General features: G+C 35.7%; 3 protein-coding genes across 6 annotated transcripts in view; 2 read left to right on the top strand and 1 right to left on the bottom strand.

The window, feature by feature from the left end:
- Window positions 1-943: 943 nt before the first annotated feature.
- Window positions 944-5,694, top strand: LOC148846849 (vacuolar protein sorting-associated protein 2 homolog 1). Its single transcript, XM_088950930.1, has 5 exons — window positions 944-1,487; window positions 2,384-2,514; window positions 3,719-3,823; window positions 5,025-5,285; window positions 5,425-5,694. Exons 1-5 carry the CDS (start codon window positions 1,451-1,453, stop codon window positions 5,560-5,562), a joined length of 672 nt encoding a protein of 223 aa, XP_088807056.1. The 5' UTR covers window positions 944-1,450; the 3' UTR covers window positions 5,563-5,694.
- An 8,382-nt stretch (window positions 5,695-14,076) lies between these two features.
- On the bottom strand, window positions 14,077-46,585 carry LOC148846848 (P-loop containing nucleoside triphosphate hydrolases superfamily protein). 2 transcript variants are annotated; one of them, XM_088948647.1, is made up of 13 exons: window positions 46,318-46,585; window positions 43,664-43,748; window positions 37,372-37,439; window positions 35,014-35,090; window positions 33,206-33,386; window positions 32,911-32,967; window positions 25,778-25,852; window positions 24,949-25,068; window positions 21,450-21,620; window positions 21,028-21,141; window positions 20,749-20,919; window positions 20,493-20,516; window positions 14,077-14,591 (listed from the first exon to the last, which is right to left on the bottom strand). In XM_088948647.1, the coding sequence occupies exons 2-13, from the start codon at window positions 43,731-43,733 to the stop codon at window positions 14,496-14,498; spliced, it is 1,224 nt and encodes a 407-aa protein (XP_088804773.1). In that variant the 5' UTR covers window positions 43,734-43,748; window positions 46,318-46,585; the 3' UTR covers window positions 14,077-14,495. The 2 variants fall into 2 exon arrangements, with proteins under 2 accessions (XP_088804773.1, XP_088804774.1); XM_088948648.1 differs by lacking the exon at window positions 20,493-20,516.
- Window positions 46,586-55,454: 8,869 nt separating this feature from the next.
- LOC148846847 (mechanosensitive ion channel protein 10-like) overlaps window positions 55,455-60,948 on the top strand; it is a 13,615-nt gene continuing 8,121 nt past the window's right edge. For all 3 annotated transcript variants that reach the window (XM_088949005.1, XM_088949004.1, XM_088949003.1), the window contains exons 1-3: window positions 55,455-56,008; window positions 56,097-57,660; window positions 57,747-57,870. In XM_088949005.1, the coding sequence (XP_088805131.1) occupies window positions 56,126-57,660; window positions 57,747-57,870 (1,659 nt within the window). In that variant the 5' untranslated portion in view covers window positions 55,455-56,008; window positions 56,097-56,125. The remainder of the gene's footprint in view (window positions 56,009-56,096; window positions 57,661-57,746; window positions 57,871-60,948) is intronic.

Below are 60,948 nucleotides of genomic sequence, written 5' to 3'. Positions count from 1 at the left end.
GAGTAGGGCCCAAGATCGATCTACCCATTAATTGCTGGCAAAATCAATCTGGGCCAGCCCAATAGGTTGTTCTCTCCGTCGTGTACATAGAAAAATTTGTCCCAATTGGTCGGTCCAGCCCCCTTATGAGTTTCATATCAGGGTCCATTGGGGCAGTCTAATTTAGCTTAGGTCCATTCCATTTCAATAGCAGTTTGTGAGGAGGCACATCTCCAGCCTATGGTCCCCACAGCTCATCCAAGAAAGACCAATAAGCCGATAGGCTATAAAATCTTATTGGCCCATCCTAGCCCATTTGCACCTCTTATATCACATGTGAGCTCTAGTGAGTAGTACTAGTTCATGAACTACTACTCTCTCTTGATAAACTCAATATTGGAGACCTGCTTAGAAAGATAAAAATAATAATAATAAAAGTAAAAAGTAAAAGCTTGAGCTTACTTGCTGTTAGGAATGGCAACGAAATGAGACAGGGACGAGAGCCAACGAGGATAGGGATTTCCCCATCCCACAGGGATCTCCATTCCCCACCAAATGTGTTTTTAATGAAATCAAATTCATTCTATTTTTTATTTATATTTTATTAAAAAATTAAAATAAAATAATTACAATTTTAATCTTATTAAAATAAATCCAAAATATATTCAACTATATTTTTTAAAGATATTAACATAAATTCATTGATTAATTCATGATAAAAACATAAATACTCAACAAAGAGTGTTCTCTCCACAGGATGGATCAGGGGACCCTTGGGGCAGGGAGTGCTCTCCCATCCCAACCAATACAAAAGAAGATTTCTCCATCCCATCCCTGATCCCTCTGGGGAGAAAATCATCCCTGTCTGGCTGTCCCCAATCCACAAAACTGGGAAAATTACCATTCCTATCCTACCGTTGATATTCGGTAAGATTACAAAAGGGAGTCATCAGTCATGGATATCGGAAGATCCGTGACTCCCGAGCTGAAATTGAAAGGCTTAACGGGTCGAATCCAAAATTCCAAATGCGCGGGCAAGGTGGGTCCAACTGTATTTTCCACGTGTCAATAAAGACTAGAGCCACTGAGGACTGAGCCAGGCAGCCAGCCACCCAAACACAAACAGGAAACAGCCCAGGCTGCTGTTTTTAGGGTTTTTATAGCAAACAGCCAAACAGCTAAAGATTTCCCTTCCGGGTTCTGTTTTTCCCTCAGGCTTCAGCTACGACTTTACGAGTACGATGCCGCTTAACAAGTTGTTAACAACTAATAACAAATAAAACAAAAGAAAGTCGGGTGATGGAAGCAACCTTCTCTGATTTTAAAAGACGATGATTATGTGTGGGATAAGAGAAAGAGGGAAAGAGGGAGATACAAAGAGAGCTTTGCTGCATAGCGCATACGATCGTACCAGAACGATATTTTCATTGCAGTTGGGCACGTTATAGCATCGCTACTTCGCCAAAACAAGATGAGTTTCCTGTTTGGCAAGAGGAAAACCCCCGCAGGTATATGTTTCGATTGTGCTATACTTGGTTTCTTTTTTTTTATCTTTTATTATTTGGCTTGAATGTTCATTCTCAATCCATTTTTCACAACTTTTTTCGGTTAAAATTTCTGTAATTTTAGCTCATACATATTTTAAATCAAGAGGGCCCCTTTGAACTGAATTACAGAGAAATTTTAATCATCGCTAGGATCAAAGGGCATTAAAGCGATCAAGTTCGATATTTTATCAATTACGCCAACGAAACTTAGGGTTTCCAGTTTCCTAAACCACATTTATTTTTTCTTTCGGTTTATTTATATGTATCAAGTTTTGATAGAACTTTTATGCTAATTATCATAAGTTTCAAAAGGACTTTATGAGGCTAACCAAAGTAATCGTGGTCAAATCTAGTCTTTTTTTTTTTCTTTTCTTTTTTTTTACGAAGCCAGTGGTGGTCAAATTTAGTCAAACTTTGGTATATCGTATTTTTCTGTTGCTTTTCTTCTATAATTAGATTCCTGAGTATGATAAACCATACATTGTATTTATGCAAAATCTTGCACAATACGATATTCTATCATTGGGTTACACGATTTTGTGATCCAATAATTGTTAAATATAAAAACGGAAAAGATATTCTAATGCTGTAAAATGAACTCTAGATCATGTTGGTAGATTAGAGCATGATTTTTACTCAAATTTTGTAGGAGGTAATTTATTGTAAAATGTAAAGCAACAACCAGACACTTAATAAGACTATAGGGTCAATTGGGCATTTGCTTGATCAACTACATGGAGGTCCACGAGAATCTAGATCATTACTTCGATTCATCCTTGCTATTCTAGTTTCAGTTCCTGCCTAGACGTGAGATAGTCACCTACATGAGCACCTTTAATAATGGTTGTATTTTGTAGAGCTTCTGCGGGAAAATAAGAGGATGCTAGACAAATCCATTAGAGAAATTGAAAGGGAGAGACAAGGGCTGCAATCACAAGAGAAGAAGCTTATTGTGGAGATAAAGAAAAGTGCCAAGCAAGGACAGATGGTGCATTATTCTTTCCAACCTATTTATTTTTAATTCTCTATCCAATTAGCAATTCATTTTTATAGCAGTTTGATCGCGCATATGATCTGTCTACAGTTTGGCACAGCAGCCCTAAGTCATTCATCAGTCCATCCAACTTTGCTTGGGCTTCTATCTTATCCATCATTTCATCATTTGTTCTATCTATTGAAATATATTGGATTTTCTTCTTGGTTGGGTTCTCAAAATCCTTTTCATGTTGTTATTTCCAGGTACTATTTTTTTTATATTTTATATGTAATAAATCGTGTGGTTATGATGCTGTTGGAAGGTAGAGGATTGATCATGTCTTGCACAGAGAACACCAGTGAAGAGTAATATGATGAAAATGGAGGGTTCTGAAAGAGCTAGAGGAAGGATGAAAGGATGTGGGTTTAAGTAGTGAAGCAAAGATTTGAAAGCAAATAACTTAACAGAGGATGTGGCCCCTTATGAAATGAAATGGTGAAACATAATTGGTCATTGGCCATAAATAAATATGAAGGCATTTCGGCTGCTGACTTGAAAGGGAATCTATTTGAGAGCCTTCAATGTTCTCCTTGAGGCCCCTTGCCCCATTGGAAGCATTTCCATTCTCCCTCTTGTAGAGGGATAAATCAGACTTAAGTTTGATTTGACTTGAGGCTTGGTTGAGTTGGTTTCATTTGATTTAAGTTGATTTATGCTTGGTACTTATTTAAATCGGATTTTTTTAAGGAAATGGACAATGTTCCAATGGGTGACTAAATAAGGAAAAGTATAATAAATGGTTTTGTCATATGTGAAAACAAAGACAACGATACCATTGATGAGGATGATTGATTTTCTGAGTTTTCTTTTGTTTCCTCATTTTCTTGTCATGAATATGTTTATTTTCTATGTTTTGATATGAAGCTTATACTTTTTTGATAAATATTATTAGTAATCATTAGTGAAAGATGATTGCTGATTTCTATGAAATCTAGGGAACTACTCTAGGATTCAGGTTCTCATTTAAAAAATTCATTGCCTAGGTGGCATTTAGGTGGGTGCCTAGGCAACAAGGTGCTCCCGTCACTTAGCATTGCCTTAGAATGTGCAGTAGAATATGTGAGTAGTGTGATACTTTGATTAAGGACCAAATGGGAAAAGCTTCATGGCCATCTGAACCAAATATTTGCTGATATTGAGGTCTTTTCTTTTTCAGGGAGCTGTGAAAATAATGGCAAAAGACCTTATTAGAACGCGGCATCAAATTGAAAAGTTTTATAAGCTTAAGTCGCAACTTCAAGGTGTTGCTCTTCGAATTCAGGTAAATTTGGCACATATTGTTTTTTTCTATTGCAAGTTATAAAGTATCTTCCTGGGATTTATCATCTTTCCTTGCCTTTTAGTTTCCTACTTATTATTGTCCGCTTCTTATTTTTTATTTTATTGCACTTGGTGACTGGATATAGTAAGCAATATGATGTCTGTGGATTGCTAATTGTTTATGATGTCAATGTATAGCTGTTAAGTATGGTTTCTTCCCTGGAATGATATGACTAGGTAAGTTACATTCTTTTGGTAATACACCCAAATTAGAAAAGAAAGGTTAATTCTCATGGGTCCCTAGTAGGTGTGGTTAAACCATCCACTTCCAGAATCCTTCATAATTTAATTAAATTTCTACTTTAGTGCCTACTTTCCCCCACTAATAGAAGCCGCTGATGTTCAGATCTGCTTTATCCACCTATGGTGTTTGCTGGAGAATTAACAGCAACACTGGAAGAAACATGAAGAGCACAATTTGAATATCATTGGAAGAACAGGAAAGGGCTTATAACTGGGATTACAAAATGATTTTTGAATTCTTTTGTTTAAGATTGCTGAATGAATTTGATGAGGTAGAAGGAAAGGTTCACTTGTACCATAAATAGACAAAAATAATACTGCTGGATTTTTATCGTACTCAGGCAGCTTTAAGGTTAGATCTTCTGTTGTTTGGTCCTCGCACAACTGATATGACTCACATTACAAGCCAAGTTTTTTCTAAAAAAATTATACATATAAAAATATTTTTTATTTACAAACAACAAATAAGAATTATAAAAATTATTTACTATTTTACATAAAAAATAAAATTATTATTATATATATAATAAAATTTATTTATTTATTTTACTAAGCTCATGAGCTGAGCTCGAATAGCTCATGAGAAGCTCGGCTCATGGCCACCCCTAATAAGTCTATTGGCCTGGATCTAGAATTTCTTTACCAGTTTTAGACTTGGAAAGAACTTTGTTAGTAGAGAGATGCTTGTTTATGTTTAGAGCAACTTCTAACTTAAGAAGCTTTAGTTCCTTAACACAAAGAGGTGCAGTGACTGCTTAGCAAATGCGCCACCCTACATTGGTCTCTTAGGGGCTTCTACATGTTAGTTGCTTTTACTAGGCACACAAATACTAGTTACAGGAAGTTTCAATAAACTATCCCTGTCATGTTTGAAAGTTTACATGTATGAAAATTTTCAGACATTGAAATCAACACAAGCAATGGGGGAGGCCATGAAAGGTGTTACAAAGGCAATGGGGCAGATGAATAGACAGATGAACTTGCCATCGTTGCAGAAAATAATGCAAGAATTTGAAAGGCAAAATGAGAAGATGGAAATGGTAACAGAGGTAATGGGAGAAGCCATTGATGATGCTTTGGAAGGGGATGAGGAAGAGGAAGAATCAGACGAGCTTGTGAATCAGGTGCTTGATGAAATAGGAATTGACATCAATTCAGAGGTATGTCTTTCATTTCACTTGTTTCTTTGTTTCTATGGTGAATATGGGCAGAATGGTTTTCTTTTATGTCAAGTGTACCTGTGTGGCAAATAATGATAATAATTTTTCTCTCTCTCTTTTGTATCTAATTTATGTACAGTTATTGAATGCCCCCTCAGCCGCAGTGGCTGCACCAGCTGCAAAGGCTAAAGTTGCCCAAGCTGAATCAACAGGCAATGAGGATAGTGGGATAGATGATGAGCTACAGGCAAGGTTAGACAATTTAAGAAGAATGTAAGTGTTATCCTCATTATGAAAGAAACACGAGCTCTACTGTGAAATGAGAATATAAAGTCTCTTGTAATATGAGTGAAATTATGTCTGATTATGCAGATTTTGAAAGTTTTCCCCTTTAAGTTCTCTTTGTTCAGTCTTTGACCATGCATGCATTTATGCATGTAAACACTGGTACAAGTTGACATGCTTTGTTTGAAGGACTAGGAAAAGACAAACAGAGATGTTTAATCTGGAAAGAGGATGTGTCATTGGCCTAAACTGGGACGGTGTGTCAAACCCCATATTATGGATCTGTTCATGTTATCGCATTAGGTCAATTACAAGGTCCACTAGGTAGCCAACAGCCTATCCAAAAATCAAAATCAATGGTTTTACAGATGCAGAAGTCCAGGGCGATGCGCTTGAACTTCTAGTTGCGTGAGGTGTAAGCCTCTAGGTGTGATGTATTACCATTTTTTAAGAAAAACACCAAAGCATTACTGAGCAAAGTATACAGGTAAAGCACATAAACGAATAATGATCACAGACAGAAAGGAAGGAGTTGAAAATATTAGGAGCAGGATGTTAGTCGTACTCTCGTTATAAGGATTTGAGAGGTTAGGGGCCGTCCGCATAGCATTCTGAAATTTGGTTGGGATTCTGAAATTCAGAGTTGAATTTATGACCACGTGTAATTCATGTGAAGTAAAAATGCCAGAACCTGGTTGCAGGTGGTTTCTAGTTATGTCCAGATTATAGAATTTTTGTTTTTTTGGAAAGATTGGGGAGACAAAACAAGAAAAGACCAGAAACCACTAAAACAAATAAAACGAAGTTCACCCGAATATGTATCATCACAAGAAGGATTAGCGACTTAGCGTAACCACAATAAGCCAATCAGTGGGCCGCTGCATTGGCTTTTCTATATAACAACGGGAGTAGTAAACGTTGAGACCAAAGACCCGGTGTAAAACTCATAACAATTCTCAATAATCGATCTGAAACTCCAAGCTGGAACAACAATATCCTAGAGGGAGTCACATTCAACAACAATGTTCGAATCATCTTTTGTAATCACCATTTTGTTTGCGAAGGACCTTACCAAGCAGCCCATGCCCAGTAACATTAATCGATGCACAACCAAATGGGGCCAAGAGCAATAACTTAGAGTTAAAGCTGAACCAGTCGAATTATAAGCAATGCCATCAATGACACATTCTCCATTACCTTTTGATTTTTTATAACAGAATCAACAGGAGCAGATCACTTGGGAAATGGATGGGCTACCTTCCCCACTGATAAAAACTCCAAATATGTTGTTTGGCTTTTACCTAACAGGACAAGGAGGGGAGATACAAGTCCCTATTTTTAAACACTTGATTATTTCGATTTTTCCAAATATGCGACAAGATCAAGATTGGGGCAACGAATACGGCAGATGCTTTACCGTCTTATAAAAAGAAAAAGAATCGATGATAGAATGTACGTGTAAAATCCAAAACATTACCAGTTATTATGATTAGAATACTCACAAAATTGAGTTGTAGAGCTGAGCTACGCTGCAACCTGCAACTGCCATGCCCACATATATTAGAAAGTCGGCGTGATGTAACCTAACCTCAGTAGAAAGTAGAAAGTAGAAACAAGAGGAGCGAGCTTCTTGGTCCATTTGATCTGATCCAATAAAAGGTCAGTTTGGGTCTGGTTCAGGTAAACCGCTAATCTTTATCTGTTATCCGATTCCAAATGGGTTTGGTAGTGTGACACTGAAGCAAAGTCAGCTTTTAGTATCATAAAGAGTATTGAGCATAGACAAGAGTATGATATCCACGAACACACACACGTTAGAAATTCTTATAAATTATAATTCCCATGAATGAATACATAAATAACACTAACAAATAAATGAATAAATGCACGGATACACTTACTAAACCAGAGTAGAACTTATTAATACTATGATTTCAATAATTAATTAAGACTTTATTTTCTCTACAAGTGAAATTATACAGATACCCCAGCATTCCACCTGTACCACATGTGGGTCCCTTCAAATCAAATACTGCATAGTGCATATCTTATGTTACTTTAAATCTTTTGGTTGATACAAAGGTGGTCCAGGCTTGAATTTGAAGTTTAAAGAAAGTAAAGGTTGTTTGTGTTAGGCTTAGGCTCCATCAGATTATTTTATTAATTTAGTGTTATAATTGATATTATTATTAGATGTTTTTTTATTAAATAAAGTCTTATCTGCGTGAGTATATATGAATCCAATAGGTTGTATTGGTTTACCCACTAACCACCCACCCTGAGTTTGACAAGATAAATGAGTCACTGCACCCTTCCCTACCCTCCCCTCCAATAATCTGATTTATATCCCAGTGTCCATGTATAGGGTTATTATTATTATTATTATTATTATTATTATTATTATTATTTTGGAAGAGGGGGCTAAATCAAGTGGGATCTTGGGGAACCGGCTTTATCTCGTCTTTAGGACACGTGGATATGCCCATAAGAACAAAACCCTAGTTCAAAACTTAAAAATAGAATTTTTGGTTATTTTAAAATATTTTGAGTTTTTTAAGAAAAATTTATAATCAATAAATTGGTATTCCAATCAGGTTGTATTTATCAAAATTTATCTGTGCATTTATTTCCAGAAGCACAGATTTCCCTAAATCAAAATATTTAAAATTTTGGCCACATTAAACTGTAACTTACCGAAATATGGCTGCAAATATTTTGTTTGTCTGAATTTGACTTCAAATTCAATCAGGTTAAGGGTGATCCAAATTGGATTCTTTTATAATTGAATTAACGCAAAATGTATAGTGCATATGCTACATCAATCAACAATAGACATGATTGGTTTAATGTAATGGCAAGTACATTTTATGAAATATAAACTAATGAAAAGTAAATTAATATAATTGGTTGAAATCTATATTTAATGTACAACCAATATTAATGAATTTATCAAGAATTGAACTCTTGAATCAAATATGGCTAGACCCCTATTTAAACCAATTCCATCTGATATAAACGTATATACTTAAAATCTATGTTCTTTTTTTTTTTTTTTTTGATAATAGAGTAAAATATGGACTACATAAAATTTATGTTCTATCTATTAGTAAAGTTGGTTTAAATATTGTGATTTTAACAAGGGTCATTGATCAATTTTTCATAAATTTGTTTTCAACATATTTTGTTCGTGATATACAATATTTAAAGTTAAGTCATTTTATTAATAATATATAACATTTTGATCATTTTCGTTCCGATCTGAATTTGATTCAATATCGGGTATAAATTTTAAGGATAAGATTTGATTTGAATCAGAATATAAATGAAAGTAAATTTGAATCGACCTTATGTCTGATTTGATCCCATCCCGTTTGCAGCCTATACCGAAACTGAATTTTCGTGAAGTTTCAGCAAAATTTTGAATCGAAGAATTTCATTTTCCAATATCCAAAAAAATAAAACACACACACACACACAATTACAATGTTTGATCAGTTTGCCTTATGAAGGAAAAGAATTAATAATCACTCCGTCAAAGATCCACATACACCATAAATTATTTAACAGAAGGAAACTATAAATGAACAAGATGGACAAAAGAAGAAGAGAAGAAAGGAACTCAAGAGTCAGTCAGACTGGGCTGGCGGAATTCGGCGAACTTTGTCGGGACTCCTCTGTCAATAATCTCCGAGGATAAGAAACCGGCAGCTCGAGGGCGGTGCGACAAAGTGGGCAATTGGAGTGAGAGTAGAGCCACATATCTATACAAGGAGCATGGAACAAGTGCTTACACAGACACAGCTGCCGAACATCTTCGCCATCTTCGAAAACTGACAAGCAAACCGAGCATTCAGCGTCGGAAGCAGCAGATGGTTCACCCTTCTCCCCTTTCTGGTACTTGAATGTTGAAATTAAGCCATTGTAGTAGTAGTAGTAGGGGTTCTGGAAAGTCTGGCTTGTTTCTTGGGGTGGATGGCTCTGGTGCGATGATCTCCAGAAACGCAGTTGTGTACAGCATCCCATGATGAATAAGTTGTATGCCACGAGAACCACGGCAGCCGATCCGATCACCAATAGGCTGTAGTAGAACGGGACCAAGTTGGTTTTCTGATAAAGTGTGGGAGGGGAAGAAGATGCCATTAAAGGGCTTAGAGCAGTTTCCTCCATATTCGATCAGATTTCAGAATTCAGAGGCCTGCTGGCCTGAAGCTTAAAGAGGTGTTTAAGATGGTGACTAATAATGAATGGATATATGTATCCATGTAGCTAGCTAGGTAATTATTAATATTTAATTATTATTACCTGTAAATATCTGACTGTTATGGAGTCGAGGGAGCTCATTATTGGATGGTCTGCCCATCCAATAATTAAAATTTTAAAATTTAAAAGCCACGTGCTTTCCACATAAACAGCCAAGAGAATGATGGATGAGTGAAAAGCATGTATACCATTTGAATTGAATTGAATGTATACAAGCTATTATTAATCATCATCAACATCTCTCTCCCTGTCACATGACAAATCCAAGACCCTCCACTAAATTTTGAACACGCAATTGTTTTATTTAATTAAAAATCAATTTGATATTATATTTTGTCTTTCTCATTGAACACTGGCGTGTTCAAAATTTACCGGAGGGTTTCGGGTTGGAGTTCGGATTTGATCATCAGATAACCGTTTTCACAGCCTTTTTAAATCGTGCATTACAAACATCTCGGTACTTATATATTTTTATTTATGGGGAGATATTCTCAAATGCATTACTATAAAGTGCTGTAAGGATGGTGTGAGAAATAGGGGTGCTTAAAGTTCCGTTATTCCAATCATAGGGCATATTTTGCAATTGACCTGATAGTATTGGTTTTTGGAAAATCGGTAACCGAAATCAAATCAAGACCTGTCGGTTAACCGGTTGATCGGTTCGATTTATTAGATTTTTAGTTTTTTAATTTTTATAATATATATTATGAAAAATTTTATATATATATATATATATATATTACATTTTAAATAATAAATAATATTTCATATATTATAAATATATATTTATATATAATGCATATTTATTAATTTATAATATAATATATAATATATATAAATATATAGAAATATATGTATACTGGTCAGTTCGGTTAATCACTAGTTTTCTATATTAGATAACCGAAACCGAATCAATACTTTCAGTTTTTTTAAAAACACTAAATCAACCGATTCGATTAACCGATTTTTTGATTAAGTTTTGGTTGGTTTTTTCGATTGATTTGGTTTTTCGATTTTTTTACTCCCCGTAGTGAGAACAGTTTTGTAAGTATTAAATTCAATTTGGCAGGGTAATCACAGGAAACTTTTCAGTTTTCCCTCTCAAAGACCGAAGAAATGATCGACCATAACTTTTGGGACTTGACCATGTTTCATGTTTTCAACTTAGCTGTGACGGCAGAGATTTATGTCACAAACGACCCTACCATCTTTTTTTATTTTTAGTTCTGAACTGCAGATTATTGTCACTCAGGATCTCGTTACGCACAGGTTGTTCTCACATTCTTACCCACATAGTACTACTACCGTGTATTGGAAAAATCTCCCTATGAATGATAAGGGAGATATTCCCAATGCACAACTATAATGTCTCATGAATAGAAATGTGGGAACAGTTCGTGGATAGCAGATTCAAGCCCAATTATTGTAAGGTCTTTATTTAGTGGATCTTGAAAAAATTGTCTAATAATCCACTCTGGATTATATAGAAAATTTTAAAAAAATTACGTTTAAACTGTTCAAATTACTAATTGGTATTTACTATTTATTAGGAACGTAACTTGGGTAGGATTAGCCCAAACTAAATCTAAAAAATATGAACCCATCCTAAAAATCAAGTTGAATTGGGTTCGTGTGGAAGTTTGGGTTTGGGATGGTATTGAAAAGTATGAACTGGATTTAACATTTTGACATAGGGATGAGATAGGTTTTGGGTAACTTAAACCAACCTCAATTTGGCATGTTTACGTGTTTTGTGCATATAAATATACATTTATGCATGTATGCAACTGTGCGTCCATATATTCAGATGATTCCTAAAGCACCATAACTTTGTTCATATAATAATGCTTTAAGCATTTAACCTTGTTCTGCGAATCTTTAGCTCTTTTTAAATAATATTTTAGCAAAAAAAAAAAAAGATGGAAGAAATTGGGCCAATCCAATTCAAGTTTATTGGGTTGGATTAGGAGTTGAAGGTTCAATAACTCGGATTGGATTAGAGTTGATTCCAGCCTTACTAATTCAGCCTGACTTGCACCCCTAGTATTATCTCTAGTTGATACTGATAATTCATATTGTACAGTAATGTATGAATTTAAAACTGCTGATCCTCAACAATACGCTATTATGTTCTCTATGATGAAAAATTTTCGGAAATTTTCAGTTTAAGAATTTTGGTAGCCGCCCATCCAGGAGTATTTCTTTTGGGGGCTTATAAGAAATTATGTTCCCAGCCCATTCGTAATAGAAGTATTGCATGCATATTGACATGACTTTTAAGGGATTTCTTGAAGATATATATATCTGAGAGAAGGAATATGGAGATTTCAAGATGGAGACATGAGAATGGCTGGAAATGTCCTCTTCGCCAGAAGTCTGCATCTGCTGCACCTATTGCACTGCACTTGTCGTGAATTTGCATTATTCAGTCTGTGACAGGTTTCTCATTACACGTGTCCAGTTGCTAATTTATTGTCATTTTTCCCTTCTGGGTTTGGGAGAGGAGGGTCACACAAGACCAGACCTCATTCATTCTCTACACTCTACTAAAAAAAAATATCTTCAAACTTTTCTTGATGGCACAACTGTTTTTTTTTTTTTTTTTTTCTTTCCTCCTTTATGACACAACTCGCCAACTTGTTCTTTTAGATTCGGCTTTGGTCAGGAAAGCGTTCAAATTCAATTATTGGGAATAATTTTAAAACTCAAAATTTTGTTGATCAGGGAGTTTTTTAAAATGGATGCTTTCCCTTCCAAAAAAAAAAATTGTAAGTTATGCTCATCTGATATTACATTTTATATTCATGTTAAATTTTTAAATCCTCGTAAGTCAATCACATTGGTAAAATTCCATCATAAGTTATTATGTGTCATATAAATAGATAATATGGAGAGGTTAAATGAACAGAGGTCCGATTATGGCACCAAAAAAGGCATGGTACCTAAAAAACTGATAACCAATCAACGGATATCATCCAATTTGTAACCAATCAACTTGAATTCATTCAAGGTCATGTTGGCTTAAGTTTTTCGGGTACCATGCCTTTTCTAACCATGTTAGGATACTATATATCTGATTAACTGTAAGAATCCCTAGAGCCTTCACTTGTGATTGGGCTACATAGCATGTTGCACATGCTTTCCTTTCTACTAGTAGAAAGACCTAACCTTTGACTTTTTTTGCACAAAAAGTGACCACTCTCAAGCTTGAACCCGTGTTATCATGTTGGCAGTTCAAGATTTTACCACTTGGTAGATATTAAGGCTATGTTTGCTTTGAAGGAAATGATAGGGAAAGGAAGGGAAAGACAGGGAAATCTGACAGGGAAACCAATACAAGGTTTGTAAGGATTTCCCTACCTTTCCCTACATTTTCCTTCAAACCAAACATAGCCTAAAAGATTAGTTATAAGCAATGGAATTAAACTAGTTAATTGCAATTATATCTTATTATATGACAAAGCCAGTCATTTATTTACAAAAGGGGTGACTTTTTTTAACCCATACAAAGCAAAAGCCATGAGAACACTCTGAAAGTATGGCATCTAGTCACAAATTGGGAATATCTACTATACATTGTTAAATTTTTGGGAGATGTTTCTGATGCATGGCTGGTTCTTTTCTTTCAGGAGATCCTCATCTCAGTCGCAGGCTTACATAGATCAAACGTTGCATGGACGCTCAATGGAACTTCCTTCCCAAACCATTTTCATACTTTTTCATTCATTTGCCTTCGGTTCTTCTTCAGAACATTCCTGATTTCCTGTCGTTATCCCTATTCGGTACAATTTTAACGTAGAGATCATCCCAGAGACGGCTTACTCAGCCTTATCTTATCATCAAAAAAAAAAACAAAAAAACTCAGCCTCTATCCTATATTCATTCCTATGGTATAGATGTTGCCTTATAAAAGGTTAACTTCCCCACCCTCTTTGTTGGTAAGTTTTCCGCCTGAGTTCGTAAAAGAAAATTTTTGACCTCTTAAGCCAATAAAGATCCAAATCCCAGAGGGGGAATAAAGGAAGTTTACGGTAAAATTGAGTTATCATACATACGAGCACTCGGCATGACCGATGGGAGGGCCGGTTAAGGGAAGGAATCAACAAAACCATGCGCATAAAGCGAAGGACCTTCTCCCACACTACGCCTCTGTAGAAGCTGAATACATAATGAGTATTAACGTTTTCAAGGCTTTCATACTGTATACCATTCTAGACTAGACCAGCACATGCAACTCATTTGACAGTTAATACAACAAAAGGATCAACATCAATAATAACATAGGAATAAAGAACTTCACCCCAAACTACACCTCTGTAGAAGCTAGTAGCTGTCTTGAAGGACTCAGAGTAATAACAATTTCTCTACAAAAAAATCATATCTGTAGAAGTTGACTGAAATTCAACCTATTTGATACAACATGTGGACCAAAATATCATATCTGATAGACCCATTTTCCATCTACCGCTACAGAAACACGACTAGATAACCTGAGATGTACTCTTCAGTTTTAATCATTGTCAATCTTGAGATAAGACGGCATATAGCATGCAGGAAAAAGTTGCATGACATTACCCTATGCAAATAAATTATACCTTTTAGCCACTCATATTCTTCTACAACAATCAGAATGCTAGCAATTGCAGACCTCATTAACCGGCGTACTCAAGTCTTCAATGGTGCCTTCTTTTCTCTGTCAGATATTCGTGCTGGGGCTGTTGAATGGGACTTGAACCGACCTCTCCCCCCTTCTTCCTTCTCCTGAAGGATATAAACATTAGCTTTCTTAGTGAGCATAGACATGAATAGGAAATGCCTATCAACAGAACAATAGTTGGATTTCTCCGATAAATGGTTCAAAACTTGCTAGCCTGAAGGAATAACTCTCCTTGTTCCAAGCAAGGCTTTATTCAATATATTGAATGGCATATCTATAATTATCTCATCTTCACTACCCCATTTGATTTGTACACGCTATTACATCACAACTTTTTCCCAGCAATGGTTAGACTACGAATCTAAGATACACTACGGGTTCAGAAGTACAACTTATGAAGCCTCCCAATCAATAGCAAGTTGATTAGCAGTTTCCAGTCTACACCATGACAGCTTCGTTGGGATTCCAAAAAAAAAAAGACTCATGCCCCCTTTATTTGATATTCATTCATGGGCTAAGAATCAAAAGTCCCAGCTTCCTGGGAGGCCCAAACTATACGTCTTTTTTTGGGCTTTCATTAAATGGAGTCGAATTAAGGTATGTATTACCACACCTATTTTTTCCATCCTTTCCAATGAAGCATCATGTGGAAATTTTAAAATCTCTAGGAACCTAAGCAAGGTGCCCTCATTCCACTTTAATTGTGTTATGGAAGAACAGGCAGTTGAAGGGGGGTTCATTCAGGGCTTTAAAGCATGTGACAATATGGAGCAAGTTCCTATACTTCAATTTGCAGATGATACTATATATTTCCTTGATGGTTCAGCTGACCAACCTGGGTTACAATCTAAGGTGGTTTGAAGCTGTGTCAGGCCCGTAGCTGTCAAGGAAATAAGGCCCTCATGGAGGGTCACCTTGCTTTATCACCAAGATACTTTTTACACAGTGCTCTTGGATACTTCTATATTCTTAACTTTTTTGAGATGATAATAATAAAATAGATATTATTAAACTAATTCAGTTTAAGTTAAAATACTAGTTTCTTTTTATTATTTTTCTCATTTGTTAGGGTTCAATCAACATGTATACTTGAACCCTCGGACTCAAAACTTATCCAATCAACACATTATCATCATCGTCTTCTTCTTCTTTCACCCTCTCTTTTCTTTTCTTCTTTTCCTAAAACAGAAATAGAGGCACAGCCCCTCTATTTTCTGAATTTCCTCTTCTTTATTTCATTTTTCCATGAATATGTTGAATTTCTGTGTTTCAAAAGATGGTTGCTTCTTTCTACGGAACCTAGGGAATTACCCTAGTATTCATGGTTTTATTCAAAAAAAATCCCATCATGTAGGCAAATAGGCGATAATTAATAGTGAACGATGGGTTTTTTATTCAATAAAAAAAACCACCACCTAGCCTCACCTCAACACTTTGAAAACTATGCCTCTAGGGTCCATTGCCTTACTTTGACAATTAAGAAATACAAAGATACCTTAACATGTGTAGTAATGAGTTCACATGCGATGGTCACAACACTTACTTTTGATCCTCTAATAAAGTGTGACATGCCATAAACCAAATCACTCAGTGAGTACCACTGAATGACTACTTACCTGGGTGATTCGATTTCAATGTGTTGACATGGTCACAGCACTTGTGACCCTTTAATAAAGCATAGACATGCTATTAATCAAACGAAAAACCAAACTATCAAATGAGTGCATCCCACTGTTTCTACCCCAGATGACACACTAACAACTCGTTAACATATGAAAAACTAGAGATTGTAGAGTGTATGACCTTACTATGAAAATTTAGAAATATAGAGTGGTTATTTCAAATGACTACAACATTTTCATGCAACCCCACAATAAAACACAAACATGCCATCAATCAAATGAAAAACAAATCACCCAGTGAGTGCATGCCTGGATGATTTGGTTCCGATGAGTTTACATGGTCACAACACTTTCTTGCAACCCTACAATAAAACACGAAAATCATAACAATCAAATCACCTGATGAGTGCATGCCTTTTCCCACCTCAAATGATACAAAGACAACCTGCTAACATATGAAAAAATAGAGATTACTTCAAAACTAGAACTGGTAACTCAAAATTTTGCCCAATCAACACATTGATTATTTTCTTCTTGTTCTTCCTTTTTCATCCTTTTCTTTTCTTCCTTCCCTAGGCCAAAAATAGAGGCTCAACCCATCTTTCTTTTTACATTTCTCCAGATTTTTACCTAATGGCCGTCTCCAATCTTAAACCTTACTCTCTTTATAAAAGGGTCGTATGCTTTCCTTATACCCCTCCAAATGGAGCACCACCCACAAGACTGATTTGACACCCCAGGCTCCCAACCCACAGGGTTCTGCCCATATTTGGCAGTTATTACCTTTTTCCATAGGCCTCCTTGGCTCTCACCAAACCTCCAAAACCACTTTCCCAAAAGGGTTGTATTAACATCCTTCACTCTCCGAACACCCAATCCTCCTTTAAGTTAAGATTTACATACCTTTTTCCAACTTACCAAGTTGTATTTCTTCTCATCTCTCCACCCTCCCCATAAAAAATCTCTCATTTTCTTTTCTAATGCATTTGCTACTCTAGTTGGAATTGGATATAAAGATAGCAAATAAATAGTTAGAGAAGACAATACACTCTTCAATAAAGTAACTTTTCCTCCAAAAGAAAGGTATTTGGCTTTCCAAGAGGTCAGCCTCTTATAAAATCTCTTCACAATGGGTTCCCACACTGATTTGGAGTTGCATTTTGTGGCTAGTAGCATCCCTAGATATTTCAAAGGCAGGCTTCCTGATCTACACCCCCACTCGTCTGACCAACTTTTTAAGTTTTGTACCTCCCCCACCATGACCAGCTCGCTTTTGTGCAGATTTATGTGTAAACACGACACAATCTCAAACCACCAAAGAACAGCCATTGCATAGTTAAGCTGCTCGAGAGAAGTATCACAAAATATAAGTGTATCATCAACATACTGCAGCACGGAAAACTCTACCCTTTCATCTCCCACTACAAAGCATTCTATAAAACCTCCTGAGGTGGCCCTTTTCATCAATCCCTACCCTTTCACCTCCCACTACAAAGCCTTTTATAAAACCTCCAGAGGTGGCCCTTTTCATCAATCTACTCAAAGCTTCTGTCACACAAATAAAAAAAGGGGGGAAGTGGATCCACTTGCCTCAGTCCCCTTGTGCTCTTAAAACGTCCACAAGAAGCACCATTCACCAAGACAGAAAGATTATAAACAATTAATAGTGAAAGATTGTTACTTGCCATGGAACCTAGGGAATTGTCCTAGGATTCATGGTTTTATTCAAAAAAAGGCCATTGCCTTGGCTACTAGGCAATGAGGTGCCCCATCACCTATTCTCACCTTGATGCCTTGAAAGGCATGCCTCTAGGGTCTTGTGGCCCTCTAATAAAGCATAACATGCTATCAACCAAATCATCCAATGAGTGCTTGCCTAGGTGATTTGCTTTCAATATGTTCACATGGCCAAAATACATACTTGTGGCCCTCTAATAAAACAAAGTCATGCTATAAATCAAACGAAAAACCAAATTATCCAATGAGAGCATCTTCTTATTGTTATCCCAAATGACACACTAACAACCCACTATCATATGAAAAAATAGAGATTGCCTCTAGGGTCTAATACCTAACTATGACAATTTAGAAATACTAAGGCAACCTAACATTTTGAACAATGAGTTCACACGGCCAGAACACTTTCATGTGACCCTCCAATGAAACACAAGCATGCTATCAATGCATGCTATCAATCAAATAAAAAACCAAATCACTAAATGAGTGCAAGATTGGGTGGTTTGGTTTCAATGAGTTCATATGGTCACAACGCTTTCTTGCATCCTACAGTAAAAGACAGACATGCTAACAATCAAATGAAAATCCAAATCACCCAACAAGTGCATGCTTTTTCTTATCCCAAATAATACAAAAATGACCCACTAACATGAAAAAATAGAGGCTACTTCTAAGGTCTACTACCTTACTATGACAATCAAGAAGTGCCAAGGTAGCCTAACGTGTGTTATAATGTGTCCACATGGTCACAGTACTTTCTTGTGGCCTTCCAATAAAACACTAACATGCCATCAATCAAAAGAAACACCAAATCACCTAGTGATTGCATGCCTAGGTGATTTGATTTCGATGAGTTTACATGGTTACAACAATTTCTTGTGAGCCTCCAATAAGTCACAAACATGCTAATAATCAAATTTAAAACCAAATCACCTGCATGCCTAGGTAATTTGGTTTCTATTAGTACACATGGTAACAACACCTTTTTGCAATCCTCCAATAAAACACGAACATTCTATCAATCAAATGAAGGACAAAAATACCTAATGAGTGCATGCTTGTTGTTGCTACCCCAAGTAATACATGAACTACCTGCTACCGTATGATATGGACACTACCTACCTTACTAGGAATATCAACGAATATGAAGGTAGCCTAACATGTTGAGGGATGAGTTCACATAATGATTAACACTTCCTTGTAGCTTCTAAAAAACCTTATAAGTAAAAGGATAAACCAAATCACTCAGTGAATGCATACTTGGGTGATTTGGTTTTCATGAGTTCACATAGTTAAAACAATTTCTTATGACCATCCAATAAAACACAAATGTGTTGCTATCAATCAAATGAAAAACCAAATAACTTGGCAAGGGCATGTCTTATATTGCTACACCAAATGATATAACAACAATCCACCATAATATAAAATAAAGACTACCTCTAGGATATACTACATAACTATGACAATCAGGCAATACCAAAATAGATTAACATGTAGAGTGATGCCTAGACAATAAGGAGCTCATGGAGGGTCGCCTCATTTAAGAAGAACATTATTAGCTGTTGTTCAAAGAAGAAAAAAGAGGATATTCGCTCTATTTTCTTTCTTTCTCTTGAATTTCTCAAACAGTTTGAGTGGTTTTTCTGTAAAAATCACTAGAACAGATCTGCTAGACCTGTTCTCCTGCATTAGACCCTGGTCCTGCTTTGTCCCCCATGGGTTGTGCAGTTTGGAGTGATATTCAAAAAGTCCTTACTGATTTTCAAAAAGGAATGAAGTATAAGGTGGGAAAATGGCAACATGATCAGAGATGGTGTGGGGATTTCACTCTACAGGAAATATTCCCTTCACTTTTTTTATCAAACCCAAGATAAAGATGCTGTGGTAACTGATAAAGAGTGCTACTGTGAAGTATGAACAGGCAATGATGAGGTGATCTAGAGTTTTGCCTTTAGAAGGAAACTAAAAGATTGGGAAATCAATCCAATATCTGGGCTGCTAAATCTGATTCAAAGCAAAAAAAAAAAAAAAAAAAAAAACTAATACCAAGGTGGATGATGAAAAGAATTTGGTCATGGGAAAATTTAGGCAAGTTGAGTTCAGTCTTTTTATAACAAATTGACTGTCCAGAAGGAAAATGTTTTTTCCCTTGAGCTAGAATGGACTGCATCCCATCAAAAACAGCTTTCCTAGCATGGACTGCATCTCTTGAAAGGTGCCTGGTAAGAAGAGGGAGCCTATGAATAGTGCTTTATATTCTCTATGCAATGACATCTCAGAATCCCCAAACAATCTATTAATCAATTGCAAATTCACATAGGAAATGACAATGTTTTGTTTTGGAAAACAATTTTTTGAAAAAGGAATAGAAATCAGCACATTCTTTGGGGCAAATACACTGAAATAGAGGAAATATATAGAAATATCAAAGGAATATTTTATTCTTGGTTAGGTGTACAGAGGAACTAAGTCTCCAACTTGGTTCTTTTTTGGAAGTTGGGCCTTTCTTTTGGATTGCTCTTCATATGTTTCTTTTTGTAATTTCCCAGTGTACAACAGTCTCTCAATGTACATTGGATGATGTATTTCCTTATTACCATATTAATATAATACAATATAATATAATGTAATGTAATACTTTACCTTCTTCAAAAAGAAAAATATCACCTGGGAAAAAACCCAATAAACAGTGTGAGTATAGGATAGACATGGATTGAAGAAGTAAATGCATGACCAATCCAAAGGATCCCCTATCTGATGGACAGATTGGATTGGTTCCATATCTATCAATGTGGCAGAAATAGGGTATGAGTGTTGCAAAATTAGGTTAAAACAATTTGATCCAAAGTTAGAAAAAGGAAAAACAAGGAAATCAACTGACAAAAACTAGTCCATGTACCTTTTTCTTTACAATCTGAATGACATCCTCATCATGGAGAGAATGAGCAAGACCACAATGTTGTGGGTAGTGCCTTGCACTTGTTCCCCATACCAGCGCATATTTTAAATCCTTCACCAGACTCCTGTGTATGTGATTACACATGGCTTCTATCGTGCAACCACCTCTGTCCTAAAACCAGACACCACAGAAAACCAATACCAACAGAAGTAAAGACTCCAAGATGAAATGCTTACCTACCAAATCATAAAAACTTAAAAGGACAGGACAGGAACCTACCGCAGAAAGAACTGCAGGATCAGTGAAATCAGGTTGCTGCCCCTGAGGCTTTGTATAAACTCTTACAAGCCCCATTTCTTCCCACATTTTTGCAAGAAGTCTGTCTAAATTCAACTGTTAACAGATCAAACATTCGTTTTAATGATACTTAGCTGAAGCACATAGAAAATGGAAAATCCCATCTAGATATGCCAGAAATTTTGAGTTTGAACACCAGAAGAAGATTCATCCCCATCTTGATTAGCACCCCCAAAAGTGATTTGTGTAAGCAAGTAGCAAAGTTACCGGAAACTTCATATAATGGAGTCAACTTGACTCCATAATCACCTTTAGTAATTACCCAAGTCATGTATCAAAACCAAGTTTTAATTCCTTTTTTCTTCGTACACAATTTAAAAGAGAAAAAAAGGTGTAGAACCTGCCTTCAGATTGCAGCTAATGACAACAGAATTTAGCTGACGGGCTAGTCTGTCCACATCGTCAATACCAATAACATCAATTTTGTTGTAGACATATATGCACTTCATATATTTGCGATTGCCCTCAATAACATCTATGAGATCATCCACTGTGGCATCCTCACGAAATAATACCTATAAGAGAATTTATCAGCATATAACTCACCTTATAGTACAAAGAATGAAAAATTGGATTCAAATTATAACATTCAGGATATTGCCAAATTAAATGGAGCAGGTTCAGAATGCCCTTTCATATAGGGATTCCATTTGCTATATCTTCAATATTACGTTTTTATCTTCAAAAGTTCATTTTACCCACAAGACACTTCATAAAAGAAAGACTTATTAAACCTGTGAAAGGGTTTCACATAGCTGTCCCACTGTACTAGTCTACAGCAGTAGCACTATGTCATTTGTTTTCTTTCTTTTTCTTTTTTCTTTCTTTCTTTTTTCCTTTTTTTTTTTTGGATAGTCTTTTATTGATTGTGATAGATTTTTGTTGCCTTTCTATTTTCGTCTTACTTGTCCAAAAGTAAATTCTCGTAATTTTATATATAAGCCTCTCTAAATTAGTTCAATCTTTGGGGATGGAGGTTGATAAATTCCAAACATCCATTTAGCCTTGTTTTCTTTGTTCTTGGTCTGAACTTGGAACCCTAAAGAAGTTTTGATCCACTTATGGTGATATGGTATCGGAACAAGGTTAAAAAGAATTACGGATAGCTTTACTTATGTTTTTGGGTGTCTACTAATTAAATCTGGAGTTTCCTGATGGAGAATCTGTGATATGCATATCCGATAGAAAAGTGAAATTGAAGTTTGCGACAAAGTATTGAAAAAAGTGATTAATATTGTGTTTCATTTGATAGAAAATAAGATAGAAACAAAAAGTTGAGGGGAAGATCTTGAGGATTTTTGTGAAATTCCTTAAGAACTTACCCTCGTCTTTCTGTTTCTCTTTTATTTTCTAGCAAATCAAACATAGCCTAAAGATTAGGTTCTTTGGTTGACTTTTTTTTTTAATTGGTAAAGTTCCTTGGTTGATTTCTATGTATTTTTTTTTTATAAATGAGAATAGTTTTATAAATTCAAATAATAACAATACAGTCAGCCTTGGAGGAGGCACGAGGTGTTACCACCCCCTAGGACTGAACCATAACCACTGAACATACACCAGCCTGAAGCATAATTATAAAGTGGCCCAAAACAGATCTCCCCTTGACACCCCTTGCTTGGCCAGAGAATCAGCCATTACATTTGCTGATCTGCTGGCACACTGAAACCTGACTGACATGTTTCTTGTCAGCCATTTAACTTTCTTTAACAGATCCCTGTAGCCCCAACAAGCTGTTTCTGGACTTGTCAACCAGCCCACTACTACCTTGGAATCCCCTTCTACTATCAAATTATTCACTCCAAGATGACAATATCTTTTTTTAAACGTTCAGAGAAATTTTAATTATGTATAATTATCCAAAAAAAAATTCTGTACTGGCCATTTCTAGGTTGTTACAAAGGGCCATTGCCCAATGTTGGTCCCAGGGGTATTGGGAAGGGTGAACTGGATATAGACCTAATCTTTGACATTATCTTGCACAAAGTGGCCATTCTCAGGCTCAAACTTGCATTGTCATACCAACTGAGTGGTGGCCAGTTGGTATGTTAGCTGGGTAGTCCCAGCGGATACGCGGATTCGAGTCCTGCTACTACCACCTACGGTTGAGAGTTACTTGCATTGTCATGCTTTTCAGCCAGAGATTTTACCAATTCCAGATTGTTGAAATTGTTAAAAATTGTTGAGGCCAGATTTCAATCTGGACCACTAATCTCTTTCAATGTTGTGACATCTATCTTGGTTCCTGAAAACTGAATCACCCAATACTGTTTTCATCACAGAAAAGTTTGATTTGAGATCTAGGTTAGTACTAGAATGTGCTACTTTAGCCAACACAACTATTTGGGATGCCAAAGAGTCCTGTTTTCAATTAGTTTTCTGTAGCAGCACTTTGGAAGTTTGATTAAAATCCCATTTAAGTTCTGGCCTTCTGGGTGGCTGACAATAAAGCACCAAGGGACTCATGCATTTTGACAAAGAAAACCCTCAGTTCTAGGTTAAATTTTAAAAACACCAAAACCCTTAATAAATAAGATTAAATTTGATACCAAACCATGATAGATCCTTGTATTTAAAAGACAAATCACTTTAAGCCTATTAATTTGAATATTTCAAAGATAATAATACAATATAAATAGTATATAATAGAGCAATTGCATGTTGAAAAACTATTAGCAACTGAAATGGTTATAATTTCCTACTAATAAAATATTAGAGATACAGATAAGGGAGGGAGAGGGAGAGAGAGAGAGAGAGAGTAAATGGGGGAAGGGGAGACTAAGGGACGATAACAAAAAGGACAATGTCAACCCAGGTTACTTGACAAGTTACCACAGATCAGATTGGGTAAACTTAAATGAGGTCCAGATTGGTTCTCTGAGTATAAGTACAATGGTAAAGTCTTAATAGATTCCCATGTGGATGATCAGTTCTCCTAGTCAAATTAGAGCTATGTTCCTTCTTTGAACATTCATTCCTCTGGAGGCCTAGGTGATAGAAATCAACCCAAGGCCAAAAAAAGATGCAGGTTTATAGTCAGGTACCCAACTAAAACACAAGTTTCAGGTTGGTAGTTATGGGACAACATGAGTTGTTTTGCTCTGAGATGGGATTTTGAAGGATTCCTTGACCACAGAGACTTGTTAATGTTGAGCAATAATCAAAGCAGCTCTGGTTATATTTATTGACTCTTTAAAAGGTATTAATCTATTCTTACTAATCATAGGTCAGGTAATAGAAAACATTGGAAAATATACTCTTTCTTTTCGCAAGTTACTTCTAGTAATCTTAGTTTCTTTCTAATCTGTAAAGATCAAAGGCAATACTGTAAATGCATGGTGAATCGTCCCCTCTTATTTCTATGAAGAGGATAAACTGTTACACCAAATTAACGTTATGATTCTTGTCTTCTTCAAAAATACTATCTTGCTTGCTAAAAATTAATATCATACAGTGGTAGCAGCTCCATTAAGGCCTTCAGTTGAAAATTGATGACCTAAAAGACACCTAGGCTGAAGCACTTTAACACTCATTTCTCTTTACATCTCCTTTAGATAAGACCACACCATTAGGTCAACTACGGATTCGCAGTTAGACTACCTAAAATGATTTTAGCACCATGTTTCATATAGTTGACTGGGCTTTCCTGTGTGACAGCACCTTTGGCTCCACCTCACCCCTTCAATAACTTACTAATCCATCTCAAATGCTGCTCGACTTCATCTTTTTTATGGGTAGCCCACCATAAATAGTTGGGTTTAAGGCAAGTTAAGTATATTCTTATAAGCCATTTTATTGAATTTCAGGCACTTACAAATGTAGCAGAATTCAAATATAGGAGGATACCTCTGCATTGTGAATCTTGTACTCATGTAGAATTTGATAGCAAAGCTTCTCATCTACATGTGTCAGAGGAACTGTGCTGTTAAAAGAAATGCCCCCAGTCTTTTTCTTTTTGAAGTATATCTGCACATGGGAAAAGAAAAATATAAAAGTTAACAGAATTCTCAAGATCCTTACAACCTACAAAGTGATATAATATTTCACATACAGATATCTCTGCTTGGTGTCCAGGAGATTGAACTTGAACCAAAAATTAATTACCAAAATGCCAAGTTTTATCTGTCAAAAATCTAGTAAAAACTCAACAAATGTTGTGTTGAGTGAACTGGAGAAAACCAGTTACTCCCTATTCAACTCCCATATATGATCCAACAGTAGATGGAAAACTAAGTACGAACCAAGTGCATCAGGCAAATTGTCTAGAAAACCACCTCCTTAGGTCAAAGAAAATCTGAAGCCCAAACAAAGCCCTCTCCCCCCAAGAAAAATCTTTCCATAAGCTTATTCTTATGGAAGGAGTACACTGACAGATGTATCTTCAAATAGTTTTATACTTTCCCTAGACACATGGGTTAAAAACTGGATAACCTGTGATGGTTAATGGGTGCTCATATGCAGATGCCTGCAAAAAATGTTAAGGAGATATCTGCAAGAATATACAAGTATAAATACAGAAAAATAAAGATATGGATATAAATATATATCACCACCAGAGAGATGAGATTGCATACGCAAAGGTATAAAATCAGATAAATGAGAACGCTGAAAGCCATGAACATCCCTTATTTTTTATAATTTACAGTCATAAACATCCTTGAAAGAATAGTCTTACTTGAGGAGGCTTCTTGTTCAAACGTAGGCCCACAGCTTCCAGCTCTCTTGTCAATATTTGACGATGACCCTCACTCTGACACATTTTTCAATCAGTATTTATAAGGAATAAAAAAGAAGAAAATACCCAAAGCTTGAAATACTAACACAAAATAAAAGGTCCAAAAATATACTCTCAAGCAACAGCCAACTCTTACACCATCCAAGTTGCTGGGAATAATTGCAAAAAAGGCTAAAGACAAGGATTTGGATTTTGGTTGGCATGTAGTGTTACTTGAAATTAAAGATTTTTTAATCATAAAACTCATAAAATTCGGTTGAACTTTGAGAAGTTCAAATCTTCAAAATCTAACTGCTACACTTGCAGTAAAAAAAATAATAATAAAAGTTATGTTTTTTTTTTTTATAAGTTATGGTTAAACATGGAGAATTCACCAAGTTCCAATCTCTTCAATGATGCCCTCATTAGAAATCAGGTAGGGCATTCTATTGTTAGTATATAGAAATTATATTCCTCCAAGAATTAAAGCATTTGCTTGTCTTCTATCCTTAGATAGAAATCATAGAGCTTAGATGGTTGATATTCTAAAGAAGACAGCAAGTGAATACATTATGTGCAACAAGGAAGACGACAATGCCATACACTTAATTCTCAAGTGTCAAGTGGTGATTAGAGCTTAAAACTTTTGTTTCCCAAAGTAACAAGGAAGAAAAGAATGTCATACACTTATTCCTTGGTGCAAATCAGCTTTGGAAATATTAGCCCAAGTTTTCAGGAGGCGCCCAAGCTATGATATGATAGAATGAAATTCGTTTTGCTATTGTTGGGAACCTGGAAAGGCAGATTAAGCTCCAAATAGCTGGACTGGGAGCAAATCATTGGAGTGCCAAATGTAAAAAGCTCCAAAGTGTCAGTGCATTTATCGAACACATGTTTATATACATTAGTGCCCAGAACTGCCTATAGGAGAGAACGGATTTGAATCACAGATTCACAATTCATGTGATTTTGGCACAATGATTTATATGAATCACAATTAGAAATATCTGAAACATGGTTGTCTAAATAGGTAAAACAATTCAAATTCATTTCATGTTGGTCCATTGTTCATCTTTGTTGATATTAATTCCACTTTTTCTTCCTCATATCATCATTCCCCCTATCCTGCATTTTTGCACCTTCTCATAATGTAGTACATGGAACAATTATAGCATATTTACCTGCTACCTTTTCTACCTTGAAAAAAATAAAGATTTATACTATAGATTAAAGGTAGAATGGAATTGTTAATTATAATAATTATATTACCATACTTACTAAAATAATAACAATTATATTGCTAGCTTTCATAAGAAGAAACAATTTTTATTCTTGGCACTTTTGTCCTGTTAGAATCAACTAGTCAGGATTATTTTGGTCTTTTTGTTATTTTTTTTTTTATCATCAAAGGAAACTTTTATTTGAAATTAGATTTACGAAGTTTTACAACTTTGTGTATGGAACTAGAAGTCCCATACGATTATGTATTTCCGCCCCTTTTACAATGCAGCCCAAAACAATTGTTGCCTCAAAACCCCTTGTTTAGAAAGATGATCAGCTAGCCCGTTTGCACTCCTAACCCATTTGAATTCTGCCACTACCTCCCTTGCAACCTTTTCCACTTCCTTTATCACTTGTTTGAAGGTCCACGGAGTAGTTCTATTGTTATTAGCCCAAGAGATGATCACCTTGGAATCCCCTTCAACCTCAATTTTCCTCATTCCAAGTTGCTTGGCTATCTTCAATCCTTGTAGCAAAGCCATTACCTCAGCTTTTAGAGAGCTGCCCATGCCAATAGGTCCAAAGAATAATGCTAATATCCTCCCTTCAGAATTTCTGATTACTCCCCCGATACCTGACAATCCCAGATTTCCAAATGAACTTCCATCAAAATTTAGTTTAATTCTATTACCATCTGGGGGTTTCCATTCCATCCTTACTCTCTCTTTCACTCTTGAAGATTGTGCTACTTCTGTCTAGGATCTTATAATGTCTGTAGCTGAGAACTCTTGGAAGATATGCAAAGAGCTTACCCGATGGGCTACTTTAATTTTGATTTTTTCAATCACCTCCTCCGTGGTTTTACTCTTTTCTAAGAATATTCTGTTATTCCTTTCTTCCCATATCACCCAACAAATAGCTGCCTTTGTTGCTTTCCACACAACCTTCCCTCTTTTCTTTGGTTGCCTCAAAAAATCTCGGTTAAAAAGACCTGCCACATCTTGAGGAGAAACCCACCTACAACCAAAGAGAAGACAAAAAGAATCCCAAACAAGATGCACAAAAGAACAAGATAAAAATAGGTGTGTCAAGGTCTCACCACTTTTTTCCTTACAAAGGGAGCACATGTGAGGAGAAAGGCAAGCAAAAGGCCTTCTTTTCTGCAACATATCACACGTATTAACTTACCAAGGAAAATTTCCCAACAAAAGGCTTGAATTTTTGGGGGGATAGGCTTACTCCAAATTTCTTTTACAGGGAAGTCCCCATCCGAGCTGCTAGGTGAGGCAAGAACATTAAAGAAAGAGGAACAAGAGAATAGGCCATCTGTGGAGCCTTTCCAAATTCTGGAATCTTCCAAGGATGGGTCCAAAAGAATTTGTCCTAGAAGATCCAGCAAGTGAATTAAGGATGCACATTCATTTTCCCTCAAACCCCTTCTGAAACCCATATTCCAATTGACCCCACTTGGGCTAGGATTACCCAAAAAACTTATTCTTTTCCCTTTGAAGTTTGACAAAGTGTAAAGGTCAAGGAAAAGGTCTTTATGTTCTTATTTATTGAGTTGTGATTCGACCTTTTTATCTTACTTTAAGTTACATGTCCTCATACTTAAGTAGGGGCATGATAGTCATTGTACATGTCTTGCAAACCTATATAATAAATAGGTTGACTGGGTAAGAGATCATTCTCTCCAGTTTTGACTATTCATTCTATCCTCTTTTTTCTCCTTTTTCTTCTTGACCTAGTGTTGCAACTACAAGAAGCCAAACCATTATAACACGGTTACTCATAGTTGCATGGAGTGGACTATATGAAAACCTTCTCTCCTATTGCCAAAATTGGTTCAATTCATGTATTGATCTCTCTAGCAATTATGAATGATTGGCCCCTATTTCAGCTCAGCATCAAAATTGCCTTCTTACATGGTGATCTCCTTAAAGAAGTCTATATGTAGGCTTAAGAAGGCAATTTACGGGCTGAAATAGTCTATGTTTGCTTGGATTGTTAGATTCAATGAAGTGGTAAAAGAATTTGGGATGAAGTAGTGTCAAGTTGATCATTCAATATTCAACCATGACACTAACATTGGGAAAATTCTATTGGTGGTATATGTAGACGACATTGCTATAACTGGCAGTGATAGGCTAGGGATCAACAGATTAAAAGGCTTTCTACAACATCACTTCCAAACAAAAGATCTTGGCAAACTAAAGTATTTCTTAGGTATAGAAGTTGCTAGATCGAAGCATTGTATCAATTTGTGTCAAATGAAGTATGTTCTTGACTTATTAAAAGAGACAGGGTTGTTGAGTGTTAAACTAGCTAAAACACCCATAGAGCTTAATGCTAAACTGAGCACTGATGCAGTTGAAGAGTTTGATGGTCATAGCAAGTACAAAATATTAGTGGGAAGGTTAAACTATCCAACTATTACCCAACCAGATATCTCCTTTGCACTTAGTGTGGTTAGCTAGTTTGTGGAGAACCCTTGGGTTCCTCGTTGGAATGTAATTATTAGAATTGTGTGGTACTTGAAGGGAGCACCAAGACAAGGGTTGTTGTATAAGTCTGGAAGGAGCCTTAAAATAGAATGCTATACCGATGCAAATTGGGCTAGCTCGGTATTTGGTAGAAGATACACCACAAGGTACTGCACCTTCCTAGGAGGAAATTTAACATAGAAAAGCAAGAAACAAACAGTTATGGCAAGGAATAGAACTAAAGTTAAGCATAGAGCCATGGCACATTGATAAAAAAAAATAATAATAGAGCCATGGCACATACTGCCTATGAGCAAGTGTGCTTGAAAAACCTCCTACAAGAGATCGGGTATTCAGTGAACAGTCCTATGAGACTCTATTGTGACAACCAAGCTGCATTTCATATTTCGTCTAATTCAGCCTTTCACGAGAGAACAAAACACATAGAGATTGTCCGTCACTTTACAAGAGAAAAGGTTCTTGGTAGATCAGTACAAAACATGTGAGCTCAGAAAATCAATAGACAGATCTGTTTACAAATGGGTTGAGTCAAGGATGAGTGAATTACATAAGTAACAAGCTAGGACTATATGGCATATACTCTCCAACTTGAGGGGGAGTATATGTCTTTATGTTCATATTTTAGTCTTTATGTTCTTATTTATTGAGTTGTGATTAGACCTTTTTATTTTACTTTAAGCTACATATCCCATACTCAAGTACATCACAGTCATTGTACATGTCTTGCAAACCTGTATAATAAATAGGTCAATTGGGTGAGAGATCATTCTCTCCAGTTTTGACTATTCTTTCTATTCTCTTTTCTTCTCCTTCTACTTCTCCTTCTCTTCTTCTCCCTTTTCTTCTTGACCTAGAGCTACAACTACAAGAAGTTGAACCATTATAACAAGTCTTTACAAAAATTCTAAATTAATATGGATAGATAGATCAAAAAAACAATTAGTTAATTATCATTACACTAATACCATATATCAGTGTTTTAAAAGTGCAAGGCGAGGCAAGCGCCTTTTTAAGAAAAGCACAAAATTAAAAAAAAAAAAGCTAAAAAAATTTAAAAAAAGTCAGAAAATTCAAAAAAAAAAAGCCAAAAATTTTAAAAAATGCAAAAACAATTCAAAAAATATTAAACATAATGTTAATAAAAAATATAAACTTAAATTTTAAAATAAATGTTTTGAAAAACTATTGTCTAAAATTAAAATACATAAACATAACATTTTAAGTGTATTCAAATGAAAATTTAAAAATAAAAGCAAACATATAAAGCATTTTCAAGCATGTAAAAACCGCAATCACTTTTTCCCCTTAATTGCATTGCTTCAAGTAGCTAATGTGATGTAAAACATACTGCATTCTTGATTCTATGAGTCGCCTTTGTACCACGCCCCTCGAGGCAAGCCCGAACAAGTCTATGTTAGGGTCTGAAATTCTTATTTCTCACATAAAAAATAATGATTTTATAACTTCCATTGCCTTTTGAGAAGATATTTTACTGCAATGAATGAATGAACAACATTAGCAAATAGGGGGTTCTTTGCTAATGTTGTTCATTCATTCATTGCAATAAAATATCTTCTTAAAAGGCAATGAAAGTTATAAAATCATTATTTTTTATGTGAGAAATAAGAATTTCAGACCCTAACATAGACTTGTTTGGGCTTGCCTTGAGGGGCGTGGTTGGGGTCCGGGGGCAGAGCCCCCAGCCCAGCCGTTAGACTCAAAAAACAGCCAAAAAGTGCAAAAATTTAAAAAGGGGCACGCCTGGGCTGAGGCGCAAGGCGCATCAGGCGTGCGCCTTTTGAAAGGAGTGCGCCTAGGACCTAGGCGAGGCGCATACCCCAAAATGTGCCTTGTCTGTGCGCCTAAGCACGCCTTTTAAATCTCTGCCATATATAATAGGAGTGTTCATTTGGTCAGCTCGGTTCTGTTCAATTCGGAAATAGAACCTAACCGAGATTTCAGTTAGGTCATTTTCATGAATCAAACCAAACCAAATTAGACTTGAAAACTGAACCGAATTCAAATCAGTTATAAATGTATGTTATATTTATATATCAACAATTATAATGAAATATATTGTTATTATTATAAATAGTAATATTAATATATATTAATGTTAATATTAATGTTAATATTTATAATTAAAATATAAATATATGTATTTGTTTTGGTTAATTTGGTTTTCAATTCAGTTTGGTTGAATTTTTTTGTCAAACCAAACCAAAAACCGATATTTCCAAAATCATCAAATTGAGCCAAACCAAACACTGAAATAACCAAATCAAATTGGCTTATTCAGTTCTGTTTGGTTTGGTAACCAAATTTGAACATCCCTAATAAGCTCAACACATATAAACACAAGCATTGATATACCCATGTACACCACTATGCATATACATACAAAAGTATGTTATTGCAAAAATATAATATAAAAACATATAAGATATTATAATACAAATAGATATGCTGCAATTTTTGGAGTTTTTTCACAATTTGTCACAGCTCCAATGATTCGCTCATGCTCCATGATCCGCTGCATCTCCCACTTCTGGGTGTTAAGATATACACATGTATGTTATACTTGTTAATATACATGTCTATATGTATTTTTTATTTTTATTATTCTTTGTGCCCTTAGTGATTTGTACAAGAGTGTTAACCATTGATATGAGTGTATGTTACAGGGTGTCAGATTGCTAAACTAATTAGGGGAATCAAATGTAATTGGTAGAAATATATTGGGGAACTTATTTTTAATTCTATTGATCAAATTTAAAATTATTATATTATATGGGATGAGACTTGAGCGAGAGAGAATTGAGAGAAATTGAGGGAAAATGAAATTGATCGCAATTATTTCGGTCATTTATTTCTCAGCTTTTGATGAGTTGTTGCCTTGTCTTAAACTTGCACTGAGAAAGAAAGAGAACAAAGAGAACAATGAACTGGTACTTGGCTTGCAGTCAATCCATTCGAAATGGCAAGTTAACATGTGAACCAGGACTCGACGTTGGATGAGACTCAATAAAATGTGAAACATGATCCACGAAAGTCTGAAACACAATTCACTTGTGATTCCACCCCAGAATCACATCAATCATGGATAAGACAAAAAACAATACACCTCTTGGGCGGTTCCAGGCATTAAGGTGGTGAAATTAGTTCTTTCATGCTTGGTTGGATCCTCTGCCATAAGGAGTTTGAATTCCATGTGTCAAAACACCAAAAAGAAGAAAGATGGAAATTCATTATCATCTTAGTTATAATAGACAAAACAGCAAAGAAGTACCATAGGTGGTTACAAAACATATCCGAAAATTGGTAAGTTGGTAACAGTAAAGACACTGTAAGTACAAAATCAGGACTCACCTTTGAGGCATCAAGAACCATCAGCACGAGGTCTGATGACTTGGAAACTGCAATAACCTGAGAGATAAAACATTAACTGAACTATTGTTATCCACAATAAGAATCTGCTCCATTTGGAAAATATAACAAATCTTACCAAAACATGTTGCCTTCTCGGCAAATCATCTTATTTCATTTAGGAGAAAAAGAAAATTAATAGGCATGCATGTTTTACATGCTGATAGTACTATCTAATATTTTCAGATAAAAAATTAATACAAAAGCACAGAACAGAAAAACATTCTAGGTGGTTTACCTGCCTACCACGTCCCTTTCCCTCAGAAGCTCCTTCAATGATTCCAGGAAGGTCAAGAAGTTGAATTTTAGTATCATTGTAATGTATAATGCCAGGAATGCAGGTAAGTGTTGTGAATTCATACGAGGCAGCCTCTGAATGTGTTCCCGTTAACAAAGTTAAAAGTGTCGACTTCCCCACACTACCGCCAAAAAGACACCAATTATTAATGTAAATCTTTACAATGTAATCCATCATCCAGTTTCTATGACACAAAATAGGTTGCACGTCTTTTTCTTTCTAATAAAACATTGTTTCTCATTAACTAAAGAGAATTATTGACAAGTATCTTATCGCTCTCTACAAGGGTGATCAGTTGTGGCCTTATTCTCATCTTATTACATTTATATAGAATCATTTTCTGATAAAATAACTTTCTTTTATATTCTCCCAAGTCATGGTACTTAAGACAATCAGACAGCATGCAACTGCTAACTTTTAAAATTGAATCTTTAACCGATCCACAAATCAAAAGGTAGAAATTATGCCCTCTTCCATTGACATGAGAATTGCATTGCATAAATCAAATAAGGCCATTAGCCAGTTCAGGTCCCCTGATTACCCTCCATCAGGAGGGGTGGAATGGATAGTGGATACAGACCTAACCTCTGGTACTTAAAAGCATGAAGTGACCACTCTCAAGACTCAAACCTGCACTTTCTTGCTTATCAGCATCATGGTTTCAAGTGTCGCCAAATGTCGCTAATGTCGCCCAACATATGTTGATGTCGAGGCTCACCGACATGAAAATGGATGGTAATATAAAAATTACATTATTTCGGTCGGAAAATGCAGTTTTTCCTATTATGTTGACTAATGTCAACAGGATGTCAACTAATTTTGACAAGATGTCGACTAATGTACATTAATAATATTTCCATTAATAATTTCTATTTAATATTTCAAACAAAATATTTATAAAAAAGAATTAACAAAATATAAAAACAAAAGAATAAATTAATTACTTTATAATATAAAACATAAAATATTTTTCAAGTAATAAAATATTAACTAGTTAGTATCTTTTAAAATATTTATTAAAATCAGAAAATGTTTATTAAATTTTATAATAAATCATATTCTACATTTAATATAAAAAATCAGAATAAATTTAATAAATTTTATACTAAATCATAATTATTATAAATTCAGTACTAAAAATCATAATAAATTCATTAAGTTTTATAAGAAATCAGAATTTATCATAATCTTAATACTACAAAAAGGAGAATCAGTTTATTAAATTTATAATAAAACATTTGTATTATAACTTTAATATTTAAAAAATCAGAATAAATGTATTTCTATTTACTAGTGTGAAATAAATATATTAGAATTTATAATAAATCAGAATTAAAAATAAGAAAAGAAAATATCTGATAACCTTGTAAAAACATCAAAATGCATAACAAATCAGTAAATCGTCATTTACTAATTTGTTATTGATCTTGGTTTCTTAACTTTATATAATGGTTGGGAATAAGATAATAGTCTAGAAATATGCATTCATGCTTCTTTTATCGTTTTACAAAATATCTTTGCATATTTTCACATATTTCATAATATTTCCACAATGTCTCTAATTTTGACAATATTTCCCCTCGACATTTTTGACATATGTCCTATAATTTGGTAAGCGACATTTCCATCGACATCGACATTTTAAACCTTGATCAGCATGAGGTTTTACCCTTGCACCAAACAATAGCCCCCAACATTTTATAAATCAAATCACATTGCTAATTCCAACTAAGTGACAGACCACAGACCTTGGAAATCCTATCAGTGCAACACGTCCATGGCCATATTTTGTAACTTCAAAACCTTCTCCACCACCACTAGAACCCTGCTTCATAATTTTTTGACATCAAAAAACCAAGTGAATCATATTAATGGGCAAAGCACAGTATGCAGGATGATAGTGTAAGTGTTGATATAAAAGTAACTCAAAAAAAAAAGAGGAAAGAAATCATTCAACCACATAGCTTATTCCAGTAGGGAAAAAATCAAATATATAGAGGTGCATCCTTCACAAGTGCATCTAAGGCATAGTTGGAGTTATGGAGTTGTGAAAAATGGAGAAAACAAAGGGCAGGAAAGGAGAAGATTATTACTAGGGAGTACAAGACCTTCACAAGCACTTACATGACTGCACCTTCAAGAAGATGACTCCTAAGGCCATAAAAGAGATCAGGAAGGTTGCACGGAAATCCATGGGAACAAAGGATGTGGGGGTCAATTTAAAGCTATACAAGCACATCTGGGGTAGGGGCACTCAAAATTCTCCAAGAAGGGTCACAATTTGCATTGCCAGGAAAAGGAATGCTGAAGAAGATTCAAAAAGAAAGGAAGAAAAAAAAAAAGACCACTATTTGTTTGTCATGGTAGCAAAGTTCCCATACTAAGGGCTTAAAGGATTTGGCAGAGAGATCATGGGTGCCAGTAAAAAGCCACTCTTCTCTAAGCTGATACCTATAGACTATAGTTACTACTAGACCTAACTTAAATATAACTGGATCTACCTTGATTATCCATTTTGTTTTCAAGGTCTAGATGCACCTAAGCTGCTACTTAACCAACCCTAAAATCTTTGATTTTTGTGCTACTTAAACCTCAATTAAAACTTCAAGTCTAGATTCCATCTTTAATTTTTGAACCTTTAGATCCCAATCTCATATGGATAGATTGTCCAGCATCTATTAACTTTTTTACAGTTTAGACTAAGAAACTACTCAGACAGTTCTTATCCTGACTTACTGACTTAATTGAGGACATACTATGACTTAATTGGGGAAGGAAGTCAAAAAGGTAATATTATAACTGATTCAAGTTCTGCAGTGGGTAATGGGGAGAGGTGATATTTTATGATGATAGTGGTATAAAATGGACAAATTATGTGACTTTTTTTCAAGATTGTATCACCTAAGCTCTAAAAATGTCACTCTTAGCCAGTGTTTGGAGTCAGAGGAGGCAATTCAGTCTCCTACCTTTGTGCCTTTGTCTTATGTATGATGAATTTTATTCAAAAGAGGGAGAGATTCCTTCAAACACATTGAAGAGAGACATCATTCAAGAAAGGACCTGTAAATAAACATGTAAGGAGAAGGTATAGGTCCTTTCCTACAATATAAAAAGAGGAATCAAAAATCAAGTCCCATTGTCTTCTAAGATGATCTGATGTGATTCCCTCAAACTCCTTGAGGAAGGCAACCCACTAGCCGAGGGTGCCCTCTACTTCACCTATGATGGACTCCTACCTTTAGGCCATTGCTTGACAGGAAATAATCTAAAGAAAGCCTCCACTTCCTCATCCAAACCATATGCCTGATGGTGGAAGGAATGCTTCAGTTTTCTATTTACTATGCAATCCTTTCATCATGCACTGAGTACTGAGCATAAGTTATTCAGATTTGTGGTATTTGGGAAAAGAGACAGCTCCCCAGGGTGGATGCACTTTTTTCGTTCTTGGAAACTATTATTGAGTATTGACAATCTCAAGAGGCATTTCTGAATGTGGTAAGTGGGCTGCACGAGAAAAATGTGAGGTGACTTTTCATTCATTACCAAATGGCATCTTTCTTATCGTCCTGCTTTTCCTTTTTCATTCAAATATGGAGGTTCAACACAACAAATCTTCAAAAGATCTTTGGAAACTGACCTCACATCTCAGGTGAATCCAAAGCAAAAAGAAAAAAAAAATGAGTATTTTGAAGCATCATCTTTTTTGTTGTTTGTTCGGGTGTGCATGTTAGGAGAGAAATCTTCAAGAATCTTTGTTGTCAAAGATAAGCCCATCATGTAGTTTTAGATGAATTTCCCCTTTTTTCTTGTATTTGGGTGCCACTAGAGTTTCCTAACTTGAAGTTTTTGGGGAGGAAATTTTTGGGCTATCTAGGCCTTGTGTAAAATGCTGCTCAGGTTCTTATCTTGTTGTATCAATACTAATCTTTCTATTTTATTTGGGGATTCTTTTGTATGTTGGTGTTATCCCTATACCTTCTCGTGTTTTTTTTTCTTATTAAACCATTGAAAAATCTTTTTTCCTCTTTTATTAAAACAATTTTCTGCCTGTTATTAGGAAAAATTTGAAAATCAACCATGAAATTAAGGTTCAGAAATTTGCATACCTTCGGAGGCTCCAACAACTGTGTCCTTAACTTTGCAATCTTTGCCTTGAGTTGTCCAAGGTGGTATTCTGTATCCAGTGAAATCAATTAAATCTTGCAGTGCTGAAGAGCAACTTAATGGGAAAAAGAGTTTTACCACTATCTAGAGAAATCAGGAAGAAATATATGATACTTGATAAATATACCCATGTGGAAATCTAGCAACTAGTCGGTGGTTAGGTGCTGACTAGTCAACCACCAAACAAAATATGTTCCAAATATAAGATAATGACACAATCTGGTATATAAATGTAAGTTAATAAAGACCAAGGCACAACTTTAATATTGATGAATGTTTTGCCATGTAGAAATGGGAAAAAGAGTTTGACTACTATCTAGAGAAATCAGATGAACTGTTTTCTCTTCTAAACTCAGTGTTTCTTGATCAGCCTTGTCCTGATAGTAGAATACTAGAATGTGGTCAAAGTCCTCTTCAGGTTGTTTTTCTTGTTCTTCGTTTTTCAATGCTCTTTGCAATCTACTAACTTGGCTATCTCTTTTCCTGTTAAAGAAGTGCGATATGCTCCTGTACCTCCAAAAGTTAGAGCTTTCTATTGGGAAGTGGTTCTCAAAAAAATCAATACTATGGATGTGCTTCAAAGAAAGAGACCAAACTGGTGCTTATCCCCTCATGCCTATAGCCTTTGCTTAAATAGTGGTGAGATGGTGAATCAACTATTAATCTCCTATCCTTTTGTTACTCATATTTGGGATTCGTTCTCCTCTCTCTTTGATTACAGGCAGACTACTCCCTCGAGTGTGGTGGACCTTTTTGACTCTAGCTTCTTCTAACAACGAAAGAAGAAGGGAACGGTGATATAGGACCAGCTCAGTTCTAGTCCTTAGAGAATGTTGAATGGTCTTCTTGATCAGAATTTTATGGCTGTTGATGGCTGTAATGGCTTCTTGAAGGAATAAGAGAGAAAATAGGAAGAGAAAGAAGAGAGAAAATACCTGGAATCACTCACAGGGTGCCTAGAATCACTCTAGGGCATGGGAATTACTCGCCATAGTTAGCATAAGCTGAAGAGAACTCAATATATTTCATTGCCTTTGTGTAAAACGTCCATCATATTTATAGACCCTAAACTCATAATAATTCTAGGAGTCAAACTGTTAGACACATAATAGTCTTAGGAGTCAAATTGTTAGACTCAATAATCCTAGTAGGACTCAAACTAAGCTGTCATATCCTATTTCAATTCAAAGAAGACTCGACAACTCTAATCCTACTTATGCGATGACTGAAATTTTAAACATAAACAAACTATAGCTAGACAAATTAAACCCTATCATTGGACCCCACAGAAAATTGCAAAATGACAAAAAATACCCCTACTGTCCAAAAATACAGAAATACATTAATTTTCATAAAATTCCAATTTTGCCTCTTCAACTCCTGCATCATTCTCCCCCAGTTCAAAAAAAAAAAAAACTCATCCTTGAGTTTTGAAGAACTTGAGGATGAAAAGTTGATATACGACTTTCCACAGCTACATGCTTGGATTATAGAGTAGAGGCCATACACAAAACTAGAGAAGGATTTTGAAAGAAGTGTATTTCTGAAACACTGCCTTCCCTGACCTTCTTTGTTAAATCATCGATAACATTAGTTTCTTGAACACTTAATTCATCAATTAACCATTGTGATGAATCTTCCCCTCGCTTATCCAAACTCTCAACTGCAACATTTGGAACCTATCCTTCAACCTCTAGCTTAGGAGTCACCATCTCTATGTGTTCTTCTTTCCTTGGTTCTTCTATCTTATTTCAATTCAAAGAAGACTCAATAACTCTAATCCTACTTATGCAATGACTGAAATTTTAAACATAAACAAACTATAGCTAGACAAATTAAACCCTATCATTGGACCCCACAGAAAATTGTAAAATGACAAAAAATACCCCTACTGTCCAAAAATACAGAAATACATTAATTTTCATAAAATTCCAATTTTGCCACTTCAACTTCTGCATCATTCTCCCTCAGTTCAAAAAAAAACTCGTCCTTGCGTTTTGAAGAACTTGAGGATGAAAAGTTGATATGTACGACTTTCCACAGCTACATGCTTGGACTATAGAGTAGAGGCCATACACAAAACTAGAGAAGGATTTTGAAAGAAGTGTATTTCTGAAACACTGCCTTCCCTAACCTTCTTTGTTAAATCATCGATAACATTAGTTTCTTGAACACTTAATTCATCAATCAACCATTGTGATGAATCTTCCCCTCGCTTATCCAAACTCTCAACTGCAACATTTGGAACCTATCCTTCAACCTCTAGCTTAGGAGTCACCATCTCTATGTGTTCTTCTATCCTTGGTTCTTCAACAAACTCTAGGACTCCTTCCACTGTTGATGTTGGTGGAACTGTGCTACGTCAGGTTATAATTCTTGAATTAGTTCTAGTTGAACTTGAAGGGTAAAGCCACTTACTTCCTTACTAGGATCGACTACAATCAGCACATTTGTATCTTGCACTTGAACTTCTTTAACTTGCTCCACTTCTATTTCTTCTTAATCATTAACCTCAAGTTGATCGTGGGTGTTGGAAATTCCAACAATTTCTATTTTTTATTGGTAATGCACCCTCTTGATTTTTAATATCTACAATTTCTATAGCTTGAAATTCTTCTTCTTTAACTTCATCCTCAACTTCAGCTCTAGGGTAGGCATCAACATGCAAGGAATCATCTACTTTATTTTCAACTTTGTACCGTCTTCCCAATGACTTCAAGTTCTTTGTTGTAATTTTCTGCTGCTTCTTTTGCTTGAAATTAGTCAACTCCATATATAGATCGTCATGGAAGTATAGTGGGATGTAATTTTCTTACAAACACCTCTTCATCTCTGCCCATGTACTAATTGGATCATCACCTCTATTTTCTAGTTGTTGCTCAAGAGTTCTCCACCATACTTTAGCATGACCCTCCAGCTTCATGCAAGCAAATCTAATACTTTGTTTGTCAAACATATCATGCCAATCAAAATATTCTTCTAGTTCAGCAACCCAATCAAAGAATTCTTGTGGATCATGATCTCCTTTAAAATCCGGTATTTCCCTTTCTCTTCTAACATGTTTGAAAACCTTACTCCCGTATCTAACATTATTAGATATGTTTTCTTCCACCATCTTCTCAAGTAAGGCAACCAAAGAACCTTCATATGGTTCAGAAACCCAATCACATTGATTTTAGACATGTAAGATTGTTTAGAAGATACCCTAGGCCTATAGAATTGACCACTTTGTGAGAACATAGTGAATAAACCATTAGCTCTAATGCCAACTGATGTAGGACCAGCTCAGTTCTAGTCCTTAGAGAATGTTGAATGGTCTTCTTGATCAGAATTTTATGGCTGTAATGGCTTCTTGAAGAAATAAGAGAGAAAATAGGAAAATAAAGAAGAGAGAAAATACCTGGAATCACTCACAAGGTGCCTAGAATCACTCTAGGGCATGGGAATCACTCACCGTAGTTAGCATAAGCTGAAGAGAACTCAATATATTTCATTGCCTTTGTGTAAAACGTCCATTCATATTTATAGACTCTAAACTCATAATAATCATAGGAGTCTTAGACTCAATAATCCTAGTAGGACTCAAACTAAGATGGCATATCCTATTTCAATTCAAGACTCAAAAACTCTAATCCTACTTATGCAATGACTCTGAAATTTTAAACATAAACAAACTATAACTAGACAAATTAAACCCTATCATTGGACCCCACATGAAATTGTAAAATGACGAAAATACCCCTGCTATCCAAAAATACAGAAACACATAAATTTTCATAAAATTCCAATTTTGCCTCTTCAGCTCCTGCATCAAACGGTGATGTGGAGGTCAACAAATGGTTTGGCTGTTGTATTAGCAAAGCAATGAGTTAATAGGGAAACTTTGTCTTGGGCATGTTTATAAGATGTTTGTGATATGAGGGGTCACCTTACTTTTTGAAGGTGACAGTTGTAATTTTCTTCCTAAAAGTTAATGAAAGTTATTGTTTCCTATCAAAAAAAAAAGTTATTGTTTTCTATCAAAAATAAATAAATAAATAAAACCATGTGGAACTGTACCAAAGGTGTTGACTAGTTGTTTTGCCCTCACTTGGTGGTACAGCAACTAGTTGGTGGTTATGTGTTGACTAGTCAACCACCAAACAAAATATTTTCTATATTTAAGAATAATGACACAATCTTGTATGTAAGTTAATAAAGACCAAGGCACAACTTTAATATTGAAAAACATTTTTCCACGTAGAAATGGGGAAACTATGGGATATTTTTTAATTTTATTAAGATATTTGGAAAAAAAAAACTAAAGAAATTAGGGGAATTTACTAAAAACATAAAATTTGTTACGAGACATCATAGATTATTAGAAATATAATTGTACATTTAAGACCCAAAAAAACCATAGCAAACTACCATATCAAATAAAAGAAGATTAAGAGACTCAAGTAGACATCTCTGTCCCCCATTTATTTTTCTTGTTTTCTATATGTAGGTCATTTACTTGACATTTTGATTTCTATCTTTTTTGTACCATATGCTTTGAATGTTTTGATCAGATTGAGAATCCTCTCACCAATTGTTCATCATTTTTTTAAAGTATAGTTACATAATAAGTGAATCACATTAGATTAGAATAGTAAGTCAATCATCCAAACACATAATCCCCATTGTTCTTTCAAGAAAAGATTTCCAAAATCTTTCATTGGCTTTAATGAAATGTCAGAAATTTTCATTAATATGCTAAAATCTTAAATTTTAGATGTTTAATTTATCAACAACGTTTAAAATATCCCCAACATATCAGTAATATGAAGGAAAAAACACTATTGAAATAGTTTGTACCACTCCCCGGTGAAATGGGAGATTTTGTAAAATCTTACTGATAGTGTGAACCATGATAAATATTACAAAATTGTAATAAATGATATGGTATAAAACAACTATTACATAGTTTCTCCTTTGCAAAAATAGAAGGCTCGAAAGGTTCCTTTGTTTATGTTGACTGAATAGCAGCACTTAATGATTAGAAGAAAAAATAAAAGCATTCCTCCACCACTTCTCTTTTATTTTAGGCCTTGTTTCTATTTTATATACCTTCCCTGTTCCCTCAATGACAAACCATAACAGATGCTTAAAGCAAGTTGTGTGCAGACAATGATATAAAGGAATATATGATACCATTTTAAAAATTAGAAGTAAATACAAACAACTAAAACTTTAAATGGCTTTGTGGTCAACCAGGCAAACTAGTCATTAGCCAACCTGGTTAACGCTTAGTCATTGGCCTTTGCAGTGACCATATCATGCATATTGACCAACTGACAGGGGCAGCTAATTGTGGAGTATTTGGAAGAGAGAAATGGCAGTTTCCTCTCTAATAAGGAGCAACCCTGAAAAGTGATCATTAACTTAATCATCATCGGAGTGATTTTGGATCCTGAGCTAAGAGAGAGTATAGGAACATGTCTGAGGATCCTTTTGTTAGGACTTAGGAGTTGGCAAAGTAATAGCAAGGTCCTGTACTTGCAAGCAATCAATGAGGCGGGGTCCCCCTCCCAAGATGTAATCAAGTTAAACTTAGATGAATGTTTTTTTGGGATACCAGGTGCTCCAATTTCTAAGGTGGTGCTTCTAGAGCTGACTAATGAGTTTCTTGTATATTCAAGACCATAGGTTCTGAAGATTCCCTTGAAGCAGAGAAATTGGCAGCACTTCAGGGACATGGACTCGTGTTCTTTCTGGGATTGCACATGGTGAAGGTGGATGGTGATTCACAAGTACTCATTAGTTGGACAAAGGAAATATCAGAAGGTTCATGGTTGCTACATCATCATACAAGAGATACAAGAGTTTTGACATTTAGAGTGAACAATTCATTCAAATGAATTTCAAGGTAAGTGAACTCCATGGTGGATGGTTTATCCAAGAATGGGCTGGAAAGGAGTGAGCTATACAGGAAATCACCCTCTCGGGATCATTTACAGGCTCATTCTTTTTGTTTATCCCTACTGCTGTGAATTTCCTGGTGGCCTCTATTATATTTCCCCTTTTCTGGGGTATACAGTCACATTTCACTTTCCACACTCTCATTAATAAAATATAACTATTTTTTATCAGTTCAATAAAACATAATTATTAACAATCAAAAAGAGAAAAAAAAAAAAAACACCACATAAGATGCATGAGAGATTTAGAATGGAACTTCGAGGAAGATCAAATTTTCAAAATAAAAAGAACCTGTGGCTTTGTTTTTCTGCGTCCGTGCCATTTCGGCTTCAATTTCTTTAATCTTTTCTATGATACCCATCTTCCCTGGATATACCTGCTAACAGAGAAGATAGATTAAATTTTCACTTCTATAACAGCACAGAATCAAACTGCCAATCAAGTAGAAAAACAAAAAATTAGCATTAGACATCCATAAATGAGAAACTGATATACATGAAATAAAAGCTGTTTACTTGTGACAGAAACTCAACATGGAAATTGATGAATGAAACATCAAGAGAAAAGATATAGCACTACATGTCTACATTGAATACAGAAGCCATAGATACAAAGAGTAAACCAACAAGAGATTTTGATCATGCACAAATGACTTGATATGTGGCAGAGATTATAGTGTCTTGGGCTACATGGGTAAAGCTTGGCCAATTATTAAGTGAAATATTAAATGAGTGGTGCTCAAGTGTAAAGCAATCATCACTCAAATTTCATAATATCTTCTTTTTTAACTTATTAAAATATATCAAACTTCCACTTTGACAGAAGAGCATTTCTAATTAAATGTTAAGAGTGGGATTTGAAATCGTTAAATCTCCATCAAACTCCAAAAGAAAGACATGGGCACTGGGCAGCATAGCAATATGGAAGTGCCTTTTATATGAAAAAATGTATAAAAACAAAAATCCATACTCACGAAGAACCAACTTATCAAATCAAGCCATTTAACAATAGCCACATCTCTTGCATGCACCATAACCCAAAAACCATGCTATTTTAACAATTAAACTAGAATATAAAAATTTCAACAAAATATTTAAAATTTTGAGATTTCATTCTGGTTTCAAGAGTGACTGAAACCAAATATATGGAGAATAACAACCCCATACAATTCCAGTCTAAATGGACACAAAATAGGAGAATAGATAATTATTTAAGATAGGGTGTGTTGAATAAGAGATGAGATGAGAAAGAGGTGGCAAAAGACAATGGAAAATGAAAAGAAGTCGAAAGAACAAAAAATGCAATTGATATTTTGCTTGAAATTCTGAACTGACTTCTTTGAAAGCCAAGCCAAACTCAACACAATACCAAAATTTAAACTTTGGTTCCCCACTCTCCTTTCTGCCACTTGCAAAATATGCCCACTTTTATAGGTAATTCTTATACTATAAAACTAAAACTTTGAATGGCTACTTTTTTTGCCATTACCCTATATGTGCCCCAACTATATGGGGTATTGAAAGGGGTAGACTAGATATGGACCTAACCTTTGGCATCTTTCCACACAAAGTGTCCACTCTCAAACCCAAACTGACATTCTCATGCTTGTCAGCCTGAGATTTTACCATTACACCAAGCAATGCCCCCTTCTGAAAAAATGTAAAGATAATGGCTGATATGCCAATACAAACTATGAATGGATAACATTAATTACAAATATCACCAGCACAGTGTTGGTGATATGACTGATATGAACTATGTGGATTGAACATGTGGTTACTCCAGTGGATCCCCTATCCAATAAATGTCCTGGGTCAACCACAACATCCCATCAATGGCAGAAACAAGGTTGGACAAGCAGGGAATCTCCATGCTTGAGGCTCTCTAGTCAGGTCAAGCATGGAGCTATCCTGTATGGCCAACCCTGTTTCTGCTGATGGTGAGGGTTGGGTGGGGGGATCATGAAACCAATCCACTATCCATTTAGCAGTAGACCCTCTGGATAGGTCACCTACTCAATCTACAGTCACATAAGCCTTATACCCTACTTCTTGTTAGCTTCTTCCACAAGTAATATTGGCTATTGAATGTTTGAATATTTTAATGCTAAACTTACCCAAAAATAGGGCTTTATTGTGACCAAGTAGCAGGGATTATGAGGCTCAAATATGGCCCGCCAAAAAATGATAGTGAGTAGAATGTATGGAGCCATTCTGAGCTGAAAATTATTTTCCACATGTTAGATACTTGACTATTCATCCTTCTCTACTAAATTATCCGAATGGCAGGCCCTCTCCCATTTACATAATGTATTAGTAATTAATCACAATTTTGTCGGAATGCCATGTCTAAAAGACCTGATTGAGCAACCTTGTCAAGAACTTGAGTCTGTGTATCAACATTACTCCGTGCATCAACTTTTTCTGGTATGTGACTTGGGAGAACTTGCCCCTAAAAGCTAGTTGTTAGCGGGAGGGAACCCAAGCACATATATATCACACAATAGCATCACACAATAGACCAGATTGAGCAGTAACTGAATGGCGAAACGGATTCGTGTAGCCCACCCCATATAGTTGGGGAAAGGCTTAGATGGTGATGATTAAGTATAGGCAGCATAGTTCTCCATATACACATGAAACATCATGTATGGATTCTCACCATTAATGTATTCATCTCATCATTATATTCTATCTACTTTTTAAAGCAGGATTTTTCGATAAGGTAGTGGATGATTAATGAATTCAGGTGGACAATCAACATAATTCCCCAAAAATCAAAGTGTCTTTTGCGTTTCAATTGCAAGACGATGAAAAAGATCAACACTTTTAGTTAATGTCGCAATAGATTGAGAAATCCAAATCTGAAGGGTGTATAATTAATCAGAAATTTGGGTTCGATGGCATAATAAAGGAAAAGAAGGCGGAAAACAATATTATAAAGACCTTTCAATCCGGAAGACAGCTCTGCTCGCCGGAGCAACGACCTTCGTTTACAGGAACCCCCTTCGGTGGTTAATGGAAAATTGGAAATCCCGTTTTCAGCAGTAGACGATGGTGTATGGCCGGAATGTGAGTTAGAGAAACGCACATAAATCCTCAGTTAATAACTCCGTGGTGTCAGTAGTGTGATAGAGATAACACGACAGTGTTATGAGGATTATCGAGGAAGATGCTCCTTGCATTGATCATGCAGCAAATGAAAGGGTAAATTAAATGATTAATCAGGTTCACGTAATTTAGGTTTTTCGTGTGCGACACTGTAGCCATAAGACCCCACGGTAAAGCCGTTAAGGTGATCATTTCTAGCCCGGCCCGCAACTTTTTTTTTTGGAGGCCCAAAATTTTTGGGCTTCGGCCGTCTGCATTCAGCCCGTTTTGATGGCAACTCTGCAGAGTGGGGTCGAGTTTTACATATCACGTTCTGGTTCCATACTCCAATGGGGTTAGAAATCACCACTTCATCCCCAGCGAGGCCCACCCCTTCTGTGTCACCACTCACCCGTGTTTTAAGCTTCCTTGGAACGTGCCCCCAACCCAATCAGTGTTCAAAAACCCTACCCTAATCGGGTCAGGATGGGGTGACATAGGCCCAAGCCAACTCGAGTTCCACTTAAACCTAATCTTTGGCTTCTATTTTAGACCTGAGGTTTGGGTCAAACCGGACTATAACCCTTATCGTAGGCGCTAAGTCAGCCTGACCCGATCCATAATCATCCCTACCCGAAGACACCTATGAAATGAGAGAAATGAAAGAGCTAAATGATAACATATACATTAGTTGTCCATTATATAGGTGTGGCATGAGAGCCCTACTGCCCTAAAAGGTACCAAGTGGCTTAGTTGAAGGTAACAAAGACTTGGGATTGCATGAACATGCAACAAATGAAAGGTAGATTAATCACATTCAATCTATTTAGATTTCTCGTCTATAAGACCCCATAGTTAAGTTGAACATTTCTAGTTTGGCCGCAAACTTTTGGACTTTGACCATTAGTGGCCCGTAGTATATATCTATATACATAGCATATACTTGCCTAGGAGTTGGTGTAATCAATCAAGTTAAATTTGATAACAAAATGTTTACTTATATTTTTATCTATTACTGTATTACTGTATAGTATAGTAGGTGTCCTTACACTTGTATTATTAAATCGTACATATATTATATTACATATAATATTTGTATTAATAATTTTATAACATATTTTATGCATATAAACTATATGCAATGAATGTCTATTATTATATAAAAATGATATTGACCTTGTTTTTAGTACATGCCATTACACTAGTGTGTATGTGTGTGGATCATAGAAGTATTAATCAACAAAATTTATAGGAGATTTTGATCGGTCAAAACTCTTCTAATATGATGTTTTTAACAACATAATTTTTCACATATATATACAATGCAATGTGTTTGATGATATAGGCCTAAAACCCATTCAAATCCACCTTAACCTTGCCCTAATTTTATATTTTAAGCTTGAGATTTGGACCAAACTGGGCATGGTCCCGAACTATAACTCTTATCATAGGTGCAAAGTCCAACTTATGACCCATTATCAGCCCTACTCCCTAACCCGTGAAATGAAATAAATAATAACATATACATAAACCATCCCATTATATAGGTGACATGAGAACCCTTCTCCCCTTGAGGTACCAATTGGCTCGGTTGTATCAAATACTTGAGATTGAATCCCACCTTCATCATGGCTGATTATGGCCTTCTGGGTTTAGGGGATGGGGCACCCTTGTTTGTGCAGCGTGGGCCAAGAATTATTGAGGAAGATGCTCCTTGCATGATCATGCAACAAATGAAAAAGTAGGTTAATCACTTCTACATCATTCTAGCTTTTTGCTCTATTTAACTACAAGATCTCACAATTAAGGTGGTCTTTCTAGCCCAGTTGGCAAAACTTCAAACTTCCACCTTCAGCCCATAGTGTATTTCTTATATAATGTTTTAAGTGGATGTTTGCCTTCATGTTGGTGCAGATCATAAAATTAGATTTGGTAGCATAATGTTAACCTATATTTTTACTCAATACTTGCACATGTAAATAGCAGTGTTTTTAATCCATCGTTGATTCGGGTAGTTGAACCGTTTAAATCGTCACTCAGTTAGGATTATGGATCCAGTTTTGTTAAAACCTGTCAATCGGTCAAAAAGCGTTGCCTTGGTCAAAACCTGTTCGACCCACCAGTTCAACCATCAATCCATTTGACTCGGTCACTAAATTGCAAGTTGCACACTCAATGCATGCAAACTTTCAGAGGCCATAACTTTTTTACTTTGATGCCCAATTGGGGTGACTTTTTTTTATAACTAAAAAATTAAAATACATAAATTAAATATAAAATAACACATATAACATATCTAAAACATAATTATGCATTATTTATGGATAAAATATGTATTTATGCACATATATATACATGCACACATGATATACATACATATATATATATATATATATATATATATATATATATATATATATATATATATATACCTTAAATACATATATGTTGATGTGACATGGTCTGATTCATTCGACTCGAATGACCAAACCAATGACCCATGACTTGAAGGCAAAAACGTTCAACCTCAAGGTCAATTTTTAAAACATTGGTAAATAGCATGAACCAAGTATGATACTAGAAAAAAATTGCATCAAATCAACCAAGGAGTAATAAGCAATCAAGTGGTACCACATATTTTAATTGGTCAACGCTCTAGCGATATTATGTCTTTCTAGCAACATAGTTTTTTCTTTTATATATATATTTGGGTATTTGCAAAAGACTTTGAATTGAGTCCCGACTTCATCATGGTGAGGCACCCTTGTGTAGCTAGCCCATCCTCTCCAAGAGAGAAAAGCCCTACTACCCCTACCCCAATAGGGGTTGGTCCAGCCCCAAGGCCCCCAACTCAATTCAAACTCAACTATAATTTTCTTCTCAACATGTAAGACTTATGTGCAAAATCAATACAAGGGCGTAAAGCCTTCCTTTTAACTTGTATTTGGTTTGATAGAATAAGAAAAAAAGAAAAAAAAAAAAGGTAAAGTGCTTAGCTTGTGATGCGAATAATGAACCAAACTAATGGAAATATGCATTTTGGTTAAGTTTTATGTCTGTTAGTTTGAGATACAAATTTCCCTTGAAAAAAAGATGTCAACATGCATTGAACTCTGAAAATATGTACACAAGCTTTTGCATCATCCCATTATTGATGTAAATAATCAAATAACTTTAAACCTTCTTATTAAAATCTTGACTTTCTTGTGGTTATTTCCCTTATCCAAACAAATGCGTGGAAAAACGTACCTACATTTTGGTCCCTAAAACAAACATACAATATGAGTACAAACACCAGTGCATAATTGAACCAGATTTGCAGTCATGGTTTTTGTACCCCTTTGCATTTACTACAATGCACTGGTACTTTACACTCTTACCAATTCCACAGCATTTAGTTCTTTAATCCTTAGTCATACCACTACTCCGGTCACCACACTTATTACTGGCGTGGTTCTCCCACCACGATAACCTTATTCTCCTGCTTTTTTTCCTTGTTAATTTCTTCTTTTTTTTTTCTTTTTTTTCCCCGGTCAGTTGTTGAGATACCCCAACAATATCACCACCGTCGGTTTAGAGAGCAGTTCTGATCACGAAGATATTTTCTTGTATCCGAAAAGTGAAGGCTATCGTTTCAGTGAAGGCTATCGCTTCATAAGTCGTAAAAATAGGATTTCCTTTTTGGAATTTCAATTCAACCAAATATTTTGCCTATCCATAGATGTTTCTCACGAAACTTTTAATTTTGTTAGGGTTGAGAAATGAGAAGCTTTATTCTATGGCAATGTTTTAAAAATTGACTCGGAAATGAAACCATTATGGCTACCAGTTCCTATGTTAATGGTTCGATCATTTGGTTTGAATGGACAACCCATTCTGACAAAAAAATAAAAATAATTAAAATTAAAAAATGGACAAAAACCGTTGAACGAATTGAATGAGTCAATGGTTCGATCGCTTGAGTCGATGGCTTGTTGACCAATTCAATATTTTTTGGCCATGGGCCGGGCTTGGGGTAAAACAAAACCAATTGCCTAGACAGTCCAACCGTCCAGGTCTATGGCAATTCAAAAACATTGCTGCATGGTTTTGATTTTCAATTTATTTTACAGTTGTAACTTACTTAGGCTCAGTTTGGATACATACAAAATATTAGGTTTTGCACCCTACATATTTGTATTTGTACTCCTTCCAAACTGAGCCTTAGGCTGTATTTGGTTGTAGTGCAATTTTATTTATACTAGTACAAATGGATGGGAGTGCAAATTTATTTACTGCAATCAAACAAAACAAGCTAAAATTTGAAACAAAAATATGTCAGAATTTACACTCAAACCATTTGCATTGCCATAATTTTGCATCAGTACAAATTTATTTACATTGCAAATACAAATATGTACAGTGCAAAACTTGTATCTATACTGTACATATTTGTATTTATACAAGATACAAGGTTTTGTACTCTACATATTTGCATTTATAATCCTTTCAAACTGAACCATATTGACAATACAATTTAGAGATGTCTGTTGGGTTCGCCATTACCTAATGTTGGTTCCAGTTACACGAGGCTCTGGGAGTTGTAAATTGGATATGGTTTTAACATTTTAAGTGATCACTCTCATATTTGAATTCATGTTTTCACCCTTGCCAATTAGAGATTTGTCATACCAAATAATATGATAGATGAACTAATCAAGTTAGTTAGGGACCTCTTAGAAGAGAAAGGTCCATCCATGACAATAGCATCATTGGAAACAGGTAGAGATGATGGATTAGCTAACCCTCCTTCACTTGATTACATGTCAATGGTCCCTCCCATTCCTTCAGCCAATATAGTAAGCTGGCTTTTTTTATTGGGTATAACTTTGATTAAAACAAAAACACAACAACAACAAAACAATACATAGGAAACACCAAACAACAACATAGCATCAAGCTGGCTCAGAACATGGATTAATGAGCCACTCTGGTGCAACCTACCGATCAACTATTATATTATATATAGATACATACAGAGAGATGAAAAAGAAGAAGAAGAACGATTGATTATGTTCAGGTTCAATCATACTGATCAACAATCATTCATGAAGCCAAGGAATTCTAAACTCATTTATCCTAGCTACTGTCAATGTTATCAAAACAGAATGAGTAGACAATAAAACCTAGAAAAGTTGACACTCCCATCTCACATCTCACATCAAGACATATGGGAAAAGGGGAATTAAATATTAAATGACCCACATTAGAAAGTAAAGAACAAGAAAATGAAAAAGGTAAAACAATATTTTGACTTTTGAGACATTTTAAAGTTATAGATAGAGTTACAAAGTTACAATGGCATCCAAATCGGGGTATTGTGGAGGACTCACTTAAATCTGCCTTTTTCAGAATGAAGTGTTATATTATTGAAGCTTGGCGCAAACATCATTTCACCCTATTTGAAACATCCATCACGTTGCTTTAGATTTTAAAAATATTGCCAGATTTAATGCCAGATAAGTAATTCATTGAGAATTTGAGATGGTCTTTTTAGATGACTTTAGTCTTTTATCCAACGGTCAAACTTAGAACTGTTAGATGCTGACCCGTTGCTTTCCATCCAACGGTCAATAAGTATTAGTAAGCCTAGTTTATCATTTGGTCTGGTTTGAAAAAGATTTCATACTAAATCAATAGATTATGGTTTTAGAAATTCTCAAATCAAACAAAAAAGCATTTCTTGTGTGATTTGGTTTGGTTTCTATTTTTAATATGGTTTTGACTTTTGAGTCTTTTGATCATTTAATTGGGCTTGAACCAATTAGAAAGTCCAAATAAGACGAATATCTACATAAATAACAAATATAATTCAAATATTAAATTGAATATTATCAAGTGCCACTTGAAAGTCCAAATAAGACGAATATCTACATAAATAACAAATATAATTCAAATATTAAATTGAATATTATCAAGTGCCACTTGATTATAAGTTAAAATTTGAAACAAACAATAACAATATATGAAATGTTGAATAAATATATACATACACACATATGTTGAAATATATGTATTATATAATTTGGTTTAATACAGCTTATGGTTTGATTTGATTTCTAAAATTTAATTAAAATTAAACTAAATAAAAAAATTAAGATTAATTTTAAAAAAAAATTCTCAGACCAAACCAAACTATTTTAAAATTAAATATTAGATAGCGACAAATTGTGAAAAAGAAAAATATGATGGAAGTTCATTGCCCATCTCAGCAAATGTTGACAAGCACGGACGAGTGGAGTAAGTAAGAGTTGTCAAAAAGATTAGATTATACTATTTAATTGTTTGCCCTTTTTTGCCCTTTTGTGGATATAAATAATATTCATAATATTAAAAGTATTTAAAATCACCCCAACAGTGGATATGGGAACCATTTATTTCAATGTACAAGGGATTAATGTTTTTTCTTTGGTTCAAACTGAAATGTTTCGGCCATTATTTCAGTTCATTTTGCCTTTTCACCATTTCAACATTGCTTCGATGTAAATGATACGGAAAATAAAATTTTCTATGTAAAAAGAATGAAATAACTAAGCTAAATATATACCTTGGTCTGAACTCTGATTTTTTTATTTTATTTTTCATAAGGCTCCATTTGGTTTGTGAGAAGATTTGAATGGAATAGAAAAAGATGGGATAGGATGGAAAAATGTAAAAATTTACCTTTTCATTGTTTGGTTTTATAAATGGAAAAATAATAGGAAAAACACTGTAATGGGCTAGTTCTTCGTTGGAACTCTCCATGAATTGCAGCGGCGAGAGTTGAAGAATAGAGCTCCATGAGTTGCAGTGGCGAGAGTTGAAAAAGTAGATCTGGTGAAGACGAGAAGAATAAGAATGCTGAAAAAGTAGATCGTGGCTGCTGAGAATTGCAACAACAATCAAAGAAAAGGAGGAAGATGGAAAGAATAGGAAGAAGAAGGTGAGGGAGAAGAGAGAAGAAGAAAATGGAGGGAGATTGTCGCATATCCCTCATAGATTGCCGCTGCCCCTTGAACTGGTTCCTTACCAGCATCTGGTGTAGAAGAAAGCTAATAACATTGGTTCTTTGGATGATAATAGTGGTTCTTTCAATGATAATAGTGGTTTCTCAAGTTTTTTCACACGACCAAATTTATGATTTTAAGATTTAACATCCCATATTTTTTTCATTTCATCCCTTTATTTCCCTCAAAACAAATAAAAAATATATATATTTAAAATATTCCGTTTTTTTTATCCCATCCCACAAATCAAACGGAGCCTAAAGGAATATACATATTTAAGACAGAGTACTGAATCGCTGAACCGAATGCCGACATACTTCCTTTTCATGGATGGATAATGACGTTTATATTTATCCTTACTTGCACAGTCTCCGTACAACGGATAAGGAAGACCAACATTTGCCCACAAAAGGGGTAAGTTACATATCTTTATAAAACTTTCGTAATTTCGCTTACAAAAGTAACCCCTTTGAATTTTAGATTTCAATATTTTCCCCTTATTCATATTCCATCAGTTATCTTTGAAAATGATTGTTACCTTAATGGCACGTAGGGATAAAAACGGATCGTGTAGGATTCGAATTAGGGTGCTTTTCAAATCCGAATTGTTCGTGGTGGATTCGATCTGATCCGAATTGCTGGTGTCATTTAGATGTTCAAACTTCAAACATCTTTGGCTGAACTGTCTATTTTCGCTCAAGCTGCAATCTACATTGTGAAACATTTGGAAATCTCGTTGCAAAACTGTTATGGAAGGTGAGACTTTTAACGATGGTTTTTAAAATCGTATCGGATCAAATGATCAGACCAGAAAAATCAGGAATTGATGAGGTTTTCTTCAAAACCGGATTTTCTATAAAAATCGTTGATTTTGGTCAACAAGCTACTTACCTGGGTGATTAATCGTTCAAATCGTTTTGCTCGATTTTTAATCTTTTATTTTTTTTCTAAATCTTTTTACTTTTTTGTCAGAATGGACTGACCATTCAGGTCAAATGACGAGCCATTTGACCCAATAACCAAACTCCTGACCGGTTTAGCCTCCGAGTCGATTTTAAAAACCATGCTTTTAAGTTTTAACCCTCTTTCAATGGTTTTGGCCTCTCAATCCCAAATAAACTTTATCTCGTCCAATCTCCCTTCTGCCTTGGGTATTGTGTCTCTTCGATTCTCTACAGTTCATTCAAGGTGTTGGGAAGCTTCTCCCCCAAACTTTCTCGAGCTTAATTTTGATGAGACTTCTAATCATTTGGTGTGGGTGGAGCTGGTTTCATTTTAAGAACGTGCATAACAAAAGATTAATTGTTATACACGTTCTGTGAACTTGCCTCTTGGAGTTGGAAACCCACTTTCTGCTCGAAGCTCAGGCAGTCCGCTTAGCTCTCCTTTTTGCAGTAGAATTGGGAGTCTATCATTCTCGAGCGAGGGAGATTCTTCGTCTCAGACATCTTATTAAAGATTGCAAACTCCTTATGTCGAGCATCCCTCACTGTTCGGTTCATTGGATCTCTCGTGGCCGTGGGGCTAACCATGCAGCGCACAAATTGGCCACTCTTCTCTTTTTACTTGGTCTTTGCCCCCTGAATTTCTTATTGATACTTTGTCTTCATATCGTAATACCGAGCAGTTTTCCTAATGAAGTAAGCTGTCATCACTCTGATGACAGGCTTGTTTGCCTTCAAAAAATATATTTAACCAGCATATAACGGTCGTTTCGTTTGTTAAGTTAACCGATGGTATGCTAATTGGTCGACCAATGGAGGGGGCAAAGTTTGGAATATGAGAATTCAAGGGGCTTTTTGTCGCTGCCCCAAATTACGGAGAGTGAAGGTTTGTAAATTAATTTCTTAAAGCGAGTGAAGGTTTGTAAATTAATTTCTTAAAGCGCGGTATTTGCTGTTCAGGACAAATACAGCGGCATTTTCGTCAACATAAATGAGGCCCGCCGTTTTGTATTGTTTAAACTTTAAACAAAGCTCTCCCGTCGGTTTTTCATCGTAGCCTCGAAACGACTGAGACTGCAAAACGTCTCTCTCTGTCAACAATGGTGTCCCACACTTGACACTCTCCTGCGTCCACAGCTCATACTCATCTATTGGGGCTCTGTAGCTTTCACATTGTCTTGACCCTAATAATTAGCCGGAAAAGTGAAAACTCCTATCTCCATTTCTCAAAATCCGACTTGTTTCTCTGACATTTTAGTTTTCCTTCTTCCTTACGGGTTTCATGGCAGCTTTGTAGTCTCTGTTCCGAACGTGTTCTTACGAACTCTGTGTTCTGCAAGCCAATTCATCACGGGAGGAGGCAACATTTCCCACGCGACATACAGTTGTTCCGGTCGTTGACACCCCAAACTAGCCTAAAATCTTTTTTTTTTTTTTTTCTTGAAAGAATAGAAGAACGGTGAACTTATGAGATGAAGAACTGCTTTTGACTTTTGTTAGAAGATAAAAGTAGTGTTTTTCTTTTAAGTGATTCTTCTATACTTGTCTTGCATTCAAAGCTATCGCAGCTTTGCTCAGGTAACTACTGGCCGGAATTGTACCAAAAACTCGATTTTTCACTGAAAAACGGGGATGTAACAGTGGGTTTTTCCTTGTTCAACTGCAGTGATTGAGAGAGAAAGTCAGTGGTTTTCCATGGATGTCAACGGAAAAGCTACTCTGAACACTGACAAAACGGTCGCAGAGAGGAACGCTAATGATGGGGTTGAAGTGGTTGTAATGATCTCAGGCGAAGGAGAAGCTTCGGAAGCGAACAGAGAAGCTAAAACACGCATATCAAAAGATGCAGGAGCTTGTTACTCCTATTTGAAGGATTCAGAAGCTTTAGCTCGGAAGAATACTAGCTTGGGATCTCCAGCTTCAAATGCAGGACCCTCGGAGCTGGACGGACTTAAATCCGAAATGCAACTGTCAACACTCATGAGCTGCCCTTCTCCAGATATGCCAGAGGTTGTTCCAAGTGCAAACAAGCCTCCCAAAATCTCAACAGAAGGCTTAGTTCAGAGAAAGTCGATGTCGAGGTCTGTTTTTTCCAAACCCAAATCTAGATTTGTTGATCTGTCTGGTCCTACTACAGTGAATCTGGTTGAAGAGAACACCTTACCGAACCAAGCTTCCAAACCGCCGTACCTGTCATCGCCTAAAAGGGCTTCTCCGACTAATAGTATCACTTCCACAACTCCCAGAGAAAATTTACGGACAGCTCCTATGACACCAAAAACGCCATTGATGGCGTCACCTGGGCGAATAGGGGAAGATGATGATGACGAAGATATTTACAAAAACGTTCCAGTGGAGAAAAAACCACGCAAGAAACTGAAAATTAGGCTTCTAATTGAGTGGATTCCTTTTATATGCCTTATGAGTTTCCTAGTTGTGAGCATAACCGTCCACAAGTTGGAAAACACCATGATTTGGGGTTTGGGAATTTGGAAATGGTGTGTACTGGTAATGGTTATATTCTGTGGTAGATTGGTTACGGAGTGGTTTATTAATATTTTGGTTTTCTTGATTGAAAAGAACTTCTTGCTTAGGAAGAAGGTTCTTTATTTTGTCTATGGGTTGAAAAAAAGTGTTCAGGCCTGCATTTGGTTGGGTCTGGTTCTTCTTACTTGGGCTTTGTTGATCAACCGTGGTGTCAAACGATCGGCGCACACTACCAAGATTCTGAATTATGTCTCTAGAGCTTTAGCATCTTCTCTGATCGGAGCAGTTATATGGATGATAAAGACTTTGTTGCTAAAGATATTAGCTTCTTCTTTCCATGTTACTACATTCTTTGATCGGATTCAAGAATCAATCTTCCATCAATATGTCCTTCAGATCCTCTCTGGGCCTCCATTGATGGAGTTAGCAGAGAGGGTTGGAAGCTCAAATAGTACGGGGCAATTGAGTTTCAGGAATGCAAAGAAAGGAAAAGAGGGGGAAGGACAAGAAGTCATTGATGTTGTGAAGCTTCAAAAAATGAAGCAAGAGAAGGTTTCTGCTTGGACCATGAGGGGGCTTATTGATGTGATAAGGACTTCAGGATTGTCAACAATCTCAAATACACTTGATGAGAGCATTGATGATGAAGGAGGTCAGCAGAAAGACAAGGAAATCACCAGTGAGTGGGAAGCAAAAGTTGCTGCTTATCAGATTTTCAGGAACGTTGCAAAGCCTGGTAGCAAGTGAGGAGATCTTTTAAATGTGCTATTCAAGTTCTGATGATAGTTTATTATTGACTTGTCTCACCATTTCCTGTTTTATGGACTAGATATATTGAGGAAGAGGACCTCCGGAGATTCTTGAAAAAGGAGGAAGTAGGTAATGTACTCCAATTGTTTGAAGGAGCTGCTGAGACCAGAAAGATTAAGAAATCAGCTCTAAGGAACTGGGTGGTAAGATATTGTGTATCCCTTTTAACTATTTCATAAGTTCTTATTCTCCATTCTCTTAAACCATACAAATGTTCAACAGATTGTTAGGCATATTCCACACTTAGTCATGGTTCACATGGTGACAGATTGCAACATAACTGTGAAACTATATAAATGGTGTTTGAAGAAACAGCATTGTTGGGATGTTGCTTGAATTCCAAGGCAACTCCCAATTGCATGCTTAACGAGTGGTTTCTGTTTTGGAAACTGACTCCACTGTGTATTGATAAAAAAAAAAAAAAAAAGAAAAAAGGAAAAAAAAACCGACTCCGCTGTAGTTTCTATTTTGGTAGTCATGGTTTTCTGTTGTCAGGGTATCAAGCTTTTATCAGAATTTCTTTGAATCTTGATTTTCTACAATTAGAAACTAAACCAAAATAAGTATCATGGATATCTGTTAGTGTTTTCTCGTGAGAGAAAGGGCTCAACTTGAGAAATCTATAAATACATGTTATGTTTTTTTGGTTATTTTGAGGGAGTCTTTGAGTTCTCCACCCTATTTGAGGTTTGACATTCCACATGATATTATGCTCCATTGATGGACAGGAAACATCAGTATTTAGTGGCTGTTTAGAAGGGCTTACACGCAGTGCCTTTTGGCTTTACAAGGTGGACCCCACCAAGACAGCCTATAAGCAATGTTTGGTAAAAACTGAAAACCCAAAAAGCCCAAAATAGTAATCATACAGACAAGAATATGGTATTCTGCTGTAGCTTCTTTTAGTGGTTTCAGCCTGTTAGCTCAGTGGAAGCATCTGAATCAAAACTTGTCCTAATTGGATCTGGTTACGATTAGAACAAGTTTTTTCCTGATCAAATCAAGTTTGCACAAAATTGCTAAAAAGTAAAAAAAAAAAAAAAAACAAAAAACAAAAGATCTTTAGTGTTCTCTTTTGTATCTCTATATTATGAAAAAATAAATATGAAGATATCTTCGATAAAATGGTAGAGATGACTATTAACCAAGGAGCAATGAAAAAAGAATGGAAAACTGAGAACAAGAAATAAGTTAAATGTGCCAAGAAAGGAAGCAAGCAGAGAAAAAATTAGGAAAAATTGGAGAAAAGGAACTTAATAGATATTTTATTAAATTTCCAAAGGAGCTCTATATATTTGATAAATATGGAGCTCTGAAATCTTTGCAACCTATTCATCTTTATCAGATAGAAAATCTTGGCAGTGATTCTTATGTTCTTTTTCCTCTTTCCTCTCTTCTTTTTTCTCCTCCATTAATTTTTGAATTTAGCCATTATAAGTCATCAAAGACCTGGAGGAGTTTAGTTGTTCTGCACTGAAGACTGATTTTCCTAAACTAGGGTGATTTCTTACAAATATTCATATAGAATCCTAGATTTCTTGCACTTTTCCCCAAGAGAAATCTCTATTAATATATCACCTAGCCTTAAACTCAATGGAAGTCCATTTCAAAATGAGCTAACCATCCAAAACATCCCTCTAGAACCATTTGAAAAAAAATTACACTCTAACTTCATGATATTGAATTTTCTAGTTTTTCTCTCTCGAGATAATTTTGCATATTGCTCTTCCGAATGGTTTGGAGGCTAGCATGGGACAGAGATAAGCTGTGGGCTAAAGTAATACTGAGTATCCATGGGCAAGCAGATGACGGCTGGGACTCTGGACTGGAGGCAAGGTCTACTAGAGGCTCTCCCTAGAGGCCATACACACCATCCTTCCCTCCTTGCAGCACATCAGGTATGATCTTTGTTCTGGAAACTAGATGAAGTTCTAGGAAGATCTTTTAATTTTCCTCCTTATTTTCTTTCCCTCTCTCTCTCTCTCTCTCTTGGTACAAAGGGGAACCTGTGTCTTCTTTTTTGGTCCCCTCTGAGTCCTTTTTTGGTGTTGATTGGGATTTGGGCTTTAGAAGAGGCCTTAGGGAGTCGGAATTTGAAAATGCTTTGGAGTTAATTCAAATTTGAATGGGGTGGTTTTGGACTTTTGAAAGAGTGATAGTAGAATTTGGACTCTATCCCCCTCTGGTGTTTTCTCCTGTTCCTCTTTCTTTAATTCTTTAGCTCAACCTGCTAATAATGTTGTCCAAGCTTTCCTGGTAAAGGAAGTATGGGGTAAACCGATTCCTACGAGGATTGGAGCTTGTTGTTGGGAGGGCTGCTTGGAAAGATGCAATACTTGCGACTTACTCCAAAGGAAAAGGCCCAATCGGTGCTTGTCTCCAAACTGGTGCATCCTATGCAAGGCTAATGGTAAAAGTCCCTACCACTTGTTAATTTCTTGCCCGTTTGGTTCTGATGTTTGGGAATGGTTTATGGCTCTTTTTGGCTTCAGGTGGATCCCTCCTTGGTACAAGGCTTGTTTGCTGCTTTGTTCTTTAGGTGGTCTAAGAAAAGAGGTAAAATCATGTGGAGATGTGTGAGAGCTGCCATATGCTGGATTCTGTGGGAGGAAAGGAACCTAAGGACCTTTTCTGACAAAGAAAGGAAGAAGGAAGAAATGATTGAAGTTATAACAGTTAGGGTGGTGCATTGGCTAAAATCTTTGGAGCTATTTGCTGATGTTTCTACGGGTATGTTGCTTAATAGTTGGAAGGAAGTGGCATCCTCCAAATCAGCTCACTCATTAGTGTGTCCCCTTTGGTCTCCACCAACCCAAGGATTTGTGAAGTTAAACTTTGACGGGAGCAGTGAGGCTAACCCAGAACTTTCAGGTGTAGGAGGAGTATTCAGAGACAAAAATGGGAATGTGGTTGCATTGTTCTCAGGTTCCATTGGGAGGGGTGACTCTCTTAGAGCTGAAATGTTAGCCTTAATAGAAGGTTTAAGGAAGGCAAAAGAGCTAAATGTTCAAAAGCTGATTGTTGAAGGAAATTCCAACTAGTATTAAACTGGTTAAGGAAGGATTGTGGACTTTGGATGTATGCTAATGAGGTGAGAGAGGATAAACGGTTAACTAGGGGCTTGGAAATTTAATTTCAATGGGTTTAGAGAACTGCTAATGCCTTTGAAGATGACTTGGCAAAGCAGGGGGTGGGAAGGAGTCAATTGTTCTGGGCTATTC

Source organism: Nelumbo lutea, chromosome 6 (assembly GCF_056320005.1).
Source record: "Nelumbo lutea isolate HS-2025 chromosome 6, American lotus-T2T, whole genome shotgun sequence".
Classification (NCBI taxonomy): domain Eukaryota; kingdom Viridiplantae; phylum Streptophyta; class Magnoliopsida; order Proteales; family Nelumbonaceae; genus Nelumbo; species Nelumbo lutea.
Note: the sequence above shows the minus strand (reverse complement) of the source record. Positions and strands in the feature narration are given on the sequence as shown.

Coding starts and splice junctions, on each gene's coding strand:
- LOC148846849 (XM_088950930.1), top strand. CDS start 1,451: ATGAGTTTCCTGTTTGGCAAGAGGAAAACCCCCGCAG. Junction 2,515..3,718: donor GTGCCAAGCAAGGACAGATG/GTGCATTATTCT, acceptor TTTCTTTTTCAG/GGAGCTGTGAAAATAATGGC. Junction 3,824..5,024: donor GTGTTGCTCTTCGAATTCAG/GTAAATTTGGCA, acceptor GAAAATTTTCAG/ACATTGAAATCAACACAAGC.
- LOC148846848 (XM_088948647.1), bottom strand. CDS start 43,733: ATGGGTATCATAGAAAAGATTAAAGAAATTGAAGCCGAAATGGCACGG. Junction 25,069..25,777: donor TGAACAAGAAGCCTCCTCAA/GTAAGACTATTC, acceptor TCCCATGTGCAG/ATATACTTCAAAAAGAAAAA. Junction 20,517..20,748: donor TTCAGATTGTAAAGAAAAAG/GTACATGGACTA, acceptor GTTTTTTCCCAG/GTGATATTTTTCTTTTTGAA.